The 72,089-nt window shown below is 30.0% G+C and overlaps 4 protein-coding genes across 6 annotated transcripts in view; 1 reads left to right on the top strand and 3 right to left on the bottom strand.

Annotated features, from left to right (window-relative positions):
- Positions 1-404, bottom strand: part of LOC106779268 (aspartyl protease AED3) — a 2,801-nt gene extending 2,397 nt beyond the window's left edge. Inside the window, exon 1 of the mRNA XM_014667349.2 lies at positions 1-404. This exon is cut by the window's left edge and continues 116 nt beyond it. Coding sequence (XP_014522835.1) covers positions 1-355 — 355 coding nt within the window. The 5' untranslated portion in view covers positions 356-404.
- Positions 405-16,590: 16,186 nt separating this feature from the next.
- On the bottom strand, positions 16,591-20,991 carry LOC106779245 (hydroxyproline O-arabinosyltransferase 3). 3 transcript variants are annotated; one of them, XM_014667322.2, is made up of 9 exons: positions 20,833-20,991; positions 19,482-19,955; positions 18,720-18,787; positions 18,429-18,630; positions 17,934-18,031; positions 17,738-17,807; positions 17,556-17,627; positions 17,265-17,378; positions 16,591-16,892 (listed from the first exon to the last, which is right to left on the bottom strand). In XM_014667322.2, the coding sequence occupies exons 2-9, from the start codon at positions 19,875-19,877 to the stop codon at positions 16,830-16,832; spliced, it is 1,083 nt and encodes a 360-aa protein (XP_014522808.1). In that variant the 5' UTR covers positions 19,878-19,955; positions 20,833-20,991; the 3' UTR covers positions 16,591-16,829. The 3 variants fall into 3 exon arrangements, with proteins under 3 accessions (XP_014522808.1, XP_014522809.1, XP_022632246.1); XM_014667323.2 differs by having other exon boundaries at positions 19,482-19,948; XM_022776525.1 differs by lacking the exon at positions 20,833-20,991 and adding an exon at positions 20,403-20,436.
- Positions 20,992-48,984: 27,993 nt separating this feature from the next.
- LOC106779250 (phosphatidylinositol 4-phosphate 5-kinase 6) lies at positions 48,985-53,546 on the top strand. Its single transcript, XM_014667326.2, has 8 exons — positions 48,985-50,515; positions 50,747-50,914; positions 51,080-51,245; positions 51,437-51,553; positions 51,625-51,818; positions 51,966-52,111; positions 52,198-52,273; positions 52,750-53,546. The coding sequence occupies exons 1-8, from the start codon at positions 49,410-49,412 to the stop codon at positions 53,027-53,029; spliced, it is 2,253 nt and encodes a 750-aa protein (XP_014522812.1). The 5' UTR covers positions 48,985-49,409; the 3' UTR covers positions 53,030-53,546.
- A 5,756-nt stretch (positions 53,547-59,302) lies between these two features.
- On the bottom strand, positions 59,303-62,884 carry LOC106779251 (protein LATERAL ROOT PRIMORDIUM 1). The gene is made up of 3 exons (XM_014667328.2): positions 61,917-62,884; positions 61,091-61,407; positions 59,303-59,478 (listed from the first exon to the last, which is right to left on the bottom strand). The coding sequence occupies exons 1-2, from the start codon at positions 62,626-62,628 to the stop codon at positions 61,103-61,105; spliced, it is 1,017 nt and encodes a 338-aa protein (XP_014522814.1). The 5' UTR covers positions 62,629-62,884; the 3' UTR covers positions 59,303-59,478; positions 61,091-61,102.
- Between the last annotated feature and the right edge of the window lie 9,205 nt (positions 62,885-72,089).

Here is a 72,089-nt window from a genome sequence, read left to right as displayed (position 1 = left end):
CATTGCTGGTGTCCATGGCCAAGAGAAGGGTCTGAGCTGGGGTACCTATCTTGGCCTTAACAATGTATGTAGGGCTCTGTGTGATTTGTCTGCCCGAGGCAATTGGGACAACTGACCTTCTAGCTACCAAGTTGGAAAGGTACTGCATCCTGGCCTGGTCCTTGGCTTCTAGCTGTAGGACACTCTCCTCCCATGACAGACCCTCTGAGGGCCTGAATGGGGAACAAGGGCTGAACACATGGAACACTTTAAGGGTTGACCCATGCTCATGGACATCACAGTCAGGGTTCAGCCCTTTGGCTATGGAGAAGAGGAGGAAGAGCACCAGAGGAGTGAGCATAGGTGAGGTTTTCATGGTTATGGCTAAGGTTGAGACTGCTGTGTGGTTGGTGCCTATGGACTCGGTCTTGTATATATATAGTGAAAAACCTTATGCCAACTTTTATTTCTAGGAAAGTTTTATGTGATTTTGGAGGTGTGTGATGAATTAAGAGAAAGATAAAAAATAAAAGCTTTAAAAAGAGACAAAGTTGGTAAAATATGATGAAAAATGAAAACAAAAAAGATTTTATTAAACAAATTACCACACTTTTATATATACCAAGGTTCTTGTTTAAAGAGGCTCTATATATTATGAACAAAAAAAAATGTAAGTTGAAAAATAAAACTATATTAAAGTGATTAGTCATATATATCTTTTTAATCCATGCACAAAATTAGTTGAATTTTTTCTATATAAAATCTAAATAAGATTCTCATAATTAAGTCTATAAAACCATTTAATCTATTGGAGTTTCAAATTTTAAAATAGACAAATATATTAAATATAGTAATTAATCTTAATAATATTATCTTAACGAATTTGGGTTAGAAAAACATTAAAATTATGAATACGAATTGAGATGGAAGAAACTTTAATTTAATAAAGATTTTTTATGGATGTAAAAGTACAAAAACTTAGTGGGGTGACAAATAGAAGTCTGTGGGGGATAACAGACTGTATTCCATTTGTTTGGAGAGTTGTGCTAAGAAAATTTGAGTGTGTAAGAAAAGGTTGAACTTGGAGGAACCCTAATATAAATATAAATTGAGTGAATGTATTTTGGGTAAAATATGATTATATATTGCATGAGGTTGTGGTAAAGAATAAAAAAAGTACTTTGGGTAAAGGTGATTTTATAATGCATGAGTTTTGCACTAAAGAAAGAAAGAAAAAGGTGAAGTTGTGGGTAAAGCATGAATAGTTGAATGCAAGCCTGAAAGTGATGAATAATATGCTTTCTAATAGCAGAATCATTTGAGGGCACACATTGGGTATCTCTCTGTCTAGAAATGAAGCAAGTAATGGCAAATAATATTGTTGGAATTTGCAGTTTCAAGAACTCAAAAGAAAAAGACATTGTGTATTGTCATGTTATGGGTTAAAGTAGTGTTGTCTTGTGGACTAGTTATGATGAAGTTCTCATAAACAATTAATGGAGCAAATGTGGGATTGTGGATGTAGTACCATAATGCTCTATGTTTTTTATACTACTTACATTACCTCTTTTTTCTAGCATAGTAAACTTTCTTTCACATAATGTTAACTATCTCTTAATGCATTTTAGTACAACTATTATTTTACAAATTTTATTACTCAACATTCCACGTATTTAATTTTTATGTATTTACTATTAAATCTATTACTTTTTATTTCTACTGAAATAGGACGAGGATAATCGTCTGTGTAAGGTTCTTGTGTGTCGAACGTTTTGATTGGTATATGGAGGGTGACCTACAGAATAGACTCTCTAACACTCAAATGAGAATCTTTCTCTAATAGTGGGTCAAAAGTGTCTTTATCTCGAAATTAAACCTATATTTATAGACTTTATAAGAATCTGATTAATTAATTTACCTCTTAATTATCATTAATGCAAACCTTAACTATATAGTCGTTGTAACATTAATTGCGTCTTAACTTTGCTCAAGTGTTGTCGGTCGGGACCGAGCGGTCGTGAAGCACTTTTTTGCACTTTAACAGCTCGGTCCTTTCTATCGAGTTTGTCATGGTATCCAATCGATCGGCTATAAGTTCATAGTAACACTTTTTATAATTTTGTATAAGATCACAATAATAATTTTGGAAAGATCAAACTAATATATTCAAATTAAGATAACTTTAATATGTCTTCTTAATCCACTCAATAGACATATTAAATAGCATGGTTCAATAAGACATTTCTTATGAAGCATCTCAATTTTATCCTTATTTATCATCTAAGCTTATTCTTACATGAGCATAGATCCACAACTTATGTTGATTTTATAAATACTAATAAGAAAATAAGTTCGCAGTTTATGTTGATCCTATAAATACAACTACTATTTTTCTAAAAATATTCATTTCATAATTACTCTCACTTTCGTTTATAAATCTTAACTTTTATTCAGTTGAATATCAAATAATCTTTATAAATGAATCTTTCTCTTTTCAATAACAAAGAAGTTCTCTTCAAAAAAATAATTAGACTGTCATTTTAAGATCTCATTCATCTTAAAAGTCCATAATCAAAACTGGATAAGAACAATATATAAATTCCATGAAAAAGTATTAGAGTTTACTATTAGTAAAATAGCAAGACCACTTTTTCTCCTCCTATCAATATCTATTACACAATTAAACATTTGATGGATTAGTATAAGAAGAAATGATTACTGAAATTAATATAAAGTTGTGAAGGTAGATGAGTGGGTTTAATTTAGTGTAAAAATCTGAGTTACATTAGCTGTGGAAGGTGTGAGAATATATTCTATTCTCTCTATTAGTGAGACTACAAGCCATAGAATATTTTAATAAAGTTGCATTACAAAAGAGATAAAGTGATGCCTAGGGTTGTGCACCATTGGTGCCAAAATGAAACCAAATCTCAAACCCTAAGAGCCAAAATTATTATGCCAAGAAAGAGGTTGGTTTCAGAAAGTGAACAAGAATCTCAGTTATATCATAGCTTTAGGTTAAATAAAAGTGTTCATACGATTCAAAAAAACACTATTATTTGCAATGTAGGACCCTCCAAAAATTAAGACTGAATCATTCCATACAAATCTGAATTTTTTTTTCCATAGATCTAAGAGCATACTCATGAATGAGACTTTAAATAATTTCTCCAAAGGGTTTTTTTTTTTTTCAAATCTTCTGCTAATTATTTAATTTCTAAATAATTATCTTTATCCTTTTCTATTTACTTTTATTGCCATTTTGTATCAAGATTATTAAAGCAAAAAAGAAAAAAAAAATCGGTTAAAAATAGTTGACTCAAGTTTTTCAATATACTCAAATTTTCTCCAAGATTGATTATAGGTTTACATTTTGTAGAATAAAATGAAATAAAAAATTTATATTATAAAAACTAATTTTGAACTAAATTTATTTTAGTTAAATGAATTTTAAAATAATATAACTTGTAATACTTTTATTTAAAAAAAAAATAAACTAAAAAAAAGTAGTACAAAATTTTCAATTTAACATTGATATTACTTAAAATTATTTAACTCAGCGATAATTTTAGATTTAAAATCAATTCCTCAAATGTTAATTAATATTTCAAGATAATTCTAAATGATTCATCGTGTCTCTCATGATCTTATGGAATTTACTACCTTACACATGTTCCCACTATGAGACACCAGCTTAGAGGACAAGATTGAAACATTGGTTGATCTGTTTCTTAATCTGTTCTGTTTGTTTTATAAACCCCATTAACATAATATTTGAAGTGAGATCTTGATCTGAGCATTCAATTTTATTTGCAAGAAAATTAAAAAAAAAAAAAACAGCAAAAGGTATTGTAGGAGTATTTTTATAAATGTCTCATTCCAAACTATTTCTACTTTAAAATTGGACAACAATATCTAAGTATTATTTATTCTTTATTTATAAATATATTTTTTTGTTAATTTTTATTATAGAATTAATTATATCCTTTACGTTTTGGACATTTCTTTTATTTATCTTTCAGGGTATATATATATTCTAAAGATAATTAATTTCTTCTTTTCTCGAAAAGCGTATATCTTAATATTGAATAATAATTTTCATCATTTTTCATTATTATTATAAATGTTATAAGTAACATTGTTTACACAATTTATTAACAATATTTTAATAGTTATTTAATTATTTGAGAATTGAATATGTTCATATTTATAAATGTGATAAGTTAAATTGTGAACCTTATGCAAGAGATTGTTAAAGTTAAACCTTATGCAACAGTTAATTATTTAAGAGTGGAAGTGATATAATTGAGATTAAATATGGATATTTTATTATTTAAGTGTAAAGTTTACGAATAGAAATTAATTATTTAAACTTCATTTGAAAAAGAACTATCATATTTCTAAAATCACTTTATATTTACCTTTTGTGTTTTTTTTTCTAAATTTTTGAAGAATTTGTTCATCCATTCGTAGATCAAAATCTATTTTAGGGATTTTGGTGCAGAACAGAGCAACTATATTCGACAAGAAGAATCTGTTTTATAATAAGTTTTAAGTTAATTTTGGAAATTTTTGCATGGGAGTTAAGGAATTGCATCTGGTCCTTCTAGAGTAAAAATTAACCTCTCTTAATCTAAAATCGTAAGGGTATAGTCTTTTATATATAAATATATAAATGTTTGAAATTTTTGGTACAATGAAGAGTGAAAAATTATAATATTTCAATTGAGTCAAATTAGTTCAAGTTGTTTTTATTTGAAACAAAATAGTCTGTGTTAAACATAAGAAAGGAAGAAAAAATTTGAACCAATTGGACCTCTTGTTATATTTTGCAGAATTACTGAATTATGGAAAGTCATTGGCTGAGAAAAACTCTTTTTGAGAGAATTCATTTAATTGAAAACCCAAGAGGTTTAGTCTTTAGGTGAGTTGTTTAAAAAAAAAAAAAACTATAAATGGTTTGGTTATTGGGTAAGTGAACTCTCACTAGGTAAAATTCATTTAATTGAAAATTTGAGAGCTTTGATAGTTGGATGAGTGATTTTTATGAAAAACTACTAACAATTGTTTATTGAAGCTTTGGACTGGATGGGCCAAATTATGGTTGGATGAATTGAAACATGTTCTTAATTCATTAGGCAAGCTAAGTGTTGATGAGTGAAGAGATTGCTTTCTAAACTTTGAAACACATGCTCTTAAATATTTCTAAATGTTAAAATTTTTATTATCTTTCATTAGATTATTATAATTTTTATTAATATATTAGGTTAAATGTTATTAAATGTGATAAATGATGAATAGATGATGATATTAGTAATTGAATTGATATGAAATCTTTATGAATGACACCATATGTTTTTGTTGAAATATATTGTAAACGTGATTATTTTCAGGGAAGGAATATTATGTTGACATATTTAGGTTATGTATTGAATTGTGGATTCATTAAGGAGATATTATGATTATAGTGGTATCAAAATCAAAAAATCAAATAGAGGAAAGGATTAGGTGGTGACAATTAAAATAAATTTCTATAAACTAGTATGCGATGTGAAACACAAATGTGTTTGGTATAGGGATTTACCATATCACATGATATTACTATATGACTTGGTATTACCGATAGACATGTTCTGTTCGTAACAGCCATATCCTGTTGGTAATGAACATTTACCAATGGATTACCGGCGACAATTATATCGTCCGTAATACCGGTTTCGGTAATTATTACCAAAGGATATTGGTCGTCGGTAATTACTGAAGGACAATTCGCCGGTATTTATCGAGAGATATATTCGTCGGTAATTACTGAGGGATATATCAACTGGTAATTATCGAAGGATATATCCGCCGATAATTACCAAAGAAAATATTCAGCGGTAATTATCGAAGGATATATCCGTCTATAATTACCGAAGAATATATCCTTTGGTATCTTCATAGCAGATTGCAATGCATATTTTGTTGGTGGTTGACCCTCATAGTATATAAACCTGCAATACTCCAACAACAACCAAATATTCAACAACCTCCAATCCTCACAATACAATCCAACATTTAACCAACCAATACAAACTTCAACCAATGCAACTCCAAGCAATATAAACAAACTCAAGGCAAGCAATATATATAACTTCCACAACTTGTAATTGAAAAACCAATCTTATATATAAGTTTATAAAAAAAAAAAAAAACTAATAATGTTTATAGGATTGATGTCAAATTGTTCTATGAAGCTAAAGAAGTCAATGTTCATTATACCTATAAGAAGTAATAATGTAGGAAATGTTCATAGCCATAAAATCTAATAATCCAAATAATAATTATCTTCATTGTTGTCTTCTTGATCATTTTGAGGCTCTGAAGTTGGATTGAACGATGGGGGCTAAACTGGTGTGGTTATGGCTCAGAAGGTCTTTGTTGGTTGGAGTTATGGTCGGTTAAGGCACTGTAGACACGACTTCACAAGACTCTGGGAGGAAGAAGGTTGATGTTTTATGCCACATCGTCCTACACTGTAATTTGCAGCCAGTTGCCTTGCCCCAGTCATCGTCATCATATGGTTGTTGTGATGATTGTAATGCCCCAACGACTTACAGGGAACATTGACTGCCCCCACACATCAACACGAGACTTTCCAATGTGCTTTGTCCTCACTCACACACTTTTCGGGAAAACTTCCCAGAAGGTCACCCATCCCTAAATTACTCCAAGCTAAGCACGCTTAACCATGGAGTTCTTATGGGTTAGGCTACCGAAAAGCAAATGCATTTGTTGATATGAGTAGCCAAATTAATTCCTTTAAGCTATCCTTCAACCGTATAGTCCCATACCTATACAGTCTCTAGATCCCTCTTATTCTGGTGTATGTTCGATTCGTCCATGTGTCCCTTCCACTAGAAGCCTGCCAGGAGTCGTTCCTTATCTATGCCTCTTGCACTCTATGCCTCTTGCACTGACGATCACTCTCCACCCATGTTAGTGCCCGATTGTCACAATGACCGAGGACATGACCCATGGTCGAATCTGACCCATGAAAGTCTAGTGGAGAATTCTTCTTGTTAAAGATTATCATAAAGTATCAGTAAATTATACAATACAAGGCACAAAATTATGAACCAAGACTAGAATTACAAGTTTTCTTACATGGGTCTTTCAAGACCTTTCATCAACGAACTGGCCAGATCCCTTACGAAGACGAGTTTGGTGGAAAACCTCATCAACATGTACAGTGTGTCCCAACTTAGCTGCTTGTGTAACAAAATATAAAGTTTGATATATGTACATTAAAATTAAAGTTACATAAGTTATATAAATAAATGAATACCAAAAGAATGGAAATATGTACCATACCAATGACATGCTCATGTGCGGTAATCGATCCACCTGTATGAAGAACACCGTCCTTTTTAAAGCCCGATTCTTTTGGATGATTGCACACTTGGTGTGGTATTCTGATCAAACGAGGGTTCAATAACGAACCTTAACAATAGAAATGTACTCTTGAAAATAGAAAACTTAGAACTCAACCCAACAATTGGAATTTTACAAGATTCCTGAGCATCATTTCAACTTATTTTCTTTGAAGATGTCATATGTAAGGAGCTACATGAATGAGTTCATCTCAACACTTCCAGAATCTATTCAATAGCTAGTTTGGGAATTTGCCAAGAAAACTTTCCAAGCAGAATTATTGGGAGTTCAAGACTTCTTGTACCATCTCCGTGAAGACTCGTAGTTATGGCAATTTTACATAATAGTCCAACATAAAAAATACATTGGACAAATAGACTTCAGTTCTATTTCAAGCCATATATTTGGTTGAAGTCTTTTATAATAACCAAATTAGCGAAAATTTTACTCATGACTTGTTCTATGTAGGTTTCACAAAAAATTTATTTTTGAAAATGGCATAGTTCCAAACTTCTTCGAGCCTAAAGCTAATAGACTTGTTAACCAATTTTCAAAAATTTTATGCATCATTGTTTTTCATTGCAGTTTTCTCTTAGCACTCTAACCATGACAAGGGGCACATTCCAACAAAACACAACATCTTGCTTTCAACTTATGCATATTCAAATCTGTCTTACAAAGACATCCTACAAGAAATTAAATTTGATGCTCTCTATGTCCTCTACAACCAAAGATTTGAAGAATTTGACCAGACAAGAAATGTAAAGTTATTGGGATAAACATCTATTGTTTCAGTACGAGTATTCAAAGGATTTGCAACTTAGCTCAGAAATCTAGAATCTAGTAATCATAAACAATATTTCAATAGTTCATGAGGTTATGAGGTTATGATTACAATTTTACTGAAATAATAAAAATAGAAACTAGTTGACACCTTAAAATCATCCTTTAATTTTTATATAATATAGATTCATTAATTAAAATAAAATATATATATTTTTATTTAAGTATTTTTAAAAATTAAATTTATTTTATATTGAATATTTTGTTGGCATGAGTCATTAGAATCTCTAGAAATTAGAACCATTTATTGTAATTGTTGTCAAATCTCGTATATCAAGGGATAAACTTATGTTTAGCCAGAAGCATAGTGAATAGGCTAGAAAAACTCCTAAAACTCCTCTTCCCTATATCTATTTATACTCTGTAAATGATTCAATAAAAAACAAGGTGAATAAAATACCTTCTCTTTTAACATGGTATCAGAGCATAATCTTGGGACCCAAACAACTCTAAATAGATGAGTGATTCAGTTGAAATGGGAGATTCTTCAGCGAACGGCGACTCCTCGGCGCGACCATCAAACGCTTCTGCTGCCGAGTCCATGTGGGAAAATCTCACGGCCAAAATGACGGAGGCTTTATCGAAAGCGCAACCCACATCATCGTCAACATCTGATTCTTCAACAGTACCGATCAACATTAAGTTGGATGGTTCCAACTATGCCCTATGGTCCCAGGTGGCTGAGATGTATATCTCGGGCAAAGACAAACTGGGACATATCGATGGATCTTTTCCTCCGCCATCGGAAACTGATTCTGCATTCCGTAAATGGCGAACTGAGAACGCGATAGTGAAAGGATGGTTGATCAACTCAATGGATCCTTCACTGGTAGGGAATTTCATCCGTTTTCCAACCGCTAAAGAGGTGTGGGACGCCATTGCTACAACATACTTTGATGGATCCGATACGTTACAGGTTTATGACCTTCGATGGAAGGTAACTAGGATGCGGCAAAATGGGGGACTGATTGAAAAATATTATAATGATCTACAAGGGTTGTGGCGTGAGATAGACTTTAGACGTCCTAATCCCATGGAATGCGCGAGAGATATACAGAAATACAATGCTTTGCTAGAGGAGGAAAGAGTTTATATCTTTCTCGATGAATTGGACGACCGACTCAATAAGATTCGAAATGACATACTCCAACTGAAGCCATTTCCCACGATCGAGCAGGCTTATGCATATGTTCGAAGAGAAGACACTCGTCAGACAGTGATGACATCTAGGGTAGAGTATATAACAAGTGGTGCGGTTATGGCCACTAAAGGCTCAAAAGCCGGTCAACAACCAACACTGGTGGCTGGGAAACACAACTCCATCTTGAAGTCTAAAGGTCCATTCGATGGAGGAAAATGCACACATTGTGGAAACGCTAGACACACTCGTGATATTTGTTTCAAGTTACATGGGTATCCAGAATGGTGGCATGAGTTGCAAGCTAAGAAGAAAAAAGAAACCACTTCACTAGAGGAAGGCACGGGTAAAGCTGCGGTAGTCACTGCCGAGTCTCGATTGTCGCTTGTTCTTATGACTAGCTCCTCTGTCTCAATGGAACCAGGTAATTGCGGTCAAGTTTTTTTGTAGTTCTAATTCTCAGGATGCAAGTGCATGGATTATTGACTCTAGGGCAACAGACCATATGACTTTTGATCCCACGGACTTCTCCTTTTCAACCCCACCATGTAGGATTTGCATTGCAAATGCAAATGGAGTTACATACCCGGTCACAAGTGCTGGAATTGTGACATTATCACCCTCTCTCTCCTTATCTCACACTCTCCTTGTTCCTACACTATCTAATAAATTGATGTCTGTAAGTCAAATAACTGAAGAACTCAATTGTGTGGTATTTATGTACTCTACTTTTTGCCTTCTTCAGGATGTTCTCAGCAAAAAGATTATTGGGCGTGGTACTAAGAGGGGGGGGGGGCTATACTACCTTGATGATTTTAACAAAGGAGAAGCATATCACGTGAACCACCAAGTCAGTGGCAAAGAACGGGAAATATGGTTGTGGCATCGTCGGTTAGGACATCCATCATTCGACTATTTAAGACATTTATTTCCAGATTTATTTTTAAATTTGAAAAATACTGAGTTTACATGTGATACTTGTATTTTGGCTAAAAGCCATAGAACCTCCTATCATATGAGTTTGAATAAAAGCAGCGTTCCTTTTGCTCTAATACACTCTGATGTCTGGGGACCTTCCCCTAGGACTACTGTATCTGGTCACCGTTGGTTTGTGATATTTGTCGATGATTGCACACGAATGACATGGCTTTACTTGATGAAGACTAAAGATGAAGTGTTCCAAATATTTCGAAATTTTCATGTCATGATTCAAAATCAGTTTTCAGCCAAGATTCAAGTTCTTCGGTCAGATAATGGAGGGGAGTTTGTGAACCATCACTTTAAAGCATACTTCCAACAACATGGTCTTCTTCACGAGACCTCATGCTCACAAACTCCACAACAAAATGGTGTTGCCGAACGGAAAAATCGTCACATCCTGGAGACAGCACGTGCTCTCCTTCTTGACACTCATGTTCCCACTCGTCATTGGGATGATGCGGTAAGTGCAGCGGTATACCTCCTTAACCGCATGCCTTCCAAGGTCTTGGAGTTTAAAACACCTCTGCAAGTACTCTCCTCTCATGTACAATTACCTACCATGTTGATGCTTCAATCTAGGATTTTTGGGTGTGTGGTTTTTGTTCATCTTCACAAAAACCAACGAACCAAACTTGATCCGTGTGCAGTTAGGTGCTTGTTCTTGGGCTATGGATTGCATAAAAAAGGCTACAAATGCTTTGATCCTACCACCAATAGAACCTATATCAATGTGACTTTCCTAGAATCTGAACCTTTCTTTTCTCCTATAGTATCCAATTCAGCTCTCCAGGGGGAGTCCATGAATAAAGAGCCAAATTGGTACTTGGCAGCTCCATCATCAGTTGTTGAAAAAAAACAAATTAGAGAGCATGAATCAGAAATTGAAGGAGTTGTCCATGATGAACCTACAGAAGTGCAACAGAGTGAAGAGGATCCTTCTACTAATGAAGGAATGACTAGTGAAGAAACTAGTAAAGAAATTGTTAGTGAAGAAGTTCCCGTCAATGAAGCTTATATCAATCAAGGAAGTGAAGAGCCCCCTCGCTCTGAAGCACCCGACCCTTTCATTGAGAACAATCCTAAGGTAAGCTCTCCTATTATTTCTTCATCTACTAATACTCCTGTGAGATATGTATTACCTATCAGGAACAACCGAGGAAAGCCACCAAATAGATACTCTCCTGATATAAAAGAAGGGCGATCTAAGTACCCTATTGCAAATTATGTGTCTACTCAACAATTATCAAAGCCTATTCAAGTCTTCACAGAGACATTATCTTCCTGTCATATTCCAAAGAATGTGGAAGAAGCATTAGCCAGTCCTAAGTGGGCACAAGCCATAAGAGAGGAAATGGAGGCCTTACAAAAGAATAATACATGGAGGTTAACACCACTTCCCAAGGGAAAAAAGACAGTGGGGTGCAAATGGGTGTTTTCAATCAAATACAAAGCTGACGGATCCATTGATCGACACAAGGCAAGGCTAGTGGCAAAAGGGTTCACACAGACTTGTGGGATAGATTATACAGAGACTTTTTCACCTGTGGCTAAACTAAATACTATTAGAGTTTTGTTATCTCTTGCAACAAATTTAGATTGGCCACTATTCCAACTCGATGTGAAGAATGTTTTTCTCCATGGAGATCTTGAAGAAGAGGTTTATATGGATACCCCACCAGGATATATGCCCTCTTCTAGAACCAAGGTGGTCTGCAAGTTAGAGTGGGCATTATATGGATTAAAACAATCACCTCGAGCATGGTTTGGTAGGTTTAGCTCAGCTATGAGGAGTTATGGCTTTAACCAGAGTAACACAGATCACACTTTATTCTTTAAGCATCGACAAGGAAAGGTGACAACTCTAATTGTTTATGTAGATGATATGATCATTACTGGAGATGATACAGAAGAAATTACAAGACTACAAGAGCAATTGGCAGCTGAGTTTGAGATGAAGAATTTGGGGGGACTTAAGTATTTTTTGGGAATAAAGGTGGCAAGGTCGAAAAAGGGCATTTTCTTGTCTCAGAGAAAGTATGTGTTGGATCTATTGGCTGAGGTGGGGCTACTAGATTGCAAACCAGCANATACTNCNATNGTTCAAAATCACAAACTTTCACACTACACAAACCAAGTGCTGGCGGATAAAGGAAGATACCAAAAATTGGTGGGGAAACTTATCTATTTGTCACATACTCGCCCCGATATTGCCTATGCTGTAAGTGTGGTGAGTCAATTTATGCATAGTCCGAGTGAAGAACATATGGATACAGTAAACAGAATACTCCGCTATCTAAAATCCTCACCAGGAAAGGGGTTGATGTTCTCAAAGAATAATCACTTGAGTATTGAAGGATACACGGATGCAGATTGGGCAGGAAATGTTTTAGATAGAAGATCAACATCAGGATACTTCACATTTGTGGGAGGGAATTTAGTTACATGGAGAAGCAAAAAGCAAAAGGTAGTGGCCTTGTCTAATGCTGAAGCTGAGTTCAGGGGCATGGCAAAAGGGCTTTGCGAACTTTTATGGCTTAGAAGGTTACTAATGGAGATTGGCTTTGGACTTAGCATGGAGATGAACCTATTCTGTGATAATAAGGCTGCAATTGATATCTCACAAAATCCTGTCCAACATGACCGAACAAAGCATGTGGAGGTAGATAGACACTTTATCAAGCAGAATCTTGAAGAGAAGATTATTCGATTTCCTTTTATCCAATCGAAAGATCAACTGGCAGATATTCTTACAAAGGCGGTGTCTGGTAAGAACTTCCATGACTTCCTTGACAAGCTGAGCATGAAAGACATCTATGCACCAACTTGAGGGGGAGTGTTGGCATGAGTCATTAGAATCTCTAGAAATTAGGACCATTTATTGTAATTGCTGTCAAATCCCGTATATCAAGGGATAAACTTATGTTTAGCCAAAAACATAGTGAATAGGCTAGAAAAACTCCTAAAACTCCTCTTCCCTATATCTATTTATACTCTGTAAATGATTCAATAAAAAGCAAAGTGAATAAAATACCTTCTCTTTTAACATATTTAACTATGAAATTCAAACATAATTAATAAGTAATATGAAAATAAAGAATGTTATAAGAATGCTTAATAGTTTCTAGAGTATATATAAAATATGACAAGTTGAAATAAATTTTTATATGTATGGAATGGAAGCATCTTTACACATGAAGTTCACGTCAAATTATCAACATTACTTTTTATCTGTCACATATTAATACATGTGATATGTATATAATATAAATATTTTGGAAGGTGTAAAGTGTGATAATATTTTATATTATTGAAATATAAACTATTGTACATTATTTAAATTGAAAATGCATACGATTATGTTTTTCTTTTAAAATAGATTATTTTTTTGAAAAAATGTTCATTCTTTTATACAAACTTTTATATAATTTCAAATAATTTAGATATCTATGGCATAACATAATTTTAATATATAACAGTATATAAAAAATATATGGAAATTCATTATTTGATATTATATATGTATAAAAACTTAAATTCTACAAAATTTCATATATTATCACTAAAATAATATTACAAAAGTTAACATCAATTTCTGTCTTATAAGAATTATTAAATTCCTAATTTAATTAATTTTTACATTTCATATTAACCAATTATGTTACATATAATTTTTTTACAATATTTTGACTATACAGTGTGTGTATAAAGAGAGTGTAAGTGTGGTTGAGGTGGAAGGTATAATGCTCGTGACAAATGCAAGTGAAAAACAACAACATCACACTTGTCACTTTGTGCTGTCGGCACAATTACACACCTCTTTCAACACCGTTTATTATTAAATAGAAAAAAATCAAAATAATTATTTTAGATTTTGAAAATAAAAATAAATTTTGCAATATTTTTCTTGTTTTAATTTGTTGTTTATTTAAATAATATTTTTCTTCTGCCGACAGTCACAAGTGAGAGCACGCGCTGGCTATCTCACAACCGTACGATAACGTTGTGTTGACATCATTGCTTTATCTGGTTCCACAATGCTTACGTAACATTATAACGGTGAGTCTGTGAGTTGAAGCTATCCATCTTCGACCATTGGATTAATCTGATATGATTTATTGGTTTAGGCAAGGATAGGGTCATGGGAACCATTAAATAATATATATATATATATATATATATTAATGAAATGTAAAATAAGAAAAATTTAAATTTTTTTGTCTAAGAATAAAAAAATTATTTTTAGTTTTAAAAATAAAAAAACAGTAGTGTAAATTTGTAAAGTTACTTTACCAGAAAAAAATATAAAAATATTTTTAAAAGGATTTAACGTATTTAAAGGTGTGACCTAATTAAAGTATCTATATAAAAAACATATATTCAAGTTGTTGGATAAAATAGAAATTACTTCATGCAACCTTTTATTACATAAATATATGAGCTCACATGAAAGTTGTTTAAAATAAATTGGATTAAAAAAGTTTATAAATTAATTTTTGTTTGGCTAGTGTGAAATAAAAAAGAAAGTAAAAAATATATTTAAAAATATAAGTTGTACTAAGTTTTTTTAATTTGTTCTATTAGAAAAAAAAAGGTATTAGTTGATTAAGAATAAATTAAATTAAATAAAAAATGTATTATATTTTTTGGTTAAGCTAAAAATCAAAATTTATTTAATAATACATTAAAGACTACATTTATTTATTGTCCTTTTCTTAAAATAAAAAATTTGAAGAGAACAGTATAGAAATTAATATACAATAGAAAAGTGTGGAATCAAAGGTAGTCATTGAAATCACCCAAATACCATTTTTAAGTTGAGAATAATTTTTTTCTTATTGGTAAGAGGAGAAATTAATGCATAATAACTTCCATATTTATTATTAGGTCCCTCACAATTACAATTGTTATTTACCTCTTCTTAGGGTCATCCACTTATTCCAATAATTATTTTATACATTTTTCATATTCTAAGTTTTTTACACATTATATTTATTTTAAAGTGTGAAAACAAGTTAATTTGACTAAATATCTCTATCAGAACAAGGTTAAACAAACTGAAAATCGTAATAATATTGCTATATTTAAATGTCAAAATATTAAATTATAATTCATAACTAAAATTTTCTTTGAAAGTATTAATTATTTAAATTAAAATAATATTATATAATTGTACCATTTAAATTATATAACATAAAAATGTTAGTTTTTTGAGTTATTTTAATTTTAATATTTATTTTTAAAATATAGACTGACAGTTTAGTCCCTCTCCTCTTTGACTTAAAATGTTATACGACTTTTAAGTTATCATATTAACACATAAAATTTCCCATGATGATTGAATAAATTATGGAATTTTATTATATTTATATTAATTCACATTCACTTTAAAACATTAACTCTTTATATTAATAAAGATTTTAAATTTTATATCAATTTTATACATTGTGTTATAGCCATAATGATGATTAAATAAATTATAATACCTCGTCATATTTATATTAAATCATGCTCGCTTTAAAAATATGAATTCTTTCTTTTGCCTACGTATTTTAATCTTTGCGAGTCTATCTAATTGTATTTTAAAAGATTTTTTTTTATAAATTCATATAGATTTTAAATGATTTTTTAAAGACTTTTACAGTGTGATTTGGATTTTAAAATATTTATAAAATATAAAATCTTGTATTTACAATTCTTAAAAGGTTTCAGATATTTATCAAAGATTGTAAATTATTTACCGTTTACAGGATAAATTTTGAATTAAATAAACAATGAAAAAGTTTTTCTACAAAAACTATAAATTAATTATAAACCTCTAGTTCTTTATTTATTTTAAAAAGTTCATCTTTCTAAAATTATAAATCATTTATATTTATTTTTCGAAGATTTTAAATTGCATCACATATTTGAGGAAGTAATTGATCATATATTTAAACAGATCAACAAAAATTCTAATTTAAACAAGTTTTTTTTTTCTACAATTGATTTTATTTTCTTTTTCTTTTTCACACGTGGGATTGTATACCTTTTCTGTCACAATTAAGACAAAAACACTGTTTTATAATGTTTTACAAAAGGCTTTGTTCCAATGGAACGTCGATTTCAAATATTTTTATTCATTATGTTAACATGCAAATCCAAGGAACAATAGATAGAAATTTTAAGCTTCAATTTGGCATAAGCATCATGAATGAATAGAAACAATTTATGCATAAAAGAGAATGTTAAGAAATAGATGAGCAATTTGGAAGCCAATACTTATTGAACAAATACCATTCAAGAATATATCAGCAACAAGAACACAATATGAAAGATTTATCCTGCATTTGAATTGGCATAAAAATGGGTATAGTTTACATTAATCTATGATTCTAAGACTAAATTCGGGACCAAAAAAGATTCAGTGTTTCTACACTCTTGTTCTATTTTTCGAAATATGCACTTTGGACAAGATGATAGAGAGAGTGGAAAATATTTACGTTGTCTCCCAGTTTGGAATGTTCGCACTAGCTTCGTTCACCATCTTTACAAGGGTCACCTGCAGATATATCATAACCAAACAACACATTATTAATGCTTTCTATCATGTTTCAGTTTCAGATACACAGCACCAGAAGAAAGAGTGGAGATAATCAATGCTAGTGTTGGTGCATCATATGGAGGTTTTTATTACTGATTCACATTCAGACAGTAATACATGATGCTGATGGGGAAAAATACCATTTTCTTCTCACTTTTCTGTAAGTAAAATGGAAACATGTATGAAATTACAGACAGAGTTTCTTAAAGGATTATGTGTAAAAGTTTTATGGTAAGTTCCATGCATCAAGAAAAGGTTTTTAGCTACATACTATTCCAATAAGATAGGATAAAGTTCTTATATCAATAGGCAAGTCCTACATACACATACCACACTTTCAGGAACTCCTGGTGGGGGCAAAGGCAAGTTTTTTGGTGGAGGTCCTCGTAGATGTGACCTTTTGTCAAATCTCCACTCACCAATTTTGCCATAAGTCAATTCACCCTGAGCATCATGAAACACACTAGTGAGACAAAAGGGTATCTGCTAAAGTAAAGTTCCATAGCATAGCAAGAAAGAAAGCAGATTTGACAAGTTCAGATATTTGTTCACTGAAGGCAAATTTATGACAAATGTTTGAAGATCACAACTGTGCAATTCAGGGCAAAGAAATCATTTTACCTTCATATTGTAGTCACACCCGTAAGTATAATGAAGTATGTATTTCTTTCTAGTTTCAAGATCCCAGGGTGGCTGAAAAGTCACAGACAGGAAAAGTAAAACTAGAATTGGGTAAGCTTGTCATATATAATTATTCTACACAGATTAAACACCACATCAAGAAACATAGTGTTATGACAAACCTGCAGCATGAAGTCTTTCCGCAGAATGTGCCTCACACCATGCAGGGCAGATGCAACGGCATAAGCATACCTTGGCTCCGCAAGAAAAAAAAAAAACAAAAAACCATTAGCATAAGCATCAAAATATCAGTATCAGCACCCTCATCTAGAAGAAAAGCATCTGCACCATTAATCAGTTACGTGGTAAGAGACATACATTTCTAGCACCCATCCAAAAGCCTTATCAGTCTCTGGGTCCTCTTTCATCTTCAAAGAGACATTCATCCAAGTAGGAGCAATCTTTGCTATCAAGTCCTGAAAAAATAAAACAGAGAAGTACATAGCAAGGAGTTCAGTTAGGTACATTGCATTGCATGCATATAAATAAAGAGGAGTGGTTGAGAGAAAAATGATCTTATCATTTGATAAATTATTAGACCCTCAAATATCCAAGTTCATTTTTTATCATCTAATCCTAGTCTAAGGCTGCTAGCACATTGGGTGATAGGATCCATGAACAAAATTTCATTCTTTCTATAGATTCTGAACTGGGTCTATCATCAATATGAAATGTATCGGCATTAAGATCTTCAGATACTGAGAAAGAAATCTACAGTCTAGAGAAGCAGAAAACAGTAACATTGTTAACAAGAATAAGACATGGAAAGTAATTTGACTCGACAATCAATAACGGTTATGGAAGAGATTCTACCTTCCTGATAATTACAGGAGAATTGCCAATTGGGTCAACATTTGTAACTGGTCCATATTCCTCAGGATAAAACTTCCTAATGATTTTTTCATTCTGATCAGGTTTGATGTAAAAAAATGGAAAAGCAGCTGGATGTCCTCCATAGGCCAGATTGGGCAGAGGGCGTAAAAATATATGATCAGGCTCTGCCATTAACACATATCTGCGTCAAAAGGGAAGCAGCTGGGTTATATTTCATCATTATAAAACAAAAAAAATAGATCACGTTTCTGACAGTGTAAGAGATCTAACTCTTCCTCTATTTTAGCCTTTTCCAGCCACTGAACAAAGGCCCATGGCCTATTCAGAACGATGTATCCCTGCAAACAGATAATGCAGTGCATCAGAAAACATCTAATTTATATTGACTAAAGAAAAAGAAAATAAATAACTAAAATCAGAGTAAGACATTCAGTTATTGACTATTAACCAAAAGTTCAAAACATCAATAACTTGAACTTAACAGAGGAACACAAAAGTGGACAGACAAGCCAAAAAACTCAAATATGTTTCAAGCAGTTGACATTATTTCCACATTAACTTCTAAATCATATCTATGTTTTAAACAGTTGGACCAAGCAAACATTTGAAGAATGAACTCTCCCCTATGAAGCTTCCAATATAGATTCATCTTGAGAAAAGGAAAAGACCACACCACTTAAATTTGCATTTCTTTGCTGTTATGCTATGATGCATGGATGCTATGTTTCTTTTGAAACACGTATATGATACGGTGATATGTTTATTTTGAAAACCATTCTTTGAATTATTTCATTGACACGAGATCGGTTTATAAGAATTCATTTCTTTCAACAGAGTACATCGGTTCAAAAACTCCATGCTTTTTATAAAATTTGAAGATTTGAGCACAAAGCATGTACGTAGATTTAGTTATCATGGTATATCACAATCAATTCTAACAGCAACTAAAACATTACTAAGCCAAACAGCTGAATTATAAGGAGATGGCAAACATCATATAAAGAATATAATGGAAAATGACAGTAAACTCACCCGGTCCAAACCTGCTGCAAGAGGATCAACCACAACAGTAGGAATTTCATCCATCAAGTTGTCAGATTTTCCAGAATGTAGAATCCTAGTGAATCCTCCCATCTCTGACCCAGGTAACTTCTTTTGTTGCTTATACCAGTAATACATGACACGGCACTGCCATTTGTTATATGGAGCATCTGTTGCCGTTAATGCCACATGAAAAGGTGCTTTAGATGTCCTCCGATTCTTTACATGATCAGGCATCTCAAAAATGGGGTCAAAAAACAATCCACCATCAGAAACAGCTACACCTTCCGAAGATCCATAGCGCCTTAGCATTGTTACCAGATTGTACGTGGCAAAGGAAGAACCAAGAACTATAAAAATTATAAGGAATGTTGAAGCTCGTCCCATGGTCTTCCTATTCCAGAGAGATTTCAAAATATCATGGACCTCAACCTCCTAAAAGCTCTTCATAGAATAAACTATGCCCTGAACAAACAAATAGCTCTTCATCAGATTACATATTTCTCACTTCTTCAGCAGAAGAACTAACCAAATTTCGTTCAACACATCCAATGACCAGAATTAGACAAGTTAGAGAACAAATCAGATTGCAAGTGTACAGAAGTAGGATCTAAGTTTAAACGGTCAGATCAGATTATAATTCGACCAGGTTTTCTGAAACGAACCTATCGATTAACTCAACAGCCAATTGCTACACAACCATATTAAGTGGTCCCAATCAACCACTTCTATAACTACCTCTCAGAGATAAACTTTTCTTACAAGCCAATATAAAGAAGAAAAAACATTTTCAAACAATAAAACGGAAAACACACACACACACTCAATGGATAAGCAAAAAATATACAAATCTAATACTAGGAATAGAATCTTGGCACTGCATGTAAAAATCTTGAAAATGAAGAGAACAACCTATTCACGATGGAAATTCAAAACTTGGGAAGCACTGCAGGAAAGGGTAAAGAGCCACATTTAATCAAAACATCACATACATAAAGTGAAAAACAGAAACAGAAGCAAACCAAGATTCCATCTTGATTTTCATTTTCCGTTGAGGATTCCCGGAATCAATATTGGTTGAAAAAAATACTTTTTTTTTTGGTAAAATAACAATAGCAATAAAGGGTGCATGGTGATTTCCAAGGAATTGGATCAAATTACACTGGAAACCACCAATACCTGCCCGGTGGTGAATAAAAAACAAGATTATAGAAAATGGGTCAAAGCTAAATTTGAAGAAGTGACAGCCATACTCCCAGAAAACTCAAATGGGTGTGCAGAAAAATTGCAAAAGTTAAGGAAACACAACAATGGAGACACAAACAGAGAGAAAAAAACGCACCTTTGAATTGTCAGAGTTTTTACAGTGAGATGATGATTTATAGATCAGAGAATGAGAGAGAGAAAGTGAGTTGTAGTTTTGGTTGTTCTTCTCCCCCGATGGTGGCAACACGGCGGCGATATCCTTTAATTAACTAATAACTATCACTTTATGTCATTTTTTTCCCTTGATTAATTTCTTTAATTTCAATTTAAACCCATTGAAATCCATGCTTGATGATTTCAAAAAAGTCAACTTTCAAATGTATAAGATTAAATAAATGCTGTATATTCGACGAAAGGCACTGTCTCATTATTTTTACCTTTTTTATTTTTAAGGTTGTCACATAAAAATAAAGAATGGTAAAATTTTCCATCTTAATAAAATGTTTACAGTTTTTCCATTTTCCATTTTCCATTTTCCATTTTTCATTTCTATTCTTAGTAAATACATAAATGCAAATTAAATTACGTATAAATAAAAAAGTCTTCCAAAAATAGCAACAATTAAAAAGGAACAAGAATATGCTAATTTGCAGTTTTAATACAACACTATAAATTTGTGTAGGTTTCACTTGTTAGAATAGTTTTGAAAAAGAAATACTAATTAATGATAGAGTGTATGTTAAAATAAATATATTATGTAATCTTTCAATTAAAATATTATCATCCTTTTTAAGATAAAAATATTATTCTCTTTCATGACTAGTACTAAATTTTAGATGAATGTTGTTAACAGAACTTCTAACACACTTCAAAAACAAAACTACCAACACACTTTCTTTCATTACATAAATTTTATTAAATTTTTAAAACTTTAATACATTTTACGTTTCATTAGTTTTTTTTTCTCTTAATTCAATCATTTTTTAGAAATTTTAATCAATATACAAAGTATAAATATTAGTTAAGTGTATTTAAATATCTTAATTTGTGAACTACAAATATACATTTTTTTCACATTGTGAAAAAAATTAAATATGAACATAAACATGATATTCAGATCTAACCTTTTTATTAAGTAATTATTGTAGTCATTTAGTCAATGGCCATGTGATATATTATATAGTAATTAGCTTGGTTTTAGCAGATTAAAGAAAGTTCAATTGATTAAAGTTGTTCCTTTTTTTTCTTCAGATTACCACTTTATAAGTAGTAAGTTTTTCTTTTCATAAAAAATGCTTACATGTGTCTAAATTTTGATAACCTTTTTTCTAGGCCTTATTCTTATATATTATAGCCCATTCCACAAATAAATAGGATATTTTATTTATCTGATGAAGAATTTGGGATATTTTTAATGAATTTTTCTTACCATAAAATCAAATTGATCTAACCAAATATAGCTATATACAAAAATGTTAAAAATATTAATATTTTTCTCTTTTTGTCCGCATGTACCTACAAATTCAATGCTTGTATATAAACAATCAAGGAAAAATGTATATGTATTAGCCTAAATTTGTAATTGTGTGTTTGTTTATATGGGTAGACTTCTTCCATAATAAAGTTGTTGTCAAAGTAGGAAACGTTAACCTAAAAAAACACAAGGTTTAAACAATTTTGTAAGTTTGCATGAGATTAGAGATTTTAAAAACTAAGTTATTGATTTTGTTGCTACTGTGAAATTTTTGTTTCAATGTAAATTATTGGATAGTGATTATAATAAAGAATTAAAATTTTAAATTAATAAAAGAAATCAAATGTAATAATATACTATGGATTTAATGGTTATTGTATAGTAGATATTCTTTGAATTAACTAGAGAGATCAATCAATATGTATAATACGTCATTCGCCTAATCACTCTTGGATATATAATTTCTTGTTGATCATTCTTGTCGATCATTCTGACCATTCTAAAAGGTAAAAGTTCATAACAACTATTATAAATAAAAGTATAAGGTATGATTGTCCACGCACATGTATGATTGCATTTAATATCCTTTCAATCAATCACCTACTAACTTTAGAATCGAAGTACCTTCCGCAAGTACCATCTGAGAGATTATAGAGTCACGGGAAACCTTGGAGACTAAATAGACAAGAGATAAGAGTGATATAGGACAAGCAATTGAGAGTACTCAACCGACCCTGCAAACACTTTTAGGTGTCCACTCTGAGACTGATTGAGCACTCGTCTACTTCCAAAATGATCACAAAGAACATGACAAGCAACAATGTGGTAGAAAAGGTAATATGCTTCAACCTCTAGGGTTGGCCACTTGGCTCGGTTGGTCAGCCTCATTCTCTCAACTCGACCAGTTAGCTTAACTAGTTTGCCTCGACCACTCCACCTCAACCAGTCGACCTATTCAGTCGCTTGACCTTAACCATTCAGCCTCATCTTGTCAGCTTGTTCAATCACTGCCCTCAACCATTTGGCTCAACCTCACGACCTAAATTCCTCTTTCAACTTTTCAATATTGACATTTCGGCCTCAACCGTTCGATTCGACCATTCAGCCTTAATTTCTCTGTCCACTTTTCAGTCTTGGCATTTTACCCTCAAACATTTCGACCTAAACCATTGGCCTCATCAATTTGATTTGCCTAATCGGCCTTAACCAATCGGCATCAACCATTCGGCTTCTTCCTATTGACTTGTTCAACCACTCGGCCTCAACCATTATGTTCAGCCATTCGACTTGAATTTCTTTGTCGACTTTTAATCTTGACATTCCAACCTTAACCATTCAGCTTAGCCACTCGACTTCAACTATTTGGCTCAGCCACTCGACCTCATCTTGTCGCTTTGCTCAATCATTCAGCCTCAACCAATTGATTTGTTCAACCACTCGGCCTCAACCATTCGACTCAACCTTAAGGCCTAAATTTTCCTGTCGACTTTTCAATCTTAACATTTCGGCCTCAACCATTTGGCTCGGTCGTTCAGCTTCAACCATTCGGCGTAGCCATTCATCCTCAACCATTAGGTCTCTTCCTACCAACCTATTAAGCCATTTGACCCCAACCATTTGACATCATCCTCTCGACCTAATAAGTTAATCGACCTGAATTTCTTTATTAATTTTTTAGTCTTAACATTTTGGTCTCAACCATTCAATCTCTTCCTGCTAACCTATTCATCATTTGGCTTTAACCGTTCAACATCGTTCTCTCAACCTATTCAATCAATCAATCTCAATCTTTCAACCTCAATCTCTAAGTCAGCCTAAATCTTTAAGTCAAATGATATTCAATAGAAAAAAATAATAATTATATATAAATATATGTATACAACCTTTAAATTTTATTATCTATAACACTAACTATTATAGAATATTTCCTATGAATTTTATAAAATAAATAATCTTATTTATATAACATTATTTGTTCTTTTGTTAAAACAATGATAATGTCAATAATAATTAAAAAGTAAATTAACACTAATATTTATCATATCTTTCATATGAATTGTCCACACTTAAAATAACAAAAATTCCACACTTAAAATATCAAAAGTTTACATTGATATTAATACTTTATGTATGATTTAAGTTACCACTAAATCTTGTATATCTCTTCAATAAATTCTATAACTCAATACTTAAAATATACTTATAGTCGTATGGTTAAATTATCATTCTATTGATTATCATCTCACCAAATCACAATTTATTTTACCTTGTACAAGTCTAAAATTTATTTATATCTATCTCATTCCACACATATTCATCAACAATATATAATAACACAACTGTAATCATAGTCATATGAATTAAAACAAATAATTAAATTATCACATATCACTTTAAAATTAATTCAAACAATTATAAAATATTTCTTTAAAAAATAAAAGAATATTTCTTAAACAATCTTATCGTTCAAACAACATTTCTTAACTAAAGTTTAATTTCTCTTAGATAGTTTTTCGTCCAAACGAAATCATTTATCTCGGTTAGATTCTCCTCATCTAAACAATATATACAAATATAAGAAATTTTCAGCTTCAATATTTCACAAAACTAATAACACTATACATAAGTATAAATATCTCAATAACTAACAAAATTATTGCATAAGTCACTCCATTAAAATAAACTCTATTTAACACTCTAAAAATAAATAAAAGAAATAACTTTAAGAATTTCCTAATATTCAGAAATTAAGAAAATACTCATTTAAAAATAAAATACAAATTCAGATACTTAATTAAGAAAATTAAAACCTAATAAGAATTATAAACAATTCAGAAAATTAATAAGTAATTTAACATGTATTCATGAGAAATACGTATTTTTTGAATTGCAAATACATGAAAATGAACTTTTCAACTTTTTATTTATTTATTACAACATGTATAAAGAATATTTTTTATTCAAACTGAGAATCAAATAACGTGCCAGGCACAATTAATTAATAGTTTTAGATCAATGTACCTTAAAATTGAACGTGTTCATGATTAAAAACTTGAACGTGTTTTTTTTTTTTATTATTTATTTAATTGCTTGATTCATCATGTTTGGTTGTTCTTCTTTTGTCATTTTCTACATTAAGTGACTTTATACCAAAACTCCAAAGGTCAAATAAAGTTAGGTGTACTCCAAGTCAAACATGAATTGTAAGATTCTAGTGATATTTTTTTCTTCAAATATGATATAAAAATATATAAATTTTATTTCTTAAAGAAAATTAACAATTTTTAGATCCAATAAATAATAAAATTATTAATATGTGATGTAAGAAAAAAAATTAGAATGATTCGTTTTAATTTTGTGTCTGCTTCTTTTTTTAACAAATGAGTTTTTGTAAGTATTGAAATTTCTATTATGAGTTAGTAATTTCTAGACTTCTAAGTATTAACATTTTCGTTTTTTTATGATTACTCTTTTGAGAAAAAATAATTTCTTTTTAAACTGAAACATATTTATTATATTTTAGATGTCAAAACTTAAAATAAATTAAAATTTTATCTATATATAATCCTTTTAAAATAGTTTATTAAAATAAATTCATAAAAACTTTAAAATTACAAAAGAATTAAAAAAAATAATCTTTTACAATTGTATCTAAATATAAGTAATTTCTAGACTTATAAAAAATTACTTACCTTCAACATTTTTTTTTTCTTTTAAAATTACCTTATTTTTAAACTTAAACAAACTCAACATATAATATATTTTCAAACTTTTCAAAATAATGAAATTATCTGTTAAATATATGATTACAATTAAAAAATTATGTTGAATAACTTTTTATAAAACCAATATTTATATATTGTTTAGGAATAATAGGTTAGAAGAAAATATAAATTAACTTTCATTTTTTAAAATTTGTACAAAATAATCATTATATTAATTTCTATCAAAATGACCTCTTTTTTATTAGATAATAAAAAACCATCCCTATCCAATAGAATTCTTAAATTATAATTTTTCTTGAATGTTCAACATAGAAAGATATTTGGAGTGAAGAAGAAAGAAATGGATATTAATAAAATAATTGAAAATTAGATTAAAAGATTGTAAAACAAATTAAAAAAATAATTGAAAATCCATTAAAATAACTAATACAGGTTTTCCTATAACAAATACAATATTTTATATGCCTCGATATATTTTCAAAACAAAACTTTAACTTTAGTCAGAGAATACTAGGTGTTATCTATTTTTTTTTCTTCTAACTTAATTATGATTTTGGGCTCTAATAAAGAATGCAACTGATTGGGCCCCTACAAAATTTTGGTTGGTGGAGGGCTACTTCTAGCTGCACCCATCTTTTTCTTTCTGCACTCCTATTAAATTTAAAATCCCTCTTTCACTTTTATATTAAAAAACCCTAAGATGGAAAACTGTCACCCAGACACGCTGTTGCACCTCCCTCCCTCCTTCTCTTTATAACATTCAATCAGAAAGGTATTTTTTTATACTTTTAAAATTAGAATTTTTAGAAGATAATTATAGGATATGAAAATAGTAAACAAAATATTAAAAATAAGGTGTAAGGATTTCTATTATAATTTTAAGAAGAAATTGATTGGGAATTATGAATACTCACACTAGGCTTTTTCTTACTATATCTTCATAATTTTGAGAATCACCATTCTATCATTGGTAAGAGTAAATTTTAGAGCATGCTTCTTTTGGAACAAGCTTTCTAGAATACATTAACACGAGGAGACTGTTTTTTTTTTCTTTTTTTCATTAACATGAGGTGTAATTAGAAATAGTGGGGTGCAGTAAGAAAATACTATGAACCACATATTGGAGTCTATATTAATCTTCATTTCATCAACAAACCTGAATTCTCTTTGTTGTGGGATTAATGACGAAAAATATCAATGTAAATATATATGAGCTTATAATCATTACATAATTAAATTTGACTGCTAAATTTATTAAAAATATTATTTCAATTCTATTGATTTGTCATTAGGTCGCATAATTAATATGTGTACTGAATTGAAACAACCACATGAATAATTTTGAAATAAAACTTCTAATAAACTTTTATTGAGTTGACTTGGTTAAGTCAATAGATTTAACATTATTAAAATTAGGTTGGATTAGGTTATTTGATTTTTGTTAAAGAAATACAAATAGAATATTTCAATAATTTCCGTCATAATTCTTAAATAGTAATTCATGTTGGAAGTTAGTAAGTTTTATTTTGATTTATATACTATGTATGTTTTAGAACATCTTGATCACCTAACTTGAGATGTATTTGGTCTAAATATAATCATATCAAAATGACATATTCTTGGTCAGAGCGACACTATCGATTGCATCATTAATTATAACAAAATATGATTAAGTTAGGGTAATGGCTGAAGCATATTATCATAGTACTAGGAAAAATTAATCAAGGTAATTAGCTATGTGGAACATACTCATATAAATAAAAGCCCATAAATATGATAAAAATAACACAATACACGAGGTAAATTAATTACATTCCATTATTACAACGTTTATTACCGTTTAGCATACTTAATTGACTCGAGCTTAAAGTGTCTTTTGTAGGCACACCCCAATTCAACTTTGGAGAGACAAGGACCTGAGACATCCCATCTTAAAGGTGCTAGGGTGGAGTTTGGAGTACACGTGAAAAGGAGTTTGAGAAGATCTTTACTAAGTACATTTGGTCTTACAATAGCATTTTGACACCCATCATGGGATTGAGATATACTTTGTGAAGAAAGGGAAAGAGAAAAAGAATTTGGAGAACACTGCCTCTATGCAAAAGACTGTACCATAGAGAGAGAGAGGAGGGAAGTGGAAAGATCTTTACTGAGTACACTATTGAAGGAAGAAGTCGGTGTCATCCTTTTATAAATGGTATCATGGAAGTTTCCCCCCTTACTAATTGGAAGTCTTTGATCATAAACCAATATGATGGTAGTATAGATCCATATGAGAACATTGACATTTATGTCACACAAGTTAGCTTGTACATGACCAATGATGCAATCATATGTAGAGTATTTCCTATAACTCGAAAAAAAAAACAACCTTAAATTGGTTTACCTGTCCTACCTTTGTTTTCCATAGACTGTTTCATTACCTTGGCATCGCATTTCAGAACATAGTTAACTACAAGTCACCCTCATCACTTCGCTTCCCTAACACTTGTTAACAAAAGGCAAGAGAAGGAAAAAGTCTTCGAGTGCTTTTATGGACATATTCGACAATGTCTTTCTTAACATCAGGAATCAGCGATCATTACCAATGGATCCAGCGATCATTACCATATAGAGGGTCCTGATCTGAAAAACCTTATACCTTTATGAAATGTTGACTTTTGGAAAATTAATAAGATTAATCTCGAGGAGATAATATATATCTGGAGGGTTCAACAACAAGTAAAGGGTTCCAATTCTAAAAAAACACACATGGACTTTTCCAAGGAAAGGGTTGTTGTCTGAAAGAAGCACCTAGAGTTTGATCTTGAAGTATCGAAAAACACCGAGTAAATGCTTAACATTAGTGAAGCTTACACAAAAATTTGTCCCTAGTGGCCTTTTTCAAATTTTCTTTTTTATTGAAAGAATTTTTTCTTTGAAATGATTTTCATCGATTTTATGGTTTACAATGGATGACATGATTTTATGTGAATGTGGGTGCAGGAGTGTATGTTTACATGAATGAAATTCATTTGAGATCTATATTTTTTTTCATTTTCTCTTTTTCTTCCTTTTTTTTCATCTTTCTTTTTGTTTTTTTAGTTTATTTATTTATTTACTTTTGGGCTAGAAAAATTAGGCTTAGAGGCTAGACAAAACTAGGCTTGGAGACCAAACTAGACTAGGCTTGAGGGCTAATGTAGAATGTGGTTGGGGGCCTAATGTGAAAATTAAGGTTAAGGTCAATTTGGAAACTAGACTTTTGGGCCAGTGTGAAAACTGGAATTTTGGGCCAGTGTAAGAACTGGGCTTATAGGTCAGTGTGGAAACTAGGCTTGTGGACCATTGTTGAAATTAGGCTTGGAAGCTAGTTTGGAAAGTGGGCTTGGAGACTATAAGGTGGAAACCAGGTATGTGGGCCAGACAAAATTGGACTTGGAGGCCAGTGTGGGAACTGGGCTTATTATTCAGTTGCTTGTGAGGCGGAACCCTCGACAATAATTACTACCTAGCAACTGTAGAAGCGTGTATGGAATAACGCAATATGTGGTATAGAGTATTGTATATCATTATAACTGATAACGGAAAGCAATTCATAGAGAAAGTATGACTGAGTTTTATACCAATCTCAACAATTAGCAAGTTACAAGTTTTGTGGAACACCCTTAACCAAATAGGCAAGCTAAAGCCACAAATAAGGTCATTATGCTAAGGTTGAAGTATTATAAGCAGTTTTGAGTCCTCTACCAAGGAGACACCCTTCAGCTTATTATATGGTATTGATGTAATGATCCCAATTAAGATAGGATAATCATCTCCTCGCCAAGAATGGTATGACAACCGAAGTAATGAAGATTGACTTCATGTCAACTTGGACCTATTAGCTTAAAAGCAAGAAAAATATAGAATTTGTGAAACTGCCACCAAGCAATAAACAACCAGGAGATACAATTCTAAGCTACAACAAAAAGCTTTTAAGAAAGGTTATTCTATATGGCACATCACCAGTAGTGTAAGGAAAACTGAAGGCAAATTTTCAGTTTGCTAGGAAGGACCACTCTAGATACTCGAAGATATTGGTAAAGGGGCTTACATGTTAAAGTACTTGTTGGGCTAGACCATAAATGACACTTGGAATGTAACTCACTTGAAGTTTTATTTAAGTTAATTTTGTAACCGATAGTGTATTCGTTCCTTTCTCAATCTTTTTTTTTTTCTAAGGAAGGTTTTGGTCGAGAAGATTTTAACGAGGTACTTAATTAATAAAATAAAAGGTTTTCTACATATGCATGTATTGTTTAAATTTTCTTTTAAAACTACAAGTCTTTGAGCACGACTTTCGTTGTTCCTTGTCGACTACATTATCGATCCTAGTTGAAAATTAAAGATAATATCTAAGTTTAATGATAATGATTACTTTGGTCTTTATTAATAGACTTATGTATATATCGACCTCGATATTCACATAGTTGGAAAAAATACAAATTATAAAGAATGGGTAGAAAAATAAAACAAATAATAAAAAAAGACAATTTTCATTCATAGATTTTAAGAAGAAAATTTTTTTCATAAGCCTTAAAAGAGTTATTCATTGTAAAACTGGGGTGTTTCTTGCACCTCCAAGAATTTCATTCTCCTTCCAAGAGTTTCACTTTGCAATTCCAAAATTTTTTAAAATATCTATAATGTCTTTTATTAAGATGTGATTAATTTTCAATAAAAATAGAAGAATCTTTTGACTAGATTATTTGACCAATGATTCTCAATCTCCATTAATTTTTTTTTTTATAATTTCTTTAACTTATATTAAAGAAAAAGTTGAAAAAACATGTAAGAAAAAGTTTAAAAATATCTTTACATTCGATTTGACAAGTGACGAATTATAGACCCACTATAAGAACAAATAAGTGTTTTTTTAATAAAGTCTCTCATAACATGTACAAGTACAACTCACCACGATGTCCAAAAATAATCAATATTAAATCCAATTGAAAGTGTAAAAATAGAAAACATTAAATGAATTACATAATAATAAGTATTTAAGTATATGAATATTATATATTTATATGTACTATGATCTCCATGTCCTTATTGAGCCGTATCTTAGATTCCACTCACTTATATTATAGTGACGTTATGTAAGGATACTGATAATGTCTGCCACACTGTGCCGCCACCCTACAATACAACTCTGCCATCTACAGCCACCACACCTGCTTCCTTCCCATTGCTCCAAACTTCTTTTTATAGTTATTTAACGGATTGCTTTTTCAATATTTCAAATATTCTTTTATTAATATCAAATAAATTACAGTACAAAATATGATAATTGCCTTTTCTAAATCTGTTGATGTCTGCGATTAGTACCACTTTTACTTTGATTATTCCCTATGGACAATTATGGAAACCTCTTTCATGCAGCCATGCAGCAGGTCTGCTTAAATAGTTAAAATAAGAATATTATAATTTTGTTACCATCACATTTATTTATCAAATGTTTTTTTAATTTTCATATATTATCAGAATAAATTTTTACGATGGTATTAATTGCTTAGAAATAATCTTTAAATAATTATTAATTATTGTCAAATAAACAGTCTTATCATATGGCAACTTATAATTGGATAATAGTATTAAAAAATTATATTGTCAGTATGGATGAGTTTTCTTTTTTTTCAAAATATTACATATAAAAGATATATATTATCGGAAAATAGAAGATTACTTAATTAATATAGAAATCTCAAATACAACTGCCTATTAATTTATTTTTCCTACATTGATAAATGACTAAGAAATTAATGTAAGTGAAGATAAAGGTTATTTGATTGGAAATAAGTAATAAAAACATAACAAAAATAGAAATAAAGTTATATGAATAATAGAATAAGAATAATAAGTTATTATATTTAGAAAAATGATATTTTAACATCATTTTTTTACACCATTTTGATACTGCACACGTGTCAAAATATGGTTGGACGATTTCAAATTAAAAAACTGAGACAAGGGTATATTTAAAAGAGAAAAACCAAAGTTTTTTTTTTATTTGAAATCGTCCAACCATATTTTAACACGTGTGCAATATCAAAATGGTGTAAAAAATGATGTTAAAATATCATCTTCCTTATATTTATTTATTGGATTAAACTAAATATGGTGTGGTTCCTACTAATTATTGTGGTAGGCCTGCTACGATAGCTGCTGCCAACCTGCTGCCATTAACTGATATATTGCTAGCTGTTGCCAGCTTTTCTTCATTCCATTCCTTTTTCTTTCATTTCTTCTTTCTAATTTTAAATTACTTTGTTTAATGTTTATAATTTTAAAAGAAGTTTTTATTATTATGATTTTTACCTCTATCTTCTCTTTTTAAGGATGCCTTTGATAAAAATTTCCTAAATGCATATAACTTTTGATTGATAAAAACATATCCATTGGTATTTTACAAAATCCAAACGATAATTTTATATATTATTTACTTTAATATATATATATATATATATATATATATATATATATATATATATATATATTACCTATATTAATATAAAGAGTGGGATTTTGTGTATTGAGAAAAGAAAGAATGATGAAGGAGAAGTAAAAGTGATGGATATTTTGGTGGAAGAAAGAGAATTTCTTTCAAATTTGTTTATGAAACTCCCTACATGCTTACTAAACTCACCCCTACTAAAGTAGCTATGCAATCCATTAGGAAAACCCAAAATCTACTCACCAAATGCAAAATACTATTCTAACCCCTCAATTAAACACGGATATCATGTTTTAAAAACCTAGGAGCGTTGACTTAAGTTTAAATTAATGGATTAAATATATTTTGATTTTTCTATTATTACGTAAAATTAAAAATGGTTTTTGCAATAAAACTTTGAATAATCATTTTGATCATCCTTTTAAATGGAGTGGTTTTAATCTCTAATTTTAAATGATTAAGTTGCTAAGTGTAAAAACATATAGTTGGTTTTTTATTTTATTCTTTTGAATTAAAATTATTTTTTTAAACCTCTACTTTTCTTTGTTTTATATCCTTTCGTCTCTTTTTTCATTCTTTTTTATATAAACTCTAAATTTTTTTCTTTCTTTCAGTGTCATAAATCGCAACGTTATCACCCGTTATCCTTATCATCAAAATAGGGTTTGCAATAAATTAAAGATTTTCTCACATCACGGCTAAAGAGTACGTAAGACTACATATGATCTACCACCTCAACATAGTCAACACAATAATATGGTTTATTAAAAAACAGTAAGGAAAAACAATTCAACCAACACTACAAACAACTCGACACACACACTACAACACTTGACAATCAAATTACACAACTCAAAAAGTAATGTAAACAACTCAACCTCACCTAGACCAACTCGACAAAGTGCTCAAAGAACTCGCCCAACACCCTAAACAACTCGACCATGTGTTAAAACCCCCAAACCAGCCTAAACCTCACTAAAAAACAAGTTTAAAAACCCTGAAACCAAGGTCCCCAAATAGCATGGCCAAAACACAAACAACTTAAACAACACCTCAAACAGCTAAGCCATCCCTCCCGCCCCCCAAAAACACACACACACACACACCATAACACATACATAACCCGGAAATCCCATATCACATGTTATGCTAACCTTATAACAACTCGACATAACCCAAAGCCACCCATATACAATACATAAAATCATATATCCAACATGTAAAAAACCTAAAACCTTAAAACTATTCATAATAATTTACGAATATAAGGATGAACATAACTCAACAAAACATATGCAACACAAAGACATTTTGCATGATTCACATGATATATATCATCACCTTCATAATACAAGCACCAAACAAAAGGGACATGCACTCACACATAATTTCTCAAATATAGACATTGAAGACTAACTCCCTTTACCTCTACTCTTAGCAAACCTTTATCCGTACTCAAACTACAACCCTTTCAACTTCTAGACCTTGGTGTGACAAACCCGAAAACCCTCTCTCTTTCTCTAAAATTTCCCTCATGGTGGATAGATTTTAAATTATTATGCTAACTCTCATTAATTTAGTATTTATACACCTAAACTAATTAAAAAAAAAAACTCAAAACAGACCCTTCTAGATCGAGTTCACCCTGCAACTACACCAGTCTAACCCAAAGAGTTTGGTTAGTTCCCAACCACCTCTCCCTAGAGCTCGCCAGCGCACTCGAGAAAATTAATTCCTAAAGTGCAGCAACGTAGGTTCAAACGTGAAGGAAGCTGAACTAGAGCCTCCACCACTGGACCAACACATTCAAACTAATAAATGGTGCAAAAACTATTATATAACCCCGTTTTATCCCCTTTGGTAGCTCTCCAATAAAATTAACAATCACTTATACAATATTATGTGGATTCACCCAACACCTTTAAACTATATTAAATTCATACAAATATTATTTACAATTATTCCTAATTTTATCAGGTCTTATAGTTTCCCTTGATAGCCAATTAAAGCAGCCACATTTCTACTCCTTCATTTAGCCATGCACCAACTTTGTTCCTTTAACCAAATTGCACGCAAAAACCACACAAACCTACCCTATTCCCTTCTTCAATTATTCACCATCCATCATAACCTTCATCTTTTTCACCGTTCACAATTATTCCATTATTCAAATCCAGTGAGACATAATCCACAAAGAACACACAACATCTATAACTCTTTAAGCTCGGACCAACACACACAAAGAGACAATCCTCTATCCATTTAAACACATAATGAAAGAAGAAAAAAGAGAGTGTGACAACAAAAGAGAGATTTCTCTTCGCATGGTTGGTGTTGATTATGAAGCCATTGAGGATGACTAGTTTTGTCATTAAAAATTTCGATAAAAATAATGCGTTTAACAAAATTTTAATTTGTTGAAAATTAGAGATTAAAGTCTAAAATCATTATTTTTTAAAAAAAGAAAATTAAAATATTCTAATATTTTGTACTAGATATTTTCAATTTTGAGTAATAATACAGGACAAAAACATATTTAATTCTAAATTTATGTATTATTTTTTAAAATATTCCATCCTACGAAATCAAACTCTTATAACATTAGCTTAAAAATTGTAATTTATATTTTTTTTAACACTTTTTCCTATACACGTGAATCATTGTAGCAAGAGATGGAGAGAAAGTTTTAATTAACTAATAAGAAAGAAAAGCACTTTAATTATAGTCATTGGTAAGAGAACAATGGTGTGAAAAGTTCAATCATCATAGTAATAAGTTTGGAAATTCTTTTGTTAGGCAACTTATGATGTAAGGTGGGAGAAAACATTGCAATACGTGAATGTGGTCTTTATGTCATGCATATGTATAAAAAATTGAATCTGACAACATAGTTTGTTCAGAGAAAATTAGGTTAGACACGGGTACTAGGTTTAAGAACAAAACTGGGACCAGTTAAAAAGAAAACGAAAAATGTACAATTCAAACTTGGGTGGATCAAACTTTTCTTTAAGATAGTGGATCATACACTATCTGGGAAGAAGTAAAGATTTTCTTAAATTTTTTATGATTTACCATTCAAACATCAGAAATCGTGTAATTGTATCATCAAGGGTCTAAAAAGTCTCATGATTGATCTTACAAATTAACTGTATGATTGAAAAGATAATTTTTTGACTTTATGTGAGTTTGAGGAGTTTTTTTCTTTCTCCTTCATATTTTGATATAATGGTTAATCTAATCTTTAACTTATTAGTGAATAAGATACATATACCTAAGTAAATGTTACATCAAGATACTAATTAAAAAGGAGTCCCACTCAAATTTTTCCAATATTTATTAAATGATGTGACACTTACATGATTATAAAACAAAAGTTTAAGGTTAATGATAAAAAATATATATCACCACTGTAAACTCAACTCACCGTACAAGAAGTTCAAATGTATTATATATTATACCCACCTTTTGAATCCTTCATCTTTTGTTGAGAATAACATTCTACATAAAAAAAAAAAGAAAAAAAAACATTTTTAACACACTTCATACATGAACAGTTTCATTGAAAATGATTAATTTTTTATTATTGTATATTTTTATTTTAATAATGTTTAATCAATAATAAAATGAGTTATAAAATAAAATAAAAAAAAACATCAATATAAAACCTTTTAATTGGAGAAAAAAAATGTTAAGTAATTTAGTGATTGATCCATGTTAGTATTTATGATTATTATTGATTGTGAAGTAATTTTGGATCGATCAGAAAATAACAAGTAGGTGATGTTAAACCTAATGTAAAACTAGTTGTATTTGACCCTTGATATTATTGGTGAGTGGTGAGAAAAGAAGTGTTAAAAGGAAGTTGTTAATGTAGTGTTGTCTATAGCAAGAATGATAGAAAATATGTGGAAACATAGTGGGGGACCATTTTTCCTGAGATGAGGCATTGGTCTTGTCTCTAAGGAACCTTTGGTGTTGAAGGGTTATATAGAATTAGACAAAAGGGTATTTGTCTCTCACATGAGCTACCTGAATGGGAGACAAAACCCTAACATGGTTCACATCAAAATGAAATTTATAGCAATTGTGGCCTCTTTGCAATCCCAATCACCAACAAAGTGCCTACATTTTCATTGACAACACAACCTCTTTGTGTCTCTCAATAACACAAAACAAAACAACCTCATTTTCTTTCACCTAACATCACAAGGGAACAATCATACACCCTTTTTTAATCAATCTTTTCATTTTTAATATATTATTAACATTATATTTTTCCTTCTCATTTTCATGTACACACGTATGTATATATAGTTAGGTTAGTTACCATCATGCCATGCCACCACTATTTCTCTTTAACATAAAATATACATTCATTCCATTCAAAAAACTATTTAAATATATACTTACATTCGTATAACAAAAGATTCCTTTTATATAAAAATAGATTCATGTGGTTAGTGACAATCCTAGTAGCATGAATAAGATTAATGAATTAGAAAAAATGCACAACAAGAAATAAAAATAGAATTTGAAAATATTTTAAATTATTAATAAGAAAACTTAAATATAACTTAATCTTATAAAATTAAATTATAAATTGAGTTATTTGCCTACTTATATATATATTTTAAATTCACTTATGAGATTTTCAATAACTTTCTTCACACAAAAATATATGCATATGAGACTAAATATTAATAAATGGTATAATAATAACTTAATATAGATGGAAGAATATATTAAAAATAATAATATTTTTTTTTCTAAAATAGAGTTTTGGATGATTGTGATATATCAAGAAATAAATTTTAAGTCTAATATAATTTTATAAAATCAATTTATAAAATAAAATTTATATCTAATTGTATATTTTAAATTTATCTTATCTTTAATCATAATCATAAGATATATATAGTTTACAATAAAGGTATTACATCATTAGTGGAATTTAAATCCTCATTATATAGTAGGATGCTTTCTCAATATACTAATATTTCTTTCTTATCATGTATGCATCTTACTTTCTAAATTGTGGAAAATATGTGATGGTGTGCCAATAAGAGTGACCCTCCTCTCACGATCTATCAACAACATTTTTCAAAGAAGAGTGAAAAAGTTGTGAGAAATTAAATGAAATTGAAATGCCAACTATGAGATGGATTAATTTTGATGTTTGTTTGGTTGACTATTAAGTTGTGAAAATGGTTAAGTTTTTCAGAGAATAATTCATTACAAAGTTTAACCTAAACTAATGTAGAATGAAATTATTCTAAAGCTCATTTTCTAAGACTGAAGATTCTGGGACTGTAAGAATGCTCCCCTTATTTGTCGTACATGTTGAAGGTTTTTCTATTTTTTTTAGTGGCAAAGAAAAGTTTTTTATTATTATAATGTCAGAAATATTTTTGGGAACCCTTTTTTTTTTCAATGAGTGCGTAACATGTACAACAAGTAATTTATGATGTATAAAAAAGAAAAAAAATAGTGTTGTTCAATATTAGAAGTGGTCCAATAGCGGTCTGACAAGGGGTGGAAAAGAATTGTCCAAGAAATGAGAATATCGTTGACTCTGATATCATATTAGAAAGTGAGTTTAAGCCTAACTTAATTCCACAAAACTAGTTTGTAAGGTGAAGTTTGCACTTCATTTATATATTATAGATTGACCTTATCTCTAGTCGATGTAGGACTTCTGACATTCAACTTAAAAAAAACTGTGTTTGTCAAAAATATAAAAATTCTATTAGTGAATAAAGCCAATAATTTCGATTAATTTTTAAATATATTTTTATATAAGTATGTACGACAAGTGATATGTATGGCCCAAACTTTTGTTGTCTACTTTAAAGAAATGCGTTGTCAAAAATACCCTACATGATAGCTACATATACTAATTAATCTATCACAAAATTAAACATTATTTTGGTATAAAACGAATAATGTCGATTAATTTTTAAAGATATTTTTCCATGAGCCATTCTCAAATTTGGAAATTAAACATATACACCATTACTTCATAATTTATTTTCTAAAGTAAAATTATCAATATCGAAGGTTTTAATACTATATTTTTTTTCATTGGCGAAAAATATATAAATAATAAAACATTGAAGTGTTCTAACTCTTTTACGTACAATAGTATTGAAAATGTATTTTCTTATGTTAATTTATATTTTTTTTTATCAAATTTACATTAATGAATAGTCTCATAACGAACAAAACAATAAATTTAGTAAATTATAAATTTTATTTGGATAAACTCTAATTCATAATTTTAATATTATGTTAAAAAATAAATTTTAAATTTTTTAATTTTAAAGAAACTAATTTGTAACGTGACGTTTGCATAAAGTATTCATGAACATACAATTTAACATTTTTCTTTTCTACCTTCACTTTTTTTTTTCTTTTTCAATCTTAGTATAATTTAATGAGTGTGAAGTTAACAAAACTAGATATTAAGTTTTTACCTATTTTGATTGACATTGATGGTTAGTATAATTGAACCATTCACTATTAAGATGGAATATATGAATATAAAAAATGTACAAATATTATCTTATTATAATATTTTTTTATGATATTTGTGATGACATGCAAAATACTAGCAAAAATGAAAAAGTGATAGAAATAGTGCTACTAATACTTATTATTGTTATAATAATAACAATGAAAATATTGATAAATGTAATGATAATGATAATAGTTATAAAAGTATTGTAAATAATAACAAGAGTGTCAATATAAGGGTAATGCTAATAAAGGAGAAAAGGATAATATAATTATCTTATTACATTATTTTTTTTAAACCCAACTTCTAATACAAAAGTCTCCACATCAACCTAAATAAAATATTTTTTTTATTAACTTATCAAGTATTAATTATAATAAAGATAAATAACTATCCTACTCAATCTTAACCCCCAAATAAAACTTATGTGTTTTGGACTAGATTTTTGTGGACAATAATAATCATAATATATATATATATATATATATATATATATATATATATATATATATATATATATATATATTTATTTATTGTTCCTCGATGTATACTTATTGTATCAATTTCCAATCTAGCAAATTGTTTCTCCTCTAAGTGATAATCCTCAAGTTTTTTAAGTTTTTTTTTTCTCTTATCATTTTTTCTACTATTTATGTTCCTAAAAATCTGATTAGTCATTCAAATTGGGAGACAATAATTCCAAAAGTATCAATTTAATTTTTTTTGTAATCATTATTGTTTTAAGAAAAAAAGAGAGAGCCCCATTTGCCACTAATATCCTTTTCCATTTATGGTGGTGATAATGTAGCAATAAATGAATATAGTTGTGTGGGAGGAAATGACAAGTGTCACCTTTACATGTAACAAAAATGGAGGTTTTGTGGGACAATGGATATTTAGGGTTTGACCTTTTCTAAACTCCAAAGTGTGATGTGTTGCACGTAGGGTTTGGGACCATCTTTAATTTCTTTAGATGCCACCACATTCATGAGTCATAATATTTTAAAAGATATGAAAATGACACTCTCACACCTATTTACCATTTTCTTCACCATCAATATTACCTTCACATATCTCTAAATTTATCTTAGCATCAAAACAATCATTTTAAGAATATCATAAATAAAAAATAACTATATATTAATCCCAAAAGAGTTTATAATAAAAAGGTTTTTTTTTTTCTTTCTTGTGTAAAACTCTTCCAAAGGTAATTCTAACAATGTTATATGAACATAAAACAATCACTAATAAAAAGGAAAAAGAAATATATTATTATAACCCCTAAAAAGATAAAAGTAAAGGGTAGTGAAAGATGAATAAATAAATTACATTGGCCTTTTTCATTGAGCATAAGGTGTCTTGATCCACACAAAATGACAAGTCTTTTTCTCTATAAAAACCCTAAATTTATGTAATGTCCCATTAGGTCAAACATACATATACAACAAATTTGAGTAAAACCAAGCATTGACTTTCAAATTTACTACTACATCATAAGACATTTTTGAAAACCAAAAAATCAAACTTCTCTAAATTAGTGTCATTAAATTAAGAAAAAGAATTAGATGGTTGTTACTTCTCACCAAAAGGATATTGGCCACAACCTGTTAGAGAAAATGCACAATAAAAGAGAACCAGAAACCAAAAACAGTTCTTCAACGTCAGAAAAATAAAATAAAAAATCAAACATAAGAAAAGAAAGAAAAATAAAAAACACCACAAAAGAAGTGAAAGAAACTAGGGTCGGCTATAAGGAAACACTCCAATTCCACCATTGAATGATGTAACTTTCATATCTTTATATTAATACATTCATAAGTAATATATATTTGATAATAAAAATATATAGTGGCCACATTTGTTTTACTAAGTTAGACGCATTCATTATTGAATAATATAGTATATAAAAATCTCATGTTTATATAGTATATGTGTGTCCTTGTTTTTGGAAGTTGAAAAATCTACCAAGTGCATTTTTTCATGTTATACGATAATAAAAAAATGAATCTTAGGTTATTGCGTTTTATATAATATTAATTTGTCAGAGAAATGATGTCCCAAATACGAAGGTTTTAATGTTTTTTAATGATGAAATTGAAATTTAATTAAATACTATAATATAGTTTATCTTATACATAATTCTTTTTACAATTTAAAGCATGTATGTAATGATAAGTTACATAGTATGTGCCAACACCTAATGGCTCAAATGTTTCTTGACTCGTTCTTTTGATGCTTAAATTATGTTTTTGTCTGTGAGAACTTTATAGTTAAACATTTAATTTATTTATTTTTTTAATTTTGGAGTTTTTTTTCCTTTTCATACATTATTTATATTAATATAATTCGTTAACTATAATGGGATATTATTATAAAAAAAGTTCAAAAGGTAAAAGAACAATTTGAAAATTATTAACAGTAAATATGATATTAAAGACTAAATGTAAAATTTGTAACTTTTTAAAAACTTATTTAAATTTGTTTCCCCTTTAAAAACTAAAGTTCTCTAAGAAAATATAAAACCGATTAATGATTACTAGCTATAATGAAAAAACAACAATAATTACTTAACCATCTCCTATCCTAATTAATTCTTGCTTTATGTATGTAATCATGGTTTGAGCAAACAAAATAATTATTGACAAATTTCCATTAATTATCAACAAAATTTATAGATACCTTATATCAACAGTATAATTATTCACAAAATATATTAATAAGAAAATTAAACTATCCAAATTTATACAAAACCCCATTTATATATGTAGATAAAATGGTTAAATATGTGTTATCTTTAAATTCAAATTTTAAAAATAAATGAATATAATTTTCTTAAATCATATTATTAATTTTTTTAATTGTTAAATCATGTTTCAGAATAATATTTAAATTCAAACACCAACTTAAACATTGTTTACAACATAAAAGCATTAACACAATTAAATTAAAAGAATTTTATATATTAATTTTTAAAATTTAATCATCAGATCATATGAAATAAAGATTAATTTTATTTTTACATTAATTATTAAAAGTATATTTTTCTCTTGTAATATTAGTGAAGAGATTTTAAAAGAGAGAAAGTTATTGTATTCTAAAATTAGGTATACGACAAGGTTAGCTCCACCACTTTACAAGTTGTAAGAAAACTTACAATTAAACCTTCATATTAATAATAGTGTAGAAAAGTTACTTTTTTTTTTTATATAAAATGAAGAAAAACGATTATAGTAATACAAAAGATAAACATAATTTTGTATACCCTGAATAAACAATCGTATAAATTGTTTCTATCACTTCGCCTAATATTGTTGATATAAATTTTAAGATAATTATTTTAAAAGTGTGTATATATGTAATTTATTTTATATTGAAAATGTAAACTTATTTATATATTGTCGAAGCATAATCCTTTTCATCTTTCATTGAATACTCAAAAGGAAATCCTTTCATCTCTAATAATTCTATCCAGATACAAGAATGTCTTTTATTTTAAAAAAAATACTTGCTGTTTCTTATAAAAAAAGAAATTGTTAAGAAAATATTTTTTCGATAAAAGTTCTCTTAGTTAACAATATATGTCAGATGTGTATTATCTAAAAAAATAATTTGCTTCCACTTTCATTGTGATAAAACAAAAGAATTTTTTTTTTTTTTATATTCATAAGAAAAAGTATTGATATCACATAAAAAAAAAATTAGAATACAAGTTATAAGTCATGATATCATCACAAGTTACTTAATAAGATTAAGATTATATTTTTATAACTTAGAAAATTATATTGACATATATAAGAATTTAACTAATATTTTAAATGTTAAGGCATAAAATATTTTTATAGAGTCGAATCTACATTTATTATGATATATGTTTATTTTCTTCACCATGTGAAGTCATCTACATAGATCAAACACAAAGTTATGATACATTTATTATTTATTATTGTGAGTTTTAGATTTATCATTATCACTCCGGATATTTCTAAGAACACCCATCAAGAGAATGCAAATCAATCTTTGTTGTCTTCCATATTTTCGTATATATTAAATTAATATATAGTATTAACTTTTATACCTTTAAACATGATTATATATAAAGATTTTGATATTTTTAGAATATTTGTTGAAGATCCTCACTGATATAAATGTAAATATAATATTGAATTATATATCTAATTCATTTCTAATTTTATTTAAATAAATTTTATAATGTGAAAATATATGTTAAGAATAATAAGAAATGTATAATATGGAGTGAAAAGTATGAGATGAATTGTAACAAATTTTTGAATTTGTGTACTACACAATAAATTATGTTGTAACAAATATTCTTAATTTTATTAATGACCTAAGTTACATAAACTAAAACATTAAGTGGTTAGAAGTCAAAAGAAAAATGTATAGTAACATATTAATTGTAATATCTAGATATAAACATATTTTAAACTAGCCATTATTTATGGCTGTATACCTAAAGTACTAAAATGGGTTGGTGTTAGTATTTGGTAATGAATGCTTAATACAAATCTTGAAAAAAATATTGATAGATATTTCTTACTAGATATAATGTATGGTATATATATATATATATATATATATATATATATATATATATATATATATATATATATATATATATATATTTGTATTTTTGAGCCAAGAAGAAAATAAAGAAATACTTTGGGAGAAAAAAATTATTTGTTTGTATTTCTTTGACTTGTATTTGTTTTTCTTTTTGCACTGTAAGTTTCAGTCTTGTTAATTAGATGTTTTTGGGGAGTCTTTGGTACTCAATCTCATCTTCTAACAAGAACCTCTAAAACTATAATGAATTGTGTTTTTAGTTGATTACGTTGGAGGAACCAAAAGTTCTTTCTTACTTGCTCATTAGGCCGCATACTTACATTATTTGTTTTCTTTAATTATGATAGCTCAGTGTATGTTTGCTTTTATTTCAATTTTAGTTCCCTTTGAATAGTTTGGTGCAAGAGAACTTAAGGTAAAATTTGGCTAGGAAAAGCTTGGTTCTTAAGCAATCTATTGTAATTCATCTCCCTTTCTTCGAAGTGAACTTTAGTCTCTTTTGCCTGATTAAGTCTCTTAAGGAACTCCTTTTAAAATTCTAAGTAATTGTTTGTGCATAACATCTTTTTGAAAACTTTAAGGATGTCTAAACGTGTCTCCTACCACATTAGTAGTGATATAGTGAAGAAGTCAAACCAACTTTGAAAAACTTGGCCAAAGAACTAAAGTCACTAAAAATTTGACAAAAGCAAGAAGCTCTTTTGAAAGAAAAAGAAATAGTTGAAAGAGAGGAGTATCTTGCTAAATTAGAAGAGGAACTTAGAGTTATTAATGAAAAATAAGGAAAAACTCAAGAAGAAATAAGAAAAAGTAAAAGTAAGAGTAGGAATAAAAGTCATATAAGAAGGAGTTCTAGGACTCCAAAACACCTCACACACTATGAGGGGGATAATAAGCTTGCCAACCAATACTATTAGCCTCATCCACATAGAATGCGTGAAAGAGAACATCCTCCAAGAGAGATTAGTGTAGACCTCCCCATTTCCATTGGAAAGAAGATGGTTTGAAGCTTACTTAGATTGAGAGATGAAAGTGGAACAATTCTTTGAGTACCAAGTAAGTGAGGAGAGGAAAGTCACCTTAGCCATTTTTGAGTTTCCAAGGGCATGTCATGTGAGAGAAAGAAGACTCTCTAACTTTCTTCAAGTCACCTATTGGAATGACTTAAAAAGTGTCATGAGAAGAAGGCATATTCCCTCATACTATCAAAGGGAGCTAATAGACAAACTTCAAAGGCTCCAACAAAGGGACATGAGTATAGAGACCTATAGGTAAAAGATAGAGCTCAATATGATGAAGGTAGAAAGAGGAAGAAGAGACCATTATCTTTAGGTTTCTTAGTGGTTTCAATATTGAGATTAGAGATAGAGTGAAATTATTACCCTACCAAAATAGAAATGACTTGGTACAACTTTGTATAAAGGTAGAGCAACAATTCTTGAAAAAAGGTTTGAAAGTTCTCCATTCTAACTCTAGTGTTAAGAAAGAATACAAGAAGGAGGGTAAACTAGTGGTAGAAGAAGAACCATCTAGGAATCTAGGGAAAGAGATAAGAGAAGAAAAAGAAAAAGATAGACCAAGGGTGGGAATATCATCTCACACTCGCACTAGTGACATTAAATTTTTCAAGTGTATTGATAGATGTCATATTGCATCACAATGCTCCTCCAAAAGGACCATGATCTTAAAGGATAATGATGTCTATAGTAGCCAAGATGAGGAAAGTAAGAGTGAGAGTAGGGAGCATAATGTGTCCAAGGAAGAAGATGTTCATCCTTGTGAAGGAGAACTTCTTATGATAAGAAGAGTTCTCCGCAATCAACCTAGTTCTCAAGAACTAATACAAAAAGAGAACATATTGCATATAAGATACAAAGTTTTAGAAAATACATGTTCTCTTGTTGTGGATAGTGGATCGTGTTACAATTGTTGTAGCACTAGGTTGGTTTAGAAATTAGCATTAAATATCTTACCTTATCCCCAACCTTATCAACTTCAATGGACTAATGATGATGAAGAAATGGTAGTTAATCACCAAGTGTTGGTTAAGCTATCTATATACAATTATAAGGATAATGTGTTGTGTGACATAGTACCTATGTTTGTTTGCCATATTTTGTTGGGAAGACCTTGGTTATATGACAAAGAATTCATGCATAATGGTCATACCAATGAAATAACCATCACTCATAATAAAAGAAAGTTTGTACTTCATCCTCTCACANCNTCTCAAGTGGAAGAGGATCAAGAACAAATGAGAAAGAAAATAGAAAAAGAAAAAGACAAAAAGAAAAACAAAGACACTTCTAATAATTAACATCNTCTCAAGTGGAAGAGGATCAAGAACAAATGAGAAAGAAAATAGAAAAAGAAAAAGACAAAAAGAAAAATAAAGACACTTCTAATAATCAACGTTCTAAGCGTTAAGAAAAACAACACAAGTCTAAAGAGTGTCCAAACAAGAAAGTCATTATGTTAAGGGCCAAAGGCTTGTGTGGAAAAACAAAGAAAGTCTTATTACCATATTCCTCAAGAAACATGAAAACATTAGACCAAATAAAACCTTGTGTGGAAATGGGAAGTCATTCTAAAAACACACACATTTAACACAGGGAAAACAATATCTTTAAAGAAAATGCTTCCAAAAACCAAGACCTTGATCATTTATTTGATCAAAGGTGTATAATCCTTTGGAGCTACATTCTTCGTATACTGATTCTACTAACACTTGTACTAACTTGTGTTATAAGTAGAATGGTATTTGACCTTAGGGAAGAAAAGACAAATATCTCCAAGAAGAAGAGGATGTTGCCATATGCCAACTTGAAGATTTGAGGACAAATCTTTTTCAACAGGAAAAGAATGATGACATACCCCATAGCCATGGCCAAACACTTTCAAAGAAGAGTTGAATTCATTTGTGGAAGATGGACCAAGAATTTATCTCTTGGGCCATCTTGGACCATCATGGAGCTTTTTAGAGAAGGAATAACTTTAGGCCTTGTATTTTGGGCCAGGTAGTCTAGGATTTATTTGGACTTTGTATTATGGTCCTAGTAGTGTAGATTTATTTTGGGCTAAGTATAATAGGGTTTTTGACCACTTAAGTAAACAAAGGGCCAATGCCCCAAAGTTGATCCCGGTGGGACGTCCAAGGAGATAGTTTCACGAAGGGGTCAACGTTTTCATCTAGCTTGGTGGACAATGATGTGTGGAACATCCAAGCCATGTGTCCTCCTCCCTTTGGAGAGTTTTTCCTCCTAGTTAGTGGTCACATGTCACCTTAGGGATAGAGAGGATTCTCCATAGGTAGTGACCACACAGCCTCCTCCTAATGGAAATAATTTTTGTCACATGTCCTCCTTCTATTGGAGAGAATTTTCTCCTTGCTCTTCAAGTTAGCCAAGGTAGGGATTTTAGGTCTAGCTTCTACAAATTTAGAGACATTGTTAACCTATAAATAGATGTGTATCCCACTCTTGTAATTACCTTTGGTTTATAGTATTGTTATGATGCTAATTTTGAGCTATACTACTCTTAATAGGTCACCCTAGGCTAGAATAATCCAAGTGGTCTTTTCTAGCCATCTTCCTCTAAGGGTTGGCCTAACCTTTCTTAGTGTATCACTAAACACCACCTCCATCATCACTAATGAATAAAAACCGAGATCCTTAGCTTATTATCCACCAACTTCCGCAAACCTTAATCCATAGCCCATTACCATGAATTGTTCTTCTAGTTTTGGTCCAACCTAGTTAGGAGGATTGTCATCAGATAGTTATGATAAACTTTGAATATGTCTAACATAACCGTCTTTGTAACATCCCAATTTTGGACTCAATTATTCAATCAGACAAAAAGGAAGAAAAATCATTAGAAAAAAATACGAGAACTCTAAAAAAATAGTCTTTGAAAAGATGATGTGTTTTTAAAAAATGGAACTCATTAGTAACAAAACTATTTATATTAAAACCCTTTAATATTAGAATAATCGAATTTTACTATTTATAAACTAATATCATTTTAAAAATACAAATTTTTATATTTATATATTATTTTGAACTTACAATTATCTTATTATAATAGTTTATTTTGATAGATAAGTTGTTATGACTATGTTATACATTTAAGTAGATGTAAGGATAAGTTTTGAAGTCAGATATGGAAGAGATTAATCTAAGTTCTTTTTCAAAAAAATAAATGTGCATATATATTTTGTTATATTTAATTTTCTTTTATAAACTAAATATCTTGAAACGATTAAGTTTATAGAAAGTTAAATAGTTTTGTGTGAGTATTACTTGTTGTAAAATTTTATATTTTTTAATATTTATATATATGGTTTAATATTGTATAGATAAATTTGTGTAATAACTGATATAGCTTATTTAGGTTTTATGATTGGTGAAAGATTGGTACAAAATTTAATTGACAGTTTTGAAAAGTGTAAGCAAAGAGGAAGTATTTGTAATATGTGTAGGTAGGTTATAACATGCATATCCTTAATAAATGTTTTGGTTAGGCATCAAATTATTATTGGCACTTCAATGCAACACTTTAAAAATTCACATTTTGTTTTTTATATAAAATTAGTTGTATCTATCTATTGTCAAACAAAACTCTAAAGAAAAATTGTTTCTGCATTCACATGTCTTAACACTAGATACAACAATCACATCTCATCTTTATTAAATTTCTTGCTTTCAAAATATCACATGGGAAATAGTAAAATTTATTGTAACAATATGATTTTTATGGTGTTTTTAATACACAATGATTAAATCATTATTGTTTTCATATTTTAAAACTGTAAATAAAGTAGGTAAGTATAGCTTTATTTAAATATATAAAGGGTGTGTACTTACTATTTATTAAAAAAAAAAGACTGTATATTTAAAGACTAAACAGAATGTAAAAATTGTTTTTTAAAAAATATAAAAAATGTAGAGTTTCTTCATAAATAACTGTAATGTAATTTCTCCTAATTTTTAAAGATTAGAAACACACTACATATTTAAAAAAATTAAAACTAATTTAGTCCATTGTTTAACATCTAATCATATCTTTCTGCAGGGAAAATCAGTAAACATCAGTAGGATTTTGTAATGTTAAAAGAAAGATTTGGATAATAATCTTTTTGAAAGGTAAGAAGAGAGTCTTTCATAAATAGTTTCAGAATAAAAATAAAATAATATTAGGATTAAAAGGTAAAACTGAACATTTTGTGAGAAAAGAAGAAGAAAGACAAATCTAAGATTAGGAGTAAGTTGCTAAAAATGGCAATGACAGACATGCTATCCACCACTCTTTCTCTCATTCTTCCATTTGTCAAGTCTGCTATTACTTTTAGGAGCAAAATTCGGACTCATGAGAATGATCAGAGCAATCTCTTTGTTCCCACACCCATCTAAAGAAAGAAACTCAACAAAAAAATTAAAGTAAAATAAAATAAACAAAATAAAAGGAGATTAATTAAAAAAAAAGAAAAATTTACATAAAAACAAAAAACAAAGACAAAGGGGGAAAAAGAGAAAAAAAAAAAAGAAAGAGAAATTCCAGTTACTGGTTCCAACCAACCTTTTTGCTTTCTCTGTCAATCCAACAGCACCAGTTTCTTTCAAAATCTGAAGACAACCCATTTCACAGACCCAAATAAGGAACCAAAATCTGGGGAAAAGAAACAAACTTGGCATTGGGTTTTGGATTTTGGTTTCTTTTCAATCTTCATTCCCTTTGTTTAATTTTTCTCCTTCTTCTCCAGAAAAAAATGTTTTCTTTGAAGAACAGCATTGTGCATTGACAACAACACACAATAGGTATTTTTTTTTTCTTTTCTTGTCCTCACATGATCATTGATGGGTGAATAGAGGCCAAAGGGGGTGTTGTAGGGCTATGAGAGAGAGAGGGTGGGAGGGGCATAGCTGAAGCCTTTTGGAAAAGAATGAACAAAGAGCTTACTGGTTTTGTGAAGGCTTGGGAAGCAGCAGTTAGGAAATCAGCAGGTCCAAAGAAGAGGGCAAGCAGCATCTTCACACCAATGTCTGTTGCCCATGTTGATGATGATGATGATGCAAGGAATGGTGGTGAGGTTTCCGTTACTCAGGTTGAGAAGATTCTCCCCAATGGCGACTTCTACACTGGGCAGTGGCTGGAGAATGGTCCTCATGGCCAGGGAAAGTATCTGTGGACAGATGGATGCATGTATGTTGGGGAATGGCAGAGGGGTGCAATCACGGGGAAAGGAAGGTTCAGCTGGCCCAGTGGTGCCACCTACGAGGGTGATTTCAAGAGTGGTTATATGGATGGGAAGGGCACTTACACAGGGTCTTCTGGGGACACCTATAAGGGTTGTTGGGTGATGGAGTTGAGACATGGCCAGGGAACTCAGAGCTACCCCAACGGGGACTTCTATGATGGGGAGTGGAGGAAGGGATTACAGAATGGGCATGGGAGGTACCAGTGGAAGAATGGGAACCATTACATTGGACAGTGGAGGAATGGTGTGTTCTATGGGAATGGCACCATGATGTGGAGCAATGGGAATAGGTATGATGGTTCTTGGGAAGATGGATTGCCCAGGGGGAATGGCACATTCAGGTGGGGTGATGGGAGTTTCTATGTTGGGGTTTGGAGTAGAGATTCAAAAGAGCAAAGTGGAACATATTACCCTTCTGGCTCTTGTGTCGGCCATTTGGAGTGGGATCCTCAGGAGCTGTTCTCTGTGGACTTGGTGGAGTGCAGTATTTGTGCTTGTGAGAAGGTGGCAATTTACCCTTCACAGAAGAGTTTGAACATTTTGGATGGAGATAAGATGAGTAGGAAAGGAACTGATGTGAATGGTAGGACAAGGTGGAGTTCAGCCGATGCAAGGGTTAGCAATTACAGTTCTGAAGATGGTTCCCATGACGGCTCAAGGACTTCTCACGGTGATAATTCTGTTCCAAGAGTGCCAAATTTGAGGTTGAAGCCTCCAAAGAAACAGGGAGAGACTATTTCTAAAGGGCATAAAAACTATGACCTCATGCTTAATCTGCAGCTTGGTATCAGGTACTGATCATATTCATAGTTGTTTTCTATGGAATTATGTCTATTTACTCATTTCTCTCCCTCTCTGTCATGAGTTAAGCATTCGGCCTTTTCATTGGTAGACTGATACCTTGTATTGCATCTCCTAAGGTTGTGGTGCAATGATGAATATGGCATTATGAGAAACAATAATTTCTTTCCATGATTCTAATTTTAACTGCGAGGTTATTAATTTCTTGTGCCATAGCACAGACATGCTGTTGGAAGACCTGCTCCAAGTACATCTCTTGATTTGAAGTCTTCTGCATTTGATCCTAAAGAAAAAGTATGGACTAAATTTCCACCAGAAGGATCCAAGCACACGCCACCTCACTCCTCATGTGAGTTTAGATGGAAAGACTACTGCCCAGTTGTGTTCAGGTAAGCTTTTGATCAAAATCTGGTGAGTTAGATGAACCCTGAGTCTTCTAACCCGTTGAGTGTGCTCTTGGAAGTTTATGTCACAAAGTCACTCTGCTGTATTAGAGCATTTTTTACCCATCCTAATTCCTTGTTGATTATGGTTTTCTTCATCCATATTTGCAGGGCTCTTAGAAAATTATTCAAAGTAGATCCTGCTGATTACATGATATCTTTATGTGGAAATGATGCCCTTCGGGAGCTCTCATCTCCTGGAAAAAGTGGAAGCTTTTTTTATTTGACAAATGATGACCGCTACATGATAAAGACCATGAAGAAAGCAGAAGTAAAAGTGAGTTCCCTTTTGAACCAAGTTCGTATGTTTTTGAACTGGTTTAAAAAAATTGAAGTTACTTGGTTATCATTGCAACATGTCTCTCTGATGTGATAGCTTTTAGTTGTTGCTCCATTACAATTTACTAAGGTTGCTTTTTATTATCTGCTAAACAATATTTCATTCAGGACTATATAAAATGATTGCAGGTTTTCTTAAGAATGCTCCCTGGTTACTACAAACATGTTCGGGCTTTTGAGAATACTCTAGTCACCAAGTTCTTCGGTCTCCACTGTGTTAAGCTAACAGGAACTGCACAGAAGAAGGTAATGACCGAGGTTTGTGTAGACTTGTACTCTTGCAAAAGTATATAATTGAATACCTTGATAAATTTCAGGTTCGATTTGTCATCATGGGAAATCTATTCTGCTCACAATATGCCATCCATAGGCGCTTTGACTTGAAAGGTTCCACCTTTGGCCGCACAACGGATAAACCTGAGTCAGAAATAGAGCCTACAACAACACTTAAGGACCTTGATTTAAATTATATATTTCGGTTGCGGAAATCTTGGTTTCAAGAATTTTGCAGGTACCTAATCACTTGCTCATCCATTGTGTGTAACATGCAGGAAACTGCAGTACACCAGATTTTTTTTTTTTTTGTTTCATTAAGGACATTTGATTTGCTGTTATGTCAGTAGAACATGGCTATGTTTTTTAACATATCTTTGTGCAGGCAAGTGAACAAGGACTGTGACTTTCTGGAACAGGAGAGGATCATGGATTATAGTATGTTGGTAGGTCTTCACTTTCGAGGAATGTCTTCTTGTGACAATGTTACTCCTCCTTCTGGTTACAGTCCAGGCTCTACAACCCCAACTGGTTATACCTTGTCTTATATGGATTTTTCTTAATTTTATATTCACCATTAGTTTTTCTTTTTCTGATTACATGAACTTATATTGCAGGCAATGGTAACATGGATGATGGAGCGCCCCGTCTTTCTGGAGTGGATGTGGATCATCTTGTTGTAGATCCTAGTCGGTATAATCCATTATCACATCATGACAGAAGTTCCGAATTTTCAAGAGTTCTGTTAGAAAGTTTTGACCAAAGCAGCATGCATTGTTTTGCTGTTACTATATTTTGATGATGCAAAAACATTCATGCAGCAATCCTATTTTACTCAGATGCAAAAACACTCATTACTTCAAAGTCCATTGTTGATACTTATATATCACTTTTTCCTTGCCCCTAAACTTGCACAAAAGATTTACATAACATTATTATCTTCACCACTTTTATATCTCATAGAAAACAAGTCAGAAGATTTAGAAGCTATAAATATTTGCTTCTAACTGGACTAGGATTATCTCTGATGCATTTAAACATCAAGCATGAACTATCTTGCACTGCTGCACAAGTTTTTACCATGACAGATCCTCATACACATATTCTCTTCAGTCAAGAAAGGTTGCTTGAATGTTCTGAAAACATTTGCATTTTGGTTCATGTTTCAGGTGGATTCAGTTAGGTATAAACATGCCAGCAAAGGCAGAATTGACAGTGCGAAAAAGTTGTGACACCCCTCAGCTAGTTGGACAACCAACCGGTGAGTTATATGAGATCATCATCTTTTTCGGGATCATTGACATATTACAAGACTATGACATCAGTAAAAAGCTTGAGCATGCTTACAAAGCATTCCAATATGATGCAACAACAATCTCTGCTGTTGATCCAAGACTGTACTCTAGACGGTTTCGTGATTTCATCTTCAGAGTTTTTGTAGAGGACTAAAACATTGAAATTGCAGTTACTGCACTAACCAGCATATTGATATAATCATTGCACAGAATGACCTACAACACACTAGTTGAGGGTATTTTTGTGGTAATATAGCCAGAAGGGGTTGCATGTTTCTGCAATTTGCTCATCCTTCACCCCTTACAGTTTGTGATTTTTATATTAATTATAGTCACAGCTAATGTATGTTGTAGTGTAGATCAATGTTGTTCAGAGTTACTCAAGAAGCCTTTTTTTCCCAATTGTAAATGAATCAACAAGAAGGGTCAAACAACATTGGAAACTATTCTTTTTTGTTTACATATATAATATCCCAGGTGAGCCTCTGGGGTTTCAGCTCTGAATAAAAACATGTACAGAAAAGAAGTGAAGGACATTAAGATTTGTGTGCAGAAATGTGTGGTGGATCATCCTTGTACCAACCTTAGCAAGGGATGTGATTGGTAATACCTACTTTTGTGTAGTGGTTCCCCTTTTGCATACTATGAACATTATTTTGTGACCCTTTTAATGAATGAATCTTTTAATGAATGAATGAAAAGGTTTAAGCAATCATTTTGAGGATGTTTCTGCTTCAATAATTTCATCAAAAGTTCTAATTTTGTTATCCTTTAAGACAACAGAAGAATGCATGGATAAGTTGGTATATGCATGTTCTGTCAATACTTTAAACTTGAAAATATTTCCTGCAAATTACATTTTTAGTTTCTTGTGGGTTATATAAATGAATCTGGTTTCACCATTTGATGTGTACACTTAAAAAAATTATGAAGTACCATGACCATTACATAATGACCAGTTATAACTACGTTATTTGACAGGTGCTATGTTTGATACAAAAAGAGCATTAAAACATTTCTGGTTCTATGTTTATTTTTTTTTAGTAAATCATAGTTTATTTTTTCCTTTCAAATTATTGTACTTTTTTTCCCACCGTTACAGTGACTTTCTGTATAAGGTGGTGTGAGTATAAATTCTTTTAAAATTCAAAAAATGCATGTATAATGTAAAAAAAAAAGTGTTAATGTAATAGTTTTAGAACGGAAGAAAGATTTATATAGAAAGAATTCGAAAACTGAAATCTCAGTGTGATTTGAAAAATATGAGAGGTGTGAGCATAATTTCATCTTTATCTTTTTCATGGTAAAGAAATAACAGGAATATAACCATTTTGTTTTGTTTTTCGGGTTAAATATGTTTTTAGTCCCTATACTTTGGAGCAATTTTGGTTTTAGTCCCTCTTTCAAACTATAGTACAATTTAGTCCTTCAACTTTAGAAAACTCTGGTTTTAGTCCTTTTTACCAAATTTTTTAAACTTTATTTGCTGTTTCAAGCACGTTACATTATAGCATTTGGATTGTTTACACTGTTTGACACATTTTTGCTCCAATGTTAACTGAGAAACGCGTTTGAAACAGTAAATAAAGTTAAAAAAATTTGGTAAAAAGGACTAAAACCAGAGTTTTCTAAAGTTGAAGGACTAAATTGTACTATAGTTTGAAAGAGGGACTAAAACTAAAATCGCCCCAAAATATAGGGACTAAAAACATATTTAACCCTTGTTTTTCTGACTCTAGTATCATGTTCTATTCTTACGTTATGAAATCAAAGCTTTTAAAGGGATAAGATGTATCAACAAGATTGAAAATATAGATAGTGGGTGGTTGAGTTAATTAAAGATCTATTTAATAATCAATTTATTATATATATATATATATATATATATATATATATATATATATATATATATATATATATATAAATTCATTTTGTCATACTTAATGTCTTCAAATGAAAATGAATGTACCTTGTTGTTAAGGAAAATTATCTTTTGATGAGAAAAAAAGTGGCTAATAATAATTACGAGTAAATTTATTGTGGCTTAATGTTTTTTCAAATTTGACTTGACATATTTGATAAAAAACAATTAGGTTAAGATTTTTTTAAATAACTAATTAATAAAATAGAATTCATATAAGTAAAGTATTTTAATTTATTATGTTATTTTATTATAATTTATGTAAAGACTTATAAAATAATATTTTAGAAATGATATCCATTTAAAAAAATAATAAGATTCAATTATTTTAATACTAAAAGGTTTTAATATAAATAGCTTTGTTATGAACTAATTTTTTATTTTAAAATACAATATTTCTCTAAAAACCATTCTTGTAGAGTTTTTTACTTTTCTTTAAGAGTTCTTATTCTCTATTTGTCTAATTGAAGAACTAATATAATAGGATTGATTCTTGTGGCGAGCTCTTCAATTTTGACTGATAAGTTTCTTCATTTGCATAAGTTGAGTTTTAGCCATTTTCCTTAATCTATTTTTGTTATTTGTTACATGTGAGTCTCCTTCTACTTGCATGTATTTTTTTAGTCATCTATATAAATCTCTATGGATTAGTGATCATAATGATATGTTCTAATCATTCTTTTGATGTTTATATTAATAAATAGAGTATTCTACAAATTGTGAAAAGTTTCACTATTAGGGTCTTGTGAATTATTTGGTCAAGTAAGGAAAGCTAGTTGTTTTGGTATGCGAGTTTGGTAAATTTGATGTTTTTCATGTTGATGATTTCTTTTATTTCGAGAACAAAATTTGGTTGTATGATGAATTTGTTTGGTTTGTAAGACTAATTTGATTTGTATGGTTTGGATGATTTTTTTATACTTAAGTGTTTTTGGTTGATTTTGTAATGATTTATAAAATCAGAATTTAAGCAATTGAACAAATTGGTAGGCGCTTGATAAGTGTTCAGTGTAAGTTAATTTTGAGATAAATTTGACACTTATTTAGATTTTGTTAAATTCTTATATGAATCATCCCAATTTATCTTGTTTTGTAACTCTTAGATATTAACATAGAGTCAAAGTGGGAAAATAAAGGAAATGAATGAAATTCAAGCAATTATGGACAAAAATGACACTAGTGTAACTGAGGAGGAAACCTCAAACACTAAACGTGAGGCTAAGCCATGAAGACTTCTTCTCAAAGAAGTTATCACAGGGGCTACAACACCAAAGCATGAGGCCTAAGCTACATAAACAAACTTACCTTGGGAGGAAACCTTTGCAACTAGAACCCCAAGTGCACTATTGAAGCCCTACCCTGGACAATTTATAAAAACAATTACTCTCCTATTTTGACGAACTTTTTGAGAGGTTCTTTTAAGAGACTTTAAGAAATCTTCTTAGACATTTACCTTTGTATTTAGTAAACATTATTATAGGTCATAGAAAAGGATTACTCTTCGTTACTTTGTATTCTTCTCATCTATTATAAGGAGCTAAATCTCTTTAAGTGTTGAAACAAATATGTAACCCTTTGGAACTCTCTTGTATTGGTATTGTTTTATCCATCCAAGTATGCTTTTATTACATGTTTTTGAATTAATTTATATCTATTGTTAGATGAACTGATCACTCATTTTATTTCATTGGTTTGGGATTGAGTGAGAATTGGTTTCAAGTTGAGGTTCAACTAATTCTCCTCTTCTTTTAGATGCTAGGATTAGATATAAGGCTCTAGTTGATTATAGAGTCTTGACATTAATGCAAGTGATCTATTCAATTAGTTACCGAGGAATCATACTGAAGTTTGCTGATAGGATCTAAATATTAGGAGGAATCATACTGAGGAATCATACCGAGGAATCATACTGACCTTAATGCAAATGTTGTTGAGCGCCACTCTTTGCGAAAGGTAGTGCATTGAGTGCCACATCTAAGCACAAGTTTGTATGTTGGATCTGTTTTCTTCTACAACTATTTGAAATAGATTTGTGATGGAATTGATGTATGTTATAATGTAGTTTATCATTAATTAAGGAGATAATATGGTTGTGGATAGGTATGATGATGGTGTTGAAGGAATTTTATGGAGAAATTCTTTTTGGTGATGACCTTAATGTATGCATTGACATATGGAATGTTAGTAAGGAGATATGTTGAACTCTAATAACTATTCACACTCAAATAGAATATAATGATTTTTGAGGTGAGATTCCCAAGAGGTCTTAGTCACTAGACTACTAACCTTGTGAGTAGTAGGATGATAACTTCTTTGTTTGTGAGTATCCAAAACATAAATACTACTACTACAAGTAGAGTTATGAACTTGATCCATGACCCATGGATCAACCCTAACCCATCCTTGAAAAAACCTCTTTTTAGGAGGCCCCTTAAGTAGGGGATAAAAAAAAGTTCCAACTCAAAGCTCTCTATCAAATGGATTAGGATGAAGGTTAATGTAAATTTGGTCCTATTACAAGACTTTAATTAACTTTTAGAAACAATATCATTTATATATACATAAAATTATATATTTTATTAAATAGTCTAATATATTATAACTTTTAATATTTTTATATCATACTTATTATTACATTATTAAATAGAAAATATAATCTATAATTTAATATTTACTACAATTTATGTATTAATTTGTAATGGCGTAATATGTGATATGAAATATATATATATATATATATATATATATATATATATATATACATGTGAGAGTTAATTTTTTTGAATAGAGAACGTATTTAGATTTTTTCTTTTATTCTTCTTATTTTTTTCTTTTAAAATAAACATGTTAAAAGGAAAAATGAATATGATAAAAGATAAAATGAAAAGGAAAATAAACTAACATTATATTTTAATTGAATATATGTTTTTACTAATCCGTATATTAAGAATAATTATCTTATTTTAATAAATATTGTTATAGAATACAATTTTTTCATCTTATATATATATCGATTTTTTAATGTTTTATTTTTTGTAAAATTTAATTATATTTCTTTTACACATTATTTTCTAAATTTAGATTATCATGCAGTTTTTACTTTCAAGATGATAAAATTCGCAATTATATATATGTTATCCAAACTTGTTAAAAATTAAGTGAGGATGATTATCAAAACGAATAAATATTTTTTGGTTTCGTTTTAAGTTATTAAAAGATTCTTAACTTATTTGTTATTTTTTGTTTTAAATTTTTATAATTATACTTATCTTTTGTTATTTGAAATTGAAAAGAAAAAAAAAATGTCTCAGACATTTGGATGTTTTAATATTATAAGTTTTTGCTAACGTTTTTAAAAAATAATAATTTAATAAATATTTAGATATATCCTAGTAGAAATATGAGTCAATCTGATATCCAACAAAAATAAAAGTCAAACATAAATTTCACACTTATTTAATTTAAACAAAAAGATGAAAATATTTCTTTTAGGATCAAGAAGATACATAATCAAAGTTTTTTAAATATTCATTTTGTTATAATATAATAATACATGCTATTAAAATAACTATAATTATTTTATTATTAATTATATAAATAAAATATTAATTAAATATTGGATAATCGATTTTTGTAATTATCATGTTCTATCTTTTTAGGGTATTGAGTTTTCAACTTTTTTTTATATGCATGAGTTATAATTTAATAAAATTTAAATTTAATTTAACCTTTGATACTATGATATTTATACCTATTTGTTTAATTGCTATAAAATTTACAATACAAGCATATACAACCTGAAAATAAAGAAAAGACATTATGATAGTCATAATAATTTCATTTAAAATAAACTCTAAATAATAACATTAAAATAATAAAATTTAAATTTAACTTAATCTTATAATGTTACCAAAAATATGTTTGAATACGAGTTAATTTAATTCATTATAAGCTCGAATTATGTTGAATTTAAAAATATTAAAATTTTAGTAAGAATCAATTTTGAATTCTAAGTTAACTCATCAATTTATTCAATTTTTTTTAATTTATATTACTTTATTATAAAATTTATTGATTGATCCACCAACTCATTCAATTTATTATTTTTAATTTATATTATTAATAATATTTAAATTTAACTTTATTTAAATTTTAATTAAAAAAAATATTATTTTTTAAATTGAAGAAAAAAAACTTGTGATTAAATAAACTAATAAACTAACTTATTTAATTCATTAAATAAAATGGAATAATCCGTTTTAATATCACTATTTTCTAACAAATATTTTTCTTATAGTCGCCTATATCTTACATTCCTTGTAAAATAGAAATTATTTTCCATAACTACTAATTATCATCACCTTATTTTTATACATTTCTTCTTCTACTTTTATTTTTATTTTTTCCAAATATTAATCATATACAAGTTAAGAAAAAACAGAATTTTTACAATATAATTCCTAAAATGTATTGTTAAGAAAATTGAGATAAAATAAAACTCTGATTTAGCACTGAACATAATATAAGATTATAAATGTCTGAATTCTGATGCAAGAAATTGAAACCTGGTCCTTCTCTATATATAATATGAATATATAAACATTCTTTAGAACAGAAATTTACAGAACACCACATATACTGTCAGTTTCTTTCCCCTGCAAAAACACCAGATTCTCCACCACCTGTCATTTTGCCAATAAAATTTCATAAATATTATTTTAGCCCTAATTTAAGAAATAAAATGGACCATGCAAAAAAGTATAGAAAGTAAAATAAGAAGAATAAAGCAAGCAATGAAATGACATAACAATATGAAGAAATTATTATAAGGCAAATTTTCAACAAATCACTAGTGTCCCTTTTTCATTATTCCCTAATTTTCACTTTATTCAGTCTTTACTCTTTTCTTTTCTTTTCAAGGCATTTCACTCTCACAACAATGATGTGATGACATGATTGCTTTATTTTCTTCCTTCATCATGATTTAAAATTGAAATAAACATAATAAAACATTGGTAAGATGTCATATAAGAAAGGGTAAGAAAAAAAGAATATAACAAGTATGTAATAGTGATGTTGCTAGTTGTTGGATTGTAGCCATGAATGGTCAAAAGAAAATTATTATATCTACTAGATGTCACATTCTCTACAAAATGTCATTGTCCCTTTTGAAAACAGTGCTACAAACAATTAAAGAGAAACAACAACAGTAATGTTACATCTCATTCTAATTCTTTCAATGTTTTAAATAAAAATAGTATAGCTTTCTTTTCTGAAAAAATAAATTCAAATATCAAATACTTTGTCAATCTAGTAAGAGAAGAATGGAGGAGTGGAGATAAGAGAAGTTCTCCTGTTCTATGGTTAACACCAAAGGTAAAAAGTCCAAAAGAAAAGTTGCATTAAAACAAAAGTTGATGTTGATTGGTAGATCTAAGAAAATATAATATATGCATATGCAGACAAAGTGCAGTTGAATCTTGCCTTATCACACGCATGAATGCAGACACAGATGATAATTTGGTAGTGGAAATGCAACACACTCTCAATGCACATTCATTCAAAGTGCCATTTTTAAAGTCACACTTCTCTCCAACCCAACTTTTCACTGTAACAAAACTAACCAATGTCAAATGAAAAACCAGTCTGCTTTAGTTTCATCAATCATACTTTTCTCCTATGCTTGATTCAACCAAGTTTCACTTTGAATTTGACTAACCTTTCATGTCATTCAATCTCACTAAACAATCAACTTGGAACAATTTTTCAATTCTCAAACAAAAACCAAGGACATGACAAGTTGCTAATTCCATTTCTCTCTCTCTCTACTTGTTTTCATGATTACTCTTCTCCAAATAACTCAACTCATTGATGAAAATTTGTCACTGTTTCATTAAAGTTATGAGACACAAGAATTTTCTAAGCTTTGTTTAGTAATAATCAGCAGGGTGGACTTTTTAACTAGTTACCATTATCAGAACATAAAAAGTGATCTTAGTATAAGTGTTTCTAGTTTCAGTTCACAGACATGAAAATTTCATTTTTGTTTTTCACATGTTGATATTCAATGAACATTACTGGATTTTGTCTATCTGTAGTAAGCTTAAAAAGTGAGAGATCAAATTTATCAGTTACAAAAAACAAGAGGATCAAACTCATCATTTGAAGTCAAAACACTAAATAACATAACATAATTTAAGAAACTGAATCAAATTTTCCCAGTTTTCTTTAAAAAGTGCTTAAACATTGAAGCAATTATTTGAACAGCATACTTAAGGTAGGAGAATTTTGCACCTTGAAGAAATCTTAGCAAACAGAAGCAGGGTAAGCACTGGTTGGAACCCCAATTGCAGAAGAACATTCCCTATTATTATTATTATTACTCTTTCCACTTCCATTGTTTCCCAGTTGCAGCTCAGAGACACTGGGAACATCATTTCTGGCATCAGCACCATGATCATACAGAAACCCCTTGAACACATGGCCACTGATATGCACTGTGGCCAAGTACGCAATCTCATCTTCACCACTCCCAATAGCAGACACTCTGTGGCACCTAAACACAGCAGGTGCACGCACATGCCGTGGCAAAGATTGCTTGAAACCAGCATCTGCAATTCCAGAGACAACCACTTACACATCCAAATTCCAAAATTTTACAACATTTGACTTGCTCCTCAGAAATAATCTGCACCCTTTTATTTACTTGTTTCTATAAGTACTAGAATAATTAATCAAAACACTTTCTAACTCGTTTGATTAGGCTTTTTAATCAAAATTTATACAAAATTCTTCACGACACGTGCTGGCCATACTGTCAAAGCTTTTGAGATTTCTGCAGCCATAACTGTGATCAAACCAGTTACATCTATCTGTATCTCTCATGATATCTAGAATTACAACATCGAGATTTAAGAAAACATCAGGATTTTTTGGAACGACGATGACCACAAATGCGATCAAATGATCATATTTGTCTGTAATTTTTTTACGCTGTCAAAAAGTATGAAAAGAAACTATAATTATTATTGAAATTTAAAATCTTGATTAAATAAGTATTTGACTGGTCTATCGATAGCATTTGCATCTAACATCCTTGAAAAAAAGATAACGAAATCACCTTGTTGACATGAGCTAGTGTCTAAGCTAAAGCTCTTTGATGGGGTAGCATTGGAAGTTGAACTAAGAGAAGTAGCTGCAACATTCTTGGATGACCCTATTGTTCTTAGCCTCTTAGAAGCACCAGCATCACCATCTCCATCACCGTTACCATCACTACCACTGTTACCACCACTGCGTCTGAGAGAGGCTGGAACCCACGTGCTCTTCACGTGAGTGCTGCAATCAAAGCCACGTCCTTTGCAACAAGTCCTGCACCTCTTGTAGCTGCAATCCCTCTTGGCCCTATTGCCACAATCCTGGCACACCCTAAACTCACCACTTTCCTCACTCTCCATCACATGCTTGTTGCTGGCCTCATCTTCCACGTTCATGACACCTTTTCTGGTTGAATTCACTTCTGAGACACCACACATCTTGAGGTTCCAGTAGTTGGTGTTGTGGTTGTTGGTGGTGGTGTTGTTGGCACAGTCCTGAACCTGATCATGAACATCATTGGCGTGTGGAACGGTTAGCAGAGGGAAAATGCCAAGGCCAACACTGAGAGAAGCTGGAGAAGGCAAGGCAAGGTTGGGATGGTGTTCTGCTGAAATGGGGTGGTGTTGGTGCTGATGCTGGTGTTGGTGTTGGTGTTGGTGTTGGTGTTGATGGTGATGAAGTTGAGAAGGGGTTGGAGCTATGAGGACCAAGTCTCTGAGGCCTAACATGTTCATTGGAAGAACAAGGTTTTAGCAGTTTTTGAGGTTTGGATTCTAGAGAGGTGTTGAAATGAAAACGTTGATGATGTTTTATGTGGTATGGTTTTGAGGTTGATGTTGGATTTGGAGGTTTATAAGGAGAATGTTAGGGACATGGGAGAGGTTGAGATTGAGATTGAGATTCCCTTTGAAAGAAACTGTGGTCTGGTGTGGTGTGTGAGTGATGATGATTTGGTGTTTGTGTTGTGTTTTGTTGTATTTAGGATTTGAGAAAAGTGATGCTACAAGACATTACTGCTACAGGGATTTTTCTTCTGACATTCTAACTACACTTAACAGATTCAATTTTTAATTCTCAATATATATCTTTTAAATTATACTAATTTACTTTCAATCTCTGAAAGTTGAGTCAATGATAATGAATTTATTTAATTTAAACAATGTCATGACTCATCATAAGTTTAAATTTGAGTATTTTTTAAGTAAAATTAATTAATTATTATTATATATAACAGTGACAGGGAATCGAGTTAAATAATATATAACAGTCACGAGATTGATATTTAAGATTTTGAAAAAATAGTTTAGAAAATGAACAGTGAAGGAATGAAGAGATTTAATTAGGTGTTAATAAAATTGGGGACATGGTTAGAAGGTTGTGTAAGTAAAGAAGTGATAATAATGGTGAAAGAACAAAAATTAGGGTAGGGGAGGGGTCCCAAGGTAGGAGCTATACCTATAATGGGGGGTGATAGAGCTAGAGGGTCTGTCCATGTAGGTCATGGTCATAGCCTAACCCTAGCTAAGTGCCCTAATAGATTGGCCTTATTGGAAATAAAATAGCCCGTATCCACTAAGACCTACAAGCCACCTTACACTTGTAGGGCACCCCACTTTTGCAGGATCAGACTTCTGGGGGGCCCCCCCTTAGCTCTTTCATATCCATCTTTCGCACTTTGCTTTCGCCAACTTATGTGGGGATAATCACCTTAATTTTAATTATTTATTATTATTATTATTATTATTCATTAAATATATATGACCAAGTATAAATTTTATTTAAAAATCAATCTTTAAGTAAAATTTAAAATTTAATAGCATTCTGTCTTTATATTTGTAATAACATTACATATTTCCTTTAAAAAAATTTCATTTAATGTGATTTTTATGTATTTTTTTCAAAACATTGAATGTGGTTTAGTGTTACCGTGATTTAGAAGATGATGAGCTGATATATAATTTTTAACATGTTTATTGTTCCAATTTCTGGAACAAAATAAAAAAAAATGATATTAAGATGTTGATCTAAGAAAAAGGATAATATATTTTTTTTTAAAAGAATAAAAAAAACATATGGAATCAAAATACACTAAATCATTGTTATTAATATGGAGAAAAAAATGTTATTAAATTTGAAATAACAATGTAAAATTATCACTTTTTATTAAATGTCATCGTAAAATAAACAACATAAACATAAGAAAACACAAAAGAAAACAAGATAAGTTAATGTGCGAAAATGTTTTATAAAACAAACATGATGATATTATCAAACATCACTCATTCATAAAAATAACATATTATATATAAAAACTTATAATAGACTCAATTATCTAGATATATGCGTTTAACATTATATTTCACTTTAAGTGTGCACTTGTAGTCGTTAGGACCTTCTGTCATTCTCTTCCCAATATCATTCCTCTCTATAAGTTGAATGATTGATAGTATATCAGAACACATCTTTATTGAACTCCAATATCAACGTGCACATTAACATCATCACCACAAAGAATTTCTCCTTGAAATTCTCTCAACATCATCGCTATACTTGTTCACAACCATAATCATTTCCACAAATGTTAATAAATAATACAATAAACATACATCAATTTCATCTCTGATTTATTTCAAACAACCCAAGAAAAGAAAATAACAAACATACACACTGATGCTTAAAGGTGGCGCTCAACACTAAGCTTCTCACAAAAGGTGGCACTAAGCAGTAGTTCTAGCACTCAATGTCAAACCTTTCGTAAAAGGTGGCTCTCAACGACAATCCCGACGCTTAGCACCATGCTTCTCACAAAAAGTCTTGCTCAACAATACATTCCTGTTATTCGACATCCTAGAACAAAAATGCTTCAGATCTTTAGTGAAAGATGACGCTTAGTAGTGTCCTACTACTAGTCAGTGCCAAAGCATTCACATTTTACGGGGCTTAGTTGAACAAAATTGGAACTCAACAATTTGAAGCTAAAATGCTTCTAGACCTAAAAAATGAACTGGCGCTCAATGCTAGCCTACCACTGCTTAATGTTTTATTAGAAAAAAATAGATGAAAACTCTATGATTTGGGAAATTCGAACTTGCTCAAATGATCAAATTGGTATTTCTTTCTTATTATTTTGGTAAAAAAAAACAACTTTTAATGTTAGTGGACATACCAATTTTTCAATTGACAAGATCCTAAGTTCCCAAATCAATACAGCTCAACCAAGACAATTCAACAATACAAACATCTAATATACCAAATTCAAATATCAATTTCATCGTACCATTCAATCATCCAATTACAAATTTTCAAGATATTTAATACATTAAAACAATACAATTAGCTTCACCTACTTGAAAGATAAATGAACTTGCTTTAAAGAATCCCAAATCCCTTCAAGCTCACAAGATCATAATCAGTGAAACTTCTCCCATCCTAATTAAAGAACTCTATAAAAATAATTTCTATATATGAAGAAATAAGAGAACTCTATGAAAAGAGAAATTGATCGGTCCAAATTGAAGAACTCATCGCAAAGATCAATCTTATGATTTCAATTCTTCAATCAGATGAATAAAGAAAAACCATCGTAAAAAAGTAAGAGAAATCTATAAAAATAATTTCTAAATATGTCAAATGTTTTAAAATAATAAAATGCGTTCATAACAAAACTATTTATATAAAAACTTTTTAACATTAAAATAACCAAATATTAGAATTTTTAATTTAATAGTCTAAAATGTTATTTTGTATATCTTTAGAAAATGAAATTTGATGATATTTTCTAAACAAAATAACTAATGATAATATTTTGTTATGTTTAAAAGTTTATGTTAAGAATTATTTATATATATTTTGTTCTTTTAATTTATCGATTCTAAGAATAATAATTTTATAGATTTTACTTTTTTTGACCTGTGTATTTTAAAAATAAAATTGTATGGTGCACACAGACTTTAGATTGAACTCAGACCGTTTAACTACGATACTTTAACATTCATAAAGTTCAGACTGTGATATTAAAAATATTTAAATACAGTTTTTTAAGTGTTGAGTATTATTTTTAAACTAAAATTAAAGTTTTAAGAAGTATATCGTAATAAAGATAAAATTGCAAAACAAACTTAGATGTTTTAGTGGGATTAAAATCCAAATTATGATCATACAAAAATATTTAAATCCAGATTTTGTTTTTAGTGTTTTTTAATTAAAATTAAAGTTTTAAGAACAAAATGTGACAAAGACATAAAATTTCAAAACGGAATCGGATATTTTAATGTTATCTTTGTAAGCTTGAAGGTAATAAATGTATGAGTACATTTGAATATTATTTTGTAACTAGTAAAAAAATAAGGAATAATGCAAAAACTTAAAAAATAGTTAAGATTAGTAATTGATTTTAAAAGATCACACTCGATTATTTTGTTTTTGAAAAAATCAGATTATAAATAAAAAATTTTATTAATCGAGTTTTATTTTATAAGAATTATTATATTTATATTTTTTTTTAAATTCTTTTTTTACCTACTTTTTATATCTTTGACTACATCCTTTACCTGAGTATAGTAGGAGTTATTGTTATGAGTACTACAATACTATTCGATGAGAATCTAAACAAATTAAGTTCATATTTTGTTCTTTTTTTACACTTTTAGTATATGTGATGCATGTGGAGGTTGTTGGGCTTTATGTGTCATCTAAGGGTTTAAGATGAATCTTTGGTTAAAATTGTTAAAACATGATACAATCATTGATGTGAGTTTTCTATGTGTATGTATTGTTTCATGTGTGATTAGGGGTCTTTAGAGGAAATATAGTTGTTTATGATAAAAGCTCATAGATAAGGTAAGTGAAACTAGTTATATTTAAATATTACTACTATATGATGCAATTTAGTTGAGTAATTGTGGTATATGATGCTTCTTTGTGTTGGATCTTATTTAAGTTAATTTAGTAAGTTGTATTGAATTTTGTATGTGTTATGATCTATTTTTGCACTAATGATGATTATGATTTGGTTATATTATTTGGTTGAATCTATCTTAGGCATTGGTAGAGTTAAACCAGTGTGTTTTAACATGAAAAATAAGTTGAATTGCTAGATATGTGGGTTGGAAACATTATACAACAGAATTGGTTTTGCATTATGCAGACTTGCTAGACGAGTATATGGCTCATTAAGTGAGAATGCAAAAATCTACACTTTAGAGTTATTTACTTGTTGAGCGAACTACAATTTACTAGGCGAAGCTTACGAAAAGAGGTGTTAGATTGTGAGTTTGCTACACGAGTAAGGAGCAATTGAACAAAAATAAAAATAGTAAAACCTAAGAGCGAGGTGTGTGCTTGATTTTTGGACAAGAGAAATTTCTTATCTTTGTTAACTTCTTATCTTGTTGAAATCTGATATGTAAGTATGTTAAGTTAGTAGTTGAGGATGTGGTGAGTGGAAGCTTGATCTAATGGATTGAGTCATTGATCATTTGAGTAAGTTGATATCCAAACCATGGTTTAAACATGTTTTCCAACCAATTACAAGTATTAAGATATCAATTTAGTCATTTGGAAATGGCTTGATATACACAAATTAAGAATCAGAGTTTATGGTTTTCTGGTATGGTGTTGATGGGATTGGAGTGGCATTAAGTGTTTCAAAGTCAGATAACTCTATGTGTTCTGAACGTTGAGGGGGCACTCTGGGCCACCGAGTGTTGTGTTCTCTATTTGAGGGGTGTTGAGCGGTAAGAAGTGGTGTTGAGTGTCACTCCTCTATTGCAGGTCTAGACCTTTGTTTCTCTTAATTCACTAGGCGAGTGGCTTGCTTGTTAGGCGTCAGTCTTAGTATTAGACATCTGTTTTGGGTTTTTCTTTCAATTTTATGCACTTTCAAAAGTTGATTTATTTTGTATGCTTTATAAAAATTAATTATATGGATGGGTATTGTATATGTTTATGGTGGTGTGTATGATGTTATTTCGAGTATGACAAGAGAGTAACAATAAATTCTAATTATTGGAATTGGAATGGTATTGATGTTTGGCATAATTCCATGCACCTCGTGGTAAGACTCCATGGTGGCGTTTAACAGTGTAACGTATTGATGTAGGAACTCAGTTTTGGAAGTTATCTTGAAACTCCAATAATCATTACATCTCAAGTAGAGAAGGGGATTATGCGATGAGAAGTAGTAGGAGGTCTTAGTCTATGATTTGATTCTTTGGCCATAGGTGGTAGACGGACTAATCTCGTGTGATAGCTTGAGTGAGCAAGTTGTTTTATCATTACAAATGCAAAACTTGTCATAGTCTGACATTACTACATATACCAGGATGGTCAAGTCTAAGTGTTATGAATTTGTTTATGTTTTGGTTTGAATTGAGAATGTAATTATTATGTATGGTTGAACATTTGAAGTAAATGGTAATTGTTTCTTTATAAAAGTTAGCTTACACTTATATTTTGTTTGTGTTTCTCTTATTGGTGTGAACAAAGGATGATGTTTTAGTGGAAGAGGTGTTGAGTGACAAAGGAATTAATGTATAAATACTAAAATTAGTTCTCATGTATATTTAGCGTTTTGAAAAACTATTTTATGACACTTAATCCATATATAAATACTGTTGATTTTAGAAACTTGTATATAAAGTTTGGTATTATGATTAGATTTAAATAATTATAATGAAATTTTATATTTTTTCTTTTTAAATTAACTGTTTTTGTTTATTGAATATATATGATGTTTAAGATGTTATAAGATACAGTTTGTTGAGTTTTAAGTATTATTTTTTAACTAAAAGTGAAGGTTCATTTTGAAATTTCGTACCAACTGTACAAACTTTTATTATAAGTAAATTATCTGTGTTCAATATTCCCTTTGAATTTAGAATTTTTGACTTGTGAGTACTATTTAAATTTCTTATCAATGGACCAATTAATTTAATGTTTATTAAAATAAAATTATAACTTAAATTTCTTTTTCATATATAATATTAATTGTCTGACCCCAAATTTGTTATATTTGAAAATTACAAATAAACTAAAAATAACACAAAATTACAATATGCATATACATCCATATATATTGTTTTAAAATTTAAAAATCTATCATATTTTAATTTTGTTTAAAAAAAAAATCTCCTTAACATTAACTCTTAAACCATTATTGAATTATGAGAGGTACATTGCATAATCCTAATTGGGAAATATTGATGCAGAGTCTTAAATACAGTAACCAAATTTTGTCTTTATTTATATAAATAAGTGGCTTGGTCAATCGACATTGCTTTTCTTCCATTTGATGGATCAAACAAAAAGCAATGGTTGTAGTTATTTTGCAGTTCACATCACAATTATATTTCAATGTTTTAAAATTTTATAATTTTCAATGAGAAATATTAGTAATATATTTTTAACATGCCCTTTTGAATTTGTTTTCTATTATAATTAAAATTTAATATCTTTAAAACATCGTGAATCTGATAACTTTTTATTTTTAAGTAAATTTCAATTAACAATAAATTTTTTTATTAATCATTCTTTTTTCTAATTTTAATATGTGAGGAGAAACTTGTTTTCTTTCTCTTTTTTGTCTTCTAAATTGTGTCAAGAATATGAATCCAAAACAATAATTGAAAAGTTATGGAATAAATTAATTAATTAAATCCTTTTCACAAAATACTAACCAATAATTTCATTGGTTAAACTTAATCTCATTATCACCTAATAACTGGTTAATATCAATCACCTCCACGTTATTACTATTACACTTTAATTTTCATGTAATTTCGTATATATAAAGTCATTTTTTAGACTTTTGGTATTTTTTTTTCGTGTCAAGGTGCATTGAACTATGATTAAATCAAACAAAGTAGTTCGCATTTAATTTGAATTAAAAAATTTAAATTTTATATTTTATGAATAAAAAACTATTATAATTTTTTTTATATTTTAATAGTTTCATCAAATAATTTACTACTGATAAGGACCCAGTAAAAATCATTAGAATAAAAATGATATAGATAAGAAGAAATATGAATATTTTATAATTTAAATATAAAACTTATAAATAAAAAATAAATAAATATTCAAAATTTATTTCATAATTTTATTTATTTTCTTTATGTTGTCTCCAAACTGTTGAAAAACCTGTTCATTCTTTTTGTATACCAACCAACTTTAAAAATTCTGGTACAGAACCGAATAAATCTATTCAATCTAATCTTATTCTAGAGTGAGTTTGTTAAACTAACAACGTAAATTTTCTTATATTTTAATAATTTCACCAAATAATTTTCTAATCATTATTATAACATTAAAAATGTTACCATATATTAACTAAATTAAAATCTAAATAAAAAATTGTTACAACTTTGAATGCCATTTCATAAATATTGAAATGAAACGCATATAATTTAAATACTTATAATCCTTATTTTTAAAAATAGTTTCTAAATATAAATATATATATATATATATATATATATATATATATATATATATATATATATATATATATTTATATATATATATATATATATATCAAATGGACAATGACTTCTCACACCGAGTGAGTCAGACGACCTTACAATAAGAAGCTATGCAGTTGTGCAGCGAATAAATATAGCGGATTCAACATGCAAAACTGGACAGTCAAGGACGTCCGGTCTTAGCTGATGATAACGAAAATTTTTGCCATTATTTGAGGTTCATTTTAGAGACAAAATCAGCTCCATTTTAGCTTATAACTTGCTTAATCCTCTCTTTTATCTTAGTTTTATGAATAACTATGTTTTGGGCTACTTTGATGTAATTTCATCTCTAATCCCTTATTTTGTAGCTAATAATGTGCTTGGAAGAATCTCCAACAATGTATAGAGTTGAACCAACCGCAAGAAGCAAGCAGGTCTGCAAAAAAAGAGAAAAAGATGCAGTGCAGAAAAATCAAGCCTGGGCGCCCTAGGAAGGGGGCTGAGCGCCAGTCTTCGCGCAACTCTCGTGTCTGGGTGCCCCAGAAGGGGCGCTGACAGTGCTGATGTGGCAGATATGTTCTATTTAAACCTAAAACGCGAAGGGGTTTAGGTCTTTGGTGATTTGGTGGCGCGACTTCACTGTTTGGAGCTCTTAAAGGCTGCGTGGAGCATGTGGGAACATCTCCTTCTCCCTCCTTGGGTCTCCTTCTTCTTCCATCTTCCATTGTTGTAAGCTTGGAGGCTCTCCATGAAAATGGAGAGCCAAACCCATCTTGTTGGGGTTAGTTGTAGCCTTTGAATCTTGTGTAATTGTTGAATGAATATATATATATATATATATATATATATATATATATATATATATATATATATATATATATATATATATATATATATATATATGCCTTTTCTACCAAATTCTAGTGTTCTTATTTTTGATCTTAAAGCTTGCATGTAATAGAGACGTTCATGTCTTGATTTTGGGTTTCATGGGTTATGGGGACGTAAGATGGAACCTAGAACTGAAACAAGAGTCATTGTGGTTCATTGATTCTAGGGATGGAAGATGATTCACATGTTGTCTTAGATCCTAGTTCTTATGAATTAATCAAGGGATTGATAGTTAATTGGTAAAAGTCAGGCTCTTTCACTTAAGGGATTAGTGCTAAAGTAATTTTGTGGATTGACTTTAGTAAATTGATGGAGAGGAGATGAAATTGGGTATACACAAGAGTGAATTGGTGAAAACTAACTTTAACATTGTCATTTCATACCATTTATAGTCTTTTCCATTTCTGTGCCTTCAATACTAGAGTCCAACCTTGTAATTATTTTTGAATTTATCTTCTTGTACATGCTTGTAAATGAATGTTGTTAGTTTATATGAGTTGTTAATCCCACAATTCTCTAGTATTACGAGTCTCTTGAAAAAACGATATCTAGTTTTACCGTGGTTTATTACTTGAAACGATTCGGTGTACTTGTCAAACCTTTTAACAACTTATAAATAAGTTTTTTATAAGAATTAAGGTAAACGATAATTAGAGATATTCAGATGGGATTAGGCTGAGAGTAAGGTTTCGCTAATCTCAAGTCCTTGAAAACTATAAATACAAGTCAAAGGTAAGAGGTAGGTGATCGTATTTATTGTGCATTTAATACCATTATTATGAACTCCCGTACAGACAATTTGCTGACTTAAACATCGGAGAACCTTTGGCAGGTACATCTCC

The sequence above is a fragment of the Vigna radiata genome, unplaced genomic scaffold (assembly GCF_000741045.1).
Source record: "Vigna radiata var. radiata cultivar VC1973A unplaced genomic scaffold, Vradiata_ver6 scaffold_198, whole genome shotgun sequence".
Taxonomy (NCBI): Eukaryota; Viridiplantae; Streptophyta; class Magnoliopsida; order Fabales; family Fabaceae; genus Vigna; species Vigna radiata.
This window is presented reverse-complemented; position numbering and strand designations above follow the sequence as displayed.

What these genes read in the sequence shown, in the direction of transcription:
- LOC106779245 (XM_014667322.2), bottom strand. Translation starts at nt 19,877, where the DNA reads ATGGGACGAGCTTCAACATTCCTTATAATTTTTATAGTTCTTGGTTCT. An exon ending in GGAAAGACTTCATGCTGCAG is followed by an intron (nt 17,628 to 17,737) that starts GTTTGTCATAAC and finishes GTGACTTTTCAG; the next exon opens with CCACCCTGGGATCTTGAAAC. An exon ending in CAGGAGTTCCTGAAAGTGTG is followed by an intron (nt 16,893 to 17,264) that starts GTATGTGTATGT and finishes ATATATCTGCAG; the next exon opens with GTGACCCTTGTAAAGATGGT.
- LOC106779250 (XM_014667326.2), top strand. Translation starts at nt 49,410, where the DNA reads ATGAACAAAGAGCTTACTGGTTTTGTGAAGGCTTGGGAAGCAGCAGTT. An exon ending in TGAAGAAAGCAGAAGTAAAA is followed by an intron (nt 51,246 to 51,436) that starts GTGAGTTCCCTT and finishes AAATGATTGCAG; the next exon opens with GTTTTCTTAAGAATGCTCCC. An exon ending in AGGCTCTACAACCCCAACTG is followed by an intron (nt 52,112 to 52,197) that starts GTTATACCTTGT and finishes CTTATATTGCAG; the next exon opens with GCAATGGTAACATGGATGAT.
- LOC106779251 (XM_014667328.2), bottom strand. Translation starts at nt 62,628, where the DNA reads ATGAACATGTTAGGCCTCAGAGACTTGGTCCTCATAGCTCCAACCCCT. An exon ending in CACTAGCTCATGTCAACAAG is followed by an intron (nt 61,408 to 61,916) that starts GTGATTTCGTTA and finishes CTGGAATTGCAG; the next exon opens with ATGCTGGTTTCAAGCAATCT.